This window comes from Candoia aspera, chromosome 14 (genome assembly GCF_035149785.1).
Source record: "Candoia aspera isolate rCanAsp1 chromosome 14, rCanAsp1.hap2, whole genome shotgun sequence".
Classification (NCBI taxonomy): domain Eukaryota; kingdom Metazoa; phylum Chordata; class Lepidosauria; order Squamata; family Boidae; genus Candoia; species Candoia aspera.
The window spans coordinates 2,385,361-2,449,105 of record NC_086166.1 but is presented as its reverse complement, the minus strand read 5'-3'; the positions used below and the strand labels follow the sequence as shown (position 1 = coordinate 2,449,105).

Genomic DNA, 63,745 nt, shown 5'->3' with positions numbered 1-63,745 from the left:
CACTGCCCGCTGTTCACCGGGTTCTAGAGAAGGGGATCACTTTCTTCCGCTAGTCTGGAGAGAGTTTTCACTGGCGTCGCTGTCCACTTTTGCCCTCCATCCAAACTGGCTTCATGGCCGTGGGCAAAGCCAAATCAGAGCAAGGGAAGAGCCGGAAAGCAAAAACACAGAAAAATAAAAATAGCTAGATAACAAACAGAAGGGGCTCTGCTCTCTTTCAAAGCAGGCATTCTGCTGCTCAGCATTTTCAAAAGGCATCGTCCCTCAATACCATTAAATTTTGGACCTCGATGGACCAAAGAGAGATTTCACTTAAAAAAAAAGAACGGGGTTAGGCCCGTTTTAGCGCTCATGAAGGAGCCAGGGAGCATCCAATCTCCCCCTCGTCTCTCTAGCACCTTCAAAATGGGACGCTGAGCTACCTCTGACGGCATTTTCTCTTTCAATAAATTCCTTCGGCAACCCTCCAGTTGCCTTTGGCAAAAGCTGCAAGCTGCCAGCAGGCTTGGCCTCATAATATTAATTTACCTCCCTCATCAGGGCAGAACAGGTTAATTGGTTAATATTTGAGGGTGATCTGAAGCCAAGCAGCCACTAAGTACCTATTCTTGTTTATCACTAACCCACCACCATCCCCTCAGAGGCTGTAATTGCCATTTCCTTTACAAGGAAAGGAATGATCTGCAAGGCAAACACATTTCAGGGACCGGAGCAATCTTGAAGTTGGGACATGGAAGCCATTCTTGCCATGTGGTGGCTTTATTTTATTTTTATTGATTATTAGATTTACACACCACCCAACTCACTATGGAAGTGTGACTCTGGGCAGCTTACAAATAAAAGGTCATTAAAAACCGTACAAGAAATATAAAGTTAAAAGATAAAAACTAGGTTTGATTTTATGTGGGCTTTACTCTCTGCCTCTAGGGCTGAGCTGGGAATATCTCTCCCAGGCTCCAGAGACACCCCAGAATGCCCCCTTTCCTTTTCCCAGAAGTCAAGGAGAAATCTTGGGTCCCACCCTGGATCTATAAATGACCAGTCCTTCAAACTGTTCTTGCATAAAGGGGAAGGGGGGGAAAGGAAGAGACCAGGTCAGCGTTGCGTCAGAGAAATAAATCCAGCAACAGAAGAGCATTTTATGCAATACAATGTGAAATGCGATGGCCACATTGCCAATGTGGCAACAGAACGCAAGTATTCCTGGGCTGATGTCATTGTTTCATCAGTATTAATGCATGCGGAGGATGTGTGCATATATTTCTAGGGCTTAGAAACTATTCAAAGACAGCCTAGAGCAGTGTTTGTCAACCTTGGCAACTTTAAGACAGGTGGACTTCAACTCCCAGAATTCCCCAGCCAGCTGGCTGGGGAATTCTGGGAGTTGAAGTCCACCTGTCTTAAAGTTGCCAAGGTTGACAAACACTGGCTTAGAGTTGTCAAAGCCAGTTTATTTTATTTATCTTATTATTGTACACTGCCCAACTCCCAGTTATAAAATGACATTTCGTTAAACATCTGCAGGATCAAAAACCCAACAGCTTCCACAAAGAGCAACATTACTGGATAAATAAATGGAAGGTGTGCCGGAGAAACCTGCTGATATCACAAGATCCATGGAAAAGAGGCCCAGGCCAGTTTCCAAGGCAAAGACGACCGTAACTGGAACACAATTCCTGAGAAGAAATGCCTTCTTTCACCTGCACTGATTTATAGTCAAGAGTCCTGCAGCCAAAAGAGCAAAGTTTTGGATTTTGGGTGCGGTGTGTGTGAAGGGTTATGACCAACCTTTTGTCAGTCTTCCCAGGTAGATTAGAAAGGAAATTAGGATGAGCTAAGTCTACTTTATTGTAAAGCTACGTTGACAGAATCTTGCAAGTCTGAAAGTGCAAATCTCCCCGCCATCTCCTTTACAGCCCGAGAAACTACGGAGGGTCCCTCCTGAGCCTCTTTCTCTGCCCATTATGCAGCTGTGGGCTCTGCCCTCTCTTATCTGACCATTCCCTTGGCAGCATCTCTTTGCCCTGTCTCCCAAGGTCATTCCCACGTACAGTACCATTACGCCTTTATAGATTAGCAAGGGATCCTGACAATGGATCTTTAAAAGCACACCCTGGTATTTTTTTTGCTTGTGAAACGCCGGTGGACACGGGATGGTCCTGGTCACTGTCAAAGAATGGCACTGTCAGGTGCCAGCCAAGTGTTCCTCTCCCAGCAGGATCTCCCCAGCTAGAATCCCCAGGATCTGCTCATTCCAACGGTCGCAAAAACAGCGATGATGTTAAGGAGACCCTGCTTGTCCGTTGCAGCCATGTTAGCAGACGGTTGCCGAGGCGAAGAAGAGACAGGAAGGCAGCAAAGAACAGTGGGGGGCAACGCTGGACGGGAGGAAGGCTCACGCATGGACAGATGTCCTCAACACAGGGCCAACGCTAGGCTGCAGCAGGCCCTCCGAGGCAGCAGGAACTTGCAAAGTCTTATTTGCCAAGGCCAGTCCTCTGCTAAAGACTCTCTTGAGCTTCCCTTTCAGGTCCTCTGCTCAGCTCTCTGGTGCACCGTTGAATCCCCAGTTTTATCTCAATGCCGGCAGATGTCGAACTGGCTTCCTTCCTTCTGCCGAGGCTGGCCGCAACCGGTGGAGCCAAAGTGCTCCGCTGCCATATATCTTCCATCAGCTGCCGACATCCTATTTATTATCCCGGTTGTAGAGCAACATATGGTAAATCCTTATTACAAGAGATTCCTATAAACGGCATGGAGGATTAATAATGCATTTATAACACAACTTTGCTTTAGTATGAAGTGATCTATAAACACATAATAAATGTTTTATCATGTTTTTGCAGCCTGTTATAAATGATGAATGGGGAAGCTATAGATGTCGCATCAAATATTAATGCTGCATTGTTTGCGCCAGGACTGTTTGGGAACCCATTAATAATCCAATGAATGGGGGTGCTTAAAAAAGGAAGGAAGGAAGGAAGGAAGGAAGGAAGGAAGGAAGGAAGGAAGGAAGGAAGGAAGGAAGGGGCCCAGCCTTCATTGCTAAAGCCATTCATAATCCTTACCATAAAGTAAATACTGTACACTGTCTGGTGACCAGTGATTAGACAGGAGAGAATGCTGTGAATTATTTGTAAGGGTGGTTATATATTAATGTATATTATCCATAGCATGCCCATAGAACTATCATGAATATATTATATGATATGTATTATTCATCCTTTCCACCCAATTTATAGGCAGCAGCTCTTCAGAAGGGAGAGGGGACAAAGCCCTTGTGTCATTTCTTCTGCCACAGCCCGGGCAAAAAACGTGTCTGCTCCTCAACAACCTTCTGGGCTTTTGCTGACGTTTTCTCTGAATGCAAAGATCCTTTTGGCTCTTCTGCTGGGGCGATGGCTTGGCTCCTTGGCAGGGAACAGGGAAACAGACCTGAGATGGAAACCAAGCGAGGAGCCCATTTATTATTGCCCATAATTTATATGGTGGGCATCTCTCTCTCTCTCTCTCTCTCTGCATCGTAGGACAGGAAAGGGAGAGACCCTGCCCCTGGGGTGCACTGTGATATCACACATGCCATGACATCGTAGAAATGATGCCAGTGATGTCATTGGCATCAGTTGCTTGCGTCCATAATTCCCATTTGGTGTGACAATGTCAAGTTGCGCGAGGTCAGCTCAGCTTGGGCCAGACATCTGTTCTTAGGAATGTATAGTTTGAGATTGGTTTAAGACAGGATGAATTGATTTGGAAAGGAACAGTGATGGGGCCTGGGAAAGAAATCAAGGTGGTGCAATTCCAGCATGACTTCCTTCAAATGCTGGTGCTGCCAAGTCAAGTTGGTGTTCCGTAGTTCATGCCCCTTTCTCCTAAATGAAAAGTGATTGATTGCAAAGCTCATCAGCTTTATGTGTGATATACGTGTGAAGCATCACGCTCTGAAACCTCTTCCTGGAGGATAATGTTGGTTGCTGTGTCCCGCGAGGAAGCCCTCATCACTTGAAGCTCTTGGCCAGCAAGCAACAAGCCAGCTGGTGTGGATTTGACCACAGAGATCAGCGAACAGGCCTCCCTTGTACATTGCTCCCACTGAGAACTTGGCGGTGAAAAGTTTTAGCGGAAATGCCCCTTGGTTCAAACTGAAAACGACAGCGGGCCAGCAGCTGTCATCTCTGGAGCCTTGGAAATGGAGCTCGTACGGACCACTATCACAGCATCCGGAACAGGGTTTCTCAACCTCAAGGACTTTAAGAGGTGTGGACTTCAACTCCCAGAATTCCCCACCCAGTGTCAGGGCCGCAACTAGGGTCTGTGTCACCCGGGGCAAACATGGATTCCGCGCCCATTTTGGCACCCCCCCAGCACTCATGCCCCGGTTGCCCCCCCCCCCATTGCGGCCCTGCCCAGCGTGCTGGTAACTTTTATTGTAACTTTCTTTCGATAGTCCTGCTTATATGTTCATCTTTTATAGCCCCGCCCAAATAATACTGCAGTAAAGCTTGCTAAAACACGCAAATGTGAGTCGATGAATAGGCACCACTTCGGCAGGCAGGTAACGGCGTTCCGTGTAGTCATGCCAGCCACATGACCACGGAGGAAGCGTCTTCGGACAAACGCCGGCTCTTTGGCTTTGAAACGGGGATGAGCACCGCCCCCTAGAGTTGGACACGACTGGACTTCATGTCAAGGGAAACCTTTACCTTTACCTTACTTTACTGAGGCAGGATCGCTAGATTCTTTTAATTCGTTGCTTCTCAAATTATGAAAGGAATTTCAGTTATTATACACTTCGGACACATTATGTGAAGACCCAGCTTTCTGGAGAAGGCTGTGATGCTGGGAAAGGTGGAAGGAAAGAGAAGAAAAGGGCGACCAGCAGCCAGGGGGAGGGACTCAGTTGCAGTGGTGATGGGGGCACCCTTGGAAGGCCTGAAGGACCAGGTTGGAGAAAATCTACTTCTGTGGTCACAAAGGGTTGAGAATGACTTGCTGTCACATGAATCACAATCAAATCAGTGCACTTTTACAACCAATTGCTTATAAAATGCCTTTCTAAGCTTTTCTTACATTTTCCAGACATACGCTATAGAGTGGCCGGAACAAGTCTCCAAGAACAGGGAAAGGCTGCAGGTATAAATCTAAAAATGGGCCAGGCAAGTCATATTAAAAGTCTCTAGCTGAAAATGGAGCAGCAATCGCAGTTAACTTGTTAGATTCACAACTACTATACGTGAGGTCTTGTTTATCGAATTTAGTTTCGTTCATAAAACTAAATCTGCATTAAAAGGCAACCGATGGAAATGGAGAAGGATTTCCCATTCTGATCACCAACTCACACTTGGTCCCCATAAAAATAGGGGCCAAGCGCTTCCTGTAGATATCCTGAACGATTTATTCTTCGTGTGTGAGAGAACAGGACTTGGGATACCGAGCGAGGATGTGGCAAAAGTGTGCTCGCTGTGCAAAATCACTGTGACCGGTGGGTAGGATATGCAAGAGAAGGCAACGGAGAACACAGGGAACTCTGTTTTGGCTTTCTTGACACAGGGTCCCTAAAATAAAGGAGGTAGAAAGTTCTGTGCCTCCTCCTGAGCGCACGTTGGTCTCAGTCCGCGGAGGATTCGGGGCATCTCCGCCCGAGGCAAGGCCAGCTCGTCAGCCCCCGCGGAGGGCGCCGGCCGTCAGCGCGGGGCTTCCTGCAGAACCCCAGCGGGGACCCTCCTTCCTGGGGCGGATTTTTACATGCGGCTTTGTAACGGGGCGGGGGGGGCAGCAAGAACTGGCGCAGCTGGTGGCGCAGTCGCCGGCTGCGCGGGCTGGCAACGCTCGCCCGCTGCTCCCCGTTCAGGCGCAGCTGGCCCTCGGCGGCTCCCGCAGTCCGGCTCGGCGCCGGTTTGGCACGGAGACCTTCCGAAGCCCGGACCTCGACCCTTCCTGCGCCGCGCCGCGCCGCGCCCCGCTCGCCGGCCAGCTGGCCTCCCGTCGCCTCCCCGCGCCGCCCGCCGGCTCTCCTTCCAGCCTCAGCCTCCCCGCCGAGGGGGGGCTCGGCTCGCCCCAGCCGGCGGGGCCGGGGCGCGCGAACCGCCGCCGCGCCCTTCCCACCCCCGCCGCGTCGGAAGGCGGAGCCGGCGCCGCTCGGCCGGCCCGGGCGCTCCCCGCCGCGGCCATTGGCGCCTCGCCCCTCCCGGCTGGCTCGGCCGCCCGGAGCCGCCGCCGCGAAGTCGGGCTCGCCGGAGAGCCGCCGGTCCGCTCGGAAAGCGCCGGGCGGGGGCGCCTGGAGGGCTCCGCGCGCGTCTGGCCGCCCGCCGCCGGATCGGGCTGCCCGGGGGTCCCGCGCCCGCCGCGGCCGCCCCTCCGCCCGGGGGCGATGCGGGCTGCCCGGCTGGATCGCGCCGCGCCGGGCCGCGGGGGCTCGGCCGGGGGAGCCGCCGGCTTGCGCTGCTGCGCCTCCGCCGGGAAGGCGAGGCAGGGGCGGTGACCGGGAGGAGGCGTGCAGATCCCGGAGGAAAGTGAACTTCGCGCTGCCTCGAGAGGGGACTTCCGTTCTTGGTTCCGTTTTGGAAAGGGGGAGACCCAGCCGTGGCTCGCACACCCAGGCGCGCTTTCCGAGCGCAGCCTTTTTCTCCCCGGGACAGCCGAGCGGGGCTGGGTGCCCGTCGCCCGCTCCCCGCCCCCGGTTTTCCAGCGCCCCCCCCATCTCCGCCTGGATTTCCACCCCCCCCCTCACCCCAGGATGTCGGCTATCCAAGCCTTGCAGCTGTGGTGCAAGCAGCAGTGCGAGGGGTACAAGGACGTGTCCGTCACCAACATGACCACCTCGTTCCGGGACGGCCTGGCCTTCTGCGCCATTCTGCACCGCCACCGGCCGGACCTCATGTGAGTGATGCTGGGGGTCCCCTCCCTGTGAGGGGTGGGGAGGGAGGGCTGCTCGCTTTCCCCAGCGGAGAGATCGGGAGCTAAGTGGAGCTTCCAGCTTCCAAGGCAGTCTAGCCTACATCACGAAAGCCGCTCTGTTGGGAGCAGTCTGCGGCGTCCCCTGCGGGCCGAAATTCCTCTTGTGCAAATCAAGAATCACTGGGGGAGCTCCAGTCTGGGATAAGCCTTTGCGGAAGGGAGTGGGGGAAGATGCAACACAATCCCACCGAAGAAACATGGCGGGGGAGGGTGTGTGTGTGATTTTGAAAGGAGTTTGTATTTGACTGAAAAGGATTGATTGAAAACATTTGCCCGGACATATCCTGCAAAAGGTTAGCATTTCCAAAGCCCTTTTGGTCTGGCATTTGTAGCTGTTTCTGTCCTAGGCACCCCAAAGCACCCCTCTTACGCCTTGCTTTGTTTTTTAGATTATTTTCTGGTGCATTTTTTTTGTATACAATGCTTTTTTTTTAACCTCCTGGATCATCTTGCAGATTTAGGCTTTGGTTTATTTTGTTCTCTGAAACACCTAAGGATGAAAGGAGATTCTCATATATTATAGGCTGTACTGAATGTCAGGTCCCATGGACAGTTTATTATATAAATTCTGTTATACACTCAAATGGGTTGCTGTTTTCTTCTAAACACTTCCTTACTCCTTTGATGTGTGATCTTTGAACATTCCTAAGTGCAATGTGCTTTCTCTGGGAAAAATAATTAATTAATAAACCATACCGTGATTGGCCTATGGGACCTGGCCTTTGGTGGACCCTGCTTTTATAAAAAGAAATTCAGAGGGACAGAGTTTTCCCAATTAAAATCTAGTCAGAAATTCTGGAACAGTATTTTTTTTCTCATAAGAAAAAAAAATTAGAGTAAGGGCTAGAGGGTATTTTTCACGTCTCTGCAAATTCTAAATTTGTCCCCCTTGCAATAAAAGCCAGACAGAAAACTCATTTATTTCCTAATTTTCCACACCAAATTTCACTGGTCTGATGTCATACTCCGTGCAGCCACAGAGTCAAGAGTTGATGAGCAACAGACAAACTCACTGTGGCTGAACATGTATTTGTCATTTCCTTCCATGTGACCGACCCCAATAAAGGAACAGGCTGGCCATGGAATGTTAAAACAGCTGGGGATGAATCTCACAGTGGCAAAGCAAACAATAGCCCTTTTCTCCATTTCTTTGGTGCTATTCTGCCTTCGGAGGACTTTTTCGTCTGCGCTGAACTTCTTTAGGAGACCCATAAAGTTTTTTTTTCTTTTCCTGTGCACTCATTCTTTTTATGCAAAAAAGGAATAAGAAAAAGGAAACAGGAAAAAAAACAGACATAAAATACAAAAACACACATTAAGTACAGGAAGAGAACGTCATGTTTATCTGAATGATTAAATCATAAACTTTGACCCCATAATATAATATTTAATCAAGGTTGGTATGGTTGAACGCTTCTTATCTAGAACAACCTCTTGCAGGTAGAAATCCAGCTGCCCAGGGCAGATCAGAGTTGGGTGGTGCCTAAATCAAATAAATTAAATTAAGGCCCCAACAGAGTTCTGGCTGAACGTTTTCCGCTGATGTGCTAATTTTCTACATGTGGGTGTAGATTGGATTATTGGGCAGAAAGGCATTTTCTCATGGAAGTCCTTCTGGAAGCCTAGAAAGCTGTGATGACCTGCCAGCAATTTTCAAAAAGCAATTCCACAACCCACATATTTGGGTTGAGGTGAGCAGGCGGGATGTGATTCGGAGAAAGTCCATGGCCCTGTTGATCAGCTTCTCCAACTTGGTGCCCTCTAAATACAGGCAGTCCTCGTTTAGTGACTGCCTCGTTTAGAGACCATTTGCAGTCATGATGGTGATGAAAAAGTATCTTTGCAGCCAGTCCTCACATTTATGATATTCGCAGGTCTGCAAAGCAAAAGAAAGCTGAAGGGAGATCATAAAATCATGATGTTTCATGTAGCGACTGCTTCACTTAATGACCAAGTCACTGGTCCCAGTTGTGGTTGCTAAATGAGGACAACCTGTAGCCCAGGGTTCAACGCTGGTAAATTCTAGCCAGCAAATGGTGCTGCTTTTCCTCAGCCCGATTAATAAAAGCAAAGTGGCTTATGGAGATGTGAAGGCAGAGAGGGGAAAAGAGAGAAAATTAAAAGATAGCTATTCCTCTAGAAAAGAGCATTTTTCTCAGCTCTTTGGGGTTATTTTGTGGTTGTTCCTGGCCCTTCGTGCCTAGACTTCGGGGGTGTCTGCAAAGGAGGTCCAAAAGTTCAACATGGCTGCTGCAACTCTATGATCCAAGCCCCGCCCCCTTTTTATGGGCATCGCGGATACCATCTTGATGTTTTTGACCCCTTGGCCCTGCCCTGCTAGGCTGCCTAGTAATTATGCTTCCAACCCTCACCGTCTCCACGGACCTCCGCCTCAGCTCCATTAAAAGGAACCGGAGAGCTCATCCCAGCCCCTGTCCTTGTTTGCGCTGAAATGAAAGCATCCATTCCGGAGCAGGTGCTCATGGTGACGCTGCCATTGGAACGGCGGGTCTAAAGCAAACAGCGGCCTGCCGAGACGGAAACGCTTTGCTTCTCCCCAGCTGATGTTTAGACGTTTTCCGCTAACGGGCCTGACAAATGTTAGCTGTTTACACGGCCGGCGATGACAACGTTGGTGAGCAGAGCAGGCAAGGCAGAGTGGCAGGCAGCAACGGAGCTGATCACTCGGGGGCTTTCTCCCCTCATTAAAACCTCATCGCAGCCATGTCTGCTGGAGGGAGCTGCCTGCTGCCTTGCCTTCCTGAGCACTGTCAGTCGTACCGGAGCAAAATTTTCGGCAAGCGGTTCAGATCTCGGGATGGATGGATCTGCCTCGTGCGGAGTTGGACTTGGGCGTTAGAGCATCTCCTAGGCTGAAGCTCTCGATGATGGATGGCCTGCTTGTGCAGATCATGGTGTGATTCCAGCACAGAGCATTCCCTGTTGGGTGCTGGGGTGTCGCCCTTTCATAAGGAGCTCATGCGTGTTGGGAAGTTACAGGCATGGGCATAGAAGCTCAAGAATGGTAGTTCTGTTTTCTTGGATTTTTTTTACTTGGAGCAACCTGAGGTTGATATATATAAGAAGTAGCTCAAGAACATCGGGAGTGTTTTCTTGGTATTCCTTTCCTGGAGCAACTTGAGGTTGATAGAAGAGGTAGCTCAAGGACGTTGGGACTGTTTTCTTGGTAATCGTTTCCTGGAGCAACTTGAGGTTAATTGAAGAGGTAGCTCAAGAACATCGGGACTGTTTTCTCGGTATTCCTTTCCTGGAGCAACTTGAGGTTGATAGAAGAGGTAGCTCAAGGACGTTGGGACTGTTTTCTTGGTAATCGTTTCCTGGAGCAACTTGAGGTTGATAGAAGAGGTAGCTCAAGGACGTTGGGACTGTTTTCTTGGTAATCGTTTCCTGGAGCAACTTGAGGTTGATAGAAGAGGTAGCTCAAGAACATCGGGACTGTTTTCTCGGTATTCCTTTCCTGGAGCAACCTGAGGTTGCTCTCGAAGACTGAAAGGGAACAGTGTCAGTGGTCCCACTCTTTTCTGGTGAATTTCTGGCAGACTTGAGATTTAAATCAGGACTTCATATCCCATTTGGCTCATTGTCAGGTTGCAGTGATGTGGCAACTCCTTTCAGCAGAGCAGCTGGCCTTGCTCCTTCTGTATAAGAGACACATATGTTTGTTTCTTGGCTTGTTTCTTGATTTATTGTTTATGTTGCCAGAACCAAACCTGGCAAGTCCATCTCTCCCCAGCTCCTTCTCATGCTCCTTCCAAGTATATCTTCCTGGTTGTTGCCCAAGAGAAGTGACTGTTCAAACCTCCTTCAGGCGTCTCCTTGAATTCTGTTGACCTGCTTTCTTTGAACTCACAGCCTGCGTTCCAATTTTTATTTGCACGAATGCTGTTGTAACAAAAAAGAGTTGCATGTCCAGTTCTTCTGAAGCCTGATCGTTTGTCTTTCTTCTATTGACACTAGGAGATTTTCATGCCACAGAAGGCAGATCTGCTCGGCTCCAGGTGGTTTTAAAAGCTGCATTCACGCTGGGGGGAATTCCGGCCAGTGCAGTTCCTCCATGCGTGATGGGATTGGTGGTACTTGACAAACCACCCCTTTTAGGCAGCTGTGAGCATGGATAAAGCAGCCCTCGCTTACAGGTCCTTCCCTTCCAGCCCCCTGATTCCTCTGGGGTAGACGGACGGGCATTTCCCAGGACGCAGATCTGGATTTTAGAAATGCAGCAGGCATGTGGAATGGTTGATTAGGGGTTGACACTGGATCCCTTTTCCTAAAGTTTGTAGTGAGGTAAGGTCAGGTAGATGCCTGCGTTAGCTGAACTGGGCCATGAGTTATGGGAGAGATTTCCAGGTGGTTTCAAAGACTGGAGCGCTGTGCCTAAACTTCAAAGAAATTCAGTCTTAGTAAGAGAGAACTGCATTCACTGGATGCTCCAAATAGGGCCTTGTCCTCCTGGCTGCTTTTGGCTTCAGGGTTTCCACCCGAGCTCGCTTGCTATTTTGACTTCATCAGCAATCAAGCTTCAGCTGCAGGCGGACATTGGCAGCATAACTAGGGAAAATTTCCCCATCCTGCAGAAAAAAGGCATGTTCTTCACGTGATGATGGTTGTGCATGTCCCAGGGTTTTCTTCACCCCCACGGCCTTCCAAGACGTCCTGGTCAGCTACCTGGGGTGCATGGAGCAGGATCCCCATTGCAAGCTGGTTATGATGGACGGGGTATAAAAACCTCATCAGTCAATAAATAAATATCCCCAGACCTCTGGAGAACCTGCAGGTTGGAGAACACAGTCTCAGCTCCCGGCGGTTACGAAAAGGCCAGCTCAGCCATAAAAATGGGAAGAATTGAAACGCAGGTCAAGAGGAAGGACCGAAGCCCCAAACTTACAAGGCGAGAGCAAAGGAACTGGATATGGTTAGGCTTGCAGGGAGGAGCGATAAAAACACTTCCCAAGGACTGAACATGGTTTCGCCCCAAAGGTGGCCAAGACCTGTCTTCTATCATCATAAAGGGTAATGTAAGTTCCAGGGAAGGCAGATTCGAGGGGAACATTAGGAAAAACATCCTAAGATTCAGAGCACAGGGCATGCTTCGGTGGGGAAAGGCTGGCTTGCGTGGTTAAGGGGGAATCTGGCCTGGCAGGCAACGTGGTGGGGCCTTGGCCCTTCAGGTGGGGCAAGGAAGCCTGGCCTGATGTGGCTTGTTTGGCGAAAACCTTTGCCTCTTCTTTCCCTGTTTCAGAAATTTCACTTCCCTGAGCAAGGAGAACGTCTTCGAGAACAACGAGTTGGTAAGGTGTCCCGTCCCCCCCCCCGCTCCTTTCTGCTTCCTGTTCAGTTCCCCTGAGGGTGTTTTCCTTCCCATCTCTTTCTCCTGCGCACCTTGGCCTCAGGTAGATTTGATCAGAACACACAGGCCATAAAGCAAACACTCGGCACCATTTACTTTCCTTTAAAAAAAAATAGTTTGCTTCACGCATATGATATTCAACTCCCCCAGTATTTTTGGTGGTGTTTGCAGTATTCTTTAGCGGTGTCTGTGGAGCAGGTGAAATACCTGTTTGGGGCGCTTGGTGCACCCTGAATGTGGATGGGGGCCGGGTCAGGGGTATGGAGGGACCCCGAAGTGAAGCTGGAAGAGATCAAACACGAAAAAAGAAAGCGGGGGGGGGGGAATTAGGTGGGCTAATTTTTAAACTGAGCTCATCGCGTTCAGTGCAAAGCTGAGTCTAGAGAAACCAGTTCTGCGAGATTTCCAGCACCGTCAATTTGAATGGGAAGCTGGCAGGGGGCGAGGACCTGTTGGCCAACGTCTGCCGCCTGGAGCGCCAACAGCAGCCGCAATCCGAGACCAGTTTTGCGACAGTTTGGCGATTGTTTATGATTTATTTCGATTGGATGAAATGGAGGTGGCATGGCTGCTGGTGATCACCTTAGGTTATAATCTTATTCTTTGCTTGTATGCCACGCATTTGGGGGTTCAGCTGCGTGGATTTGCTTGATCCAAGTGGCCTGTGAGCAGCTGTGGCAAATGAATGAATGAATGAATGAAATTTGGGATCGGAGGGCAGGTTGTGGAGGCTGAAAAACATGGTGGAATGAATGCAGATATGGATTTACGGAAGTCTAACTCTTGGACCCAAGTTTTACAAGGGGGGAAGTCTTGATGCATCTCCCTCTCTTTCTCTAATCTATCTTCTATCTATCTATCTTCTATCTATCTATCTATCTATCTATCTATCTATCTATCTATCTACCTACCTACCTACCTACCTACCTACCTAATTATCATCTCTATTATCTATTACCTATCTATCATCTATCTCTGTCTTTATCTATCCTCTCTGTCTCTGTCTCTCGCTATCATCTGTCATCTATCTCTATTTCTAGCTTCCACTCTCCCTCCAGTGACAGCAGGCCAGCATTAGTAATTCTCCTCCCTTTATCTTCCCTCCAACCCAGTAAAGCAGATTAGGTTTCGAATGATCCCGGGGGAACCACTAAGAATCAGGGATCCGATTTGGATCCCCGCCTTTCTGGCCCTGCCCTCTGGCCGGTATGCTGTGCTCCCTTGCCACAATTTTGCTCCCTCCCCAAATGCATTCCTCCCGCCGAGAAACCAGATCCCCGTCCACCCTCCCTTCCTCTCCTCGTGTTTTTGGAAACTTGAGATCCCTGGACGCTGAGTGTCGTGTCTGGGGAAGCCAATTGCTGTGAGGAAGAGCAGTGCCCAGAGGCTTCTGAGAGGAAGCAGGCTTGGACCACCCAACCGCTCTGTGCCGGATCCAAAAATCCAAGCGTGGGACGAGGGCCGGGGGAATGGAATGTCCTCGCTCTGGCGAAGAAGCTGGGCTCCCACGCTGACTTTCCATGGCCTGGCTGGTCTTCATTTCCTGGGAGCCTGGCTTGGAAATGAAATTCTTTGCCTACCCACACCGAAGAGCCTTTTCATGAGGACTAGCAGAACTGGCAGCCTGTCATCTCTGTCACTGTAATCAGCTTGAACGTGTGTGCCTCTCTTTCGCTGCTCGCAGAGTGGGTTAATCCCGCTTGGAGGGGCAGAGCTGAACCCTGCAGCGAAAACGCTCCTTCAGATCAGGATCTCCAAGGCCGCGTTGGTGCGCTTTTTGTGGCAAAAGTGTGTGATCTCGATAGGAAACAGCTTCCTAACCACTTTCTTTGTCCCTCGCCCCTGCCAAGGGGACGCGAATGGGTTTTGTGGAAGGGGATGTTCCCGGCTCACGTTTTTCCCACAGGAGACCAGGGCTCAGGACCCGAACTCGCGAGCGGGTTTGTCTGTCCTGCAAAATAGTTGGGCCGCGCTCCTTGGCTCGGTTGAAGAGCAGAATCCCACCTCGACTTCTCTGTTCCCACGTCTTAGGCTTTCCAGGTTGCTGAGAAAGAGCTGGGCATCCCGGCGTTGTTGGACGCCGAAGATATGGTTGCACTGAAGGTGCCGGACAGGCTGAGCATCCTCACTTACGTCTCCCAATATTACAATTACTTCCATGGCAAGTCACCGAGTGAGTATCTCTCGCTTGCTCGCTCCTTCCGAATTTTTGACTGACGTGATGTGCTGCCCACACCGTGATGGCTACTCTGAAGCCTCTGAAGAGTTTTAGATGATGGGAAGGATTTTTTTTTAAAAAGCCCAAGGTGGGGCCAGCTTGGAAGGGGGAAGGCAGGCAGGCAGGCAGGCAGGCAGGCAGGCAGGCTGTTTTGAATTATTTTGGAAGGAATAAAAAATGAAAATGCATTGTTTGAGAATCTGGGGACAGGCAGTTTCAAGTGCCAGTGGGAGTGGGGCAAGACTGTCACGCAAAACCCAGGGTATATGTAGAAACCAGGGCTACATGCATAGCCACCTTGGATCCCACTGCCACAGGAATAAATGGACCCTTTCCTTTTGCTTAAAGCCATTTGCATTCAGGCAGACCATCGGTGCACAACCGATCGATCACGGCTGAGAAAAGTGACAGGAACTGATTAGAACAGAAAAGGAGAGCTGTTTATTTACCACTTGAAATCTCCACAGAACCACTTCTGGTTTCCCAATGCCACCAGTCCTGGGCTTATCTTCACAACCCAGGAGGGCTGCTCTACAAGCCCTTTGCTCTTTCCTGCATTTGCTTTGCGAGATTTCATGGGAGGGAGGACACGGTTCTGTAAATGACAGAGGTGCCAAAGCTGATTTTTATTTTCTTGCATTTATTTCCTGCCTTTTCTCTGTGAGCTTACGGTAGCACAGATAAGGGCCTTTCCTAATTTCACTCCCATGGAAACATCCATGAAAAATAGATTGGGCCCTCTAGCTCTGGGGTCAGATAGGGACTTGAACTGAGGTTCAATTAATCAATTATATTCATTGTAATGGAGGAAAAATTATTTCCTGTTTATTGATAAAAGACATATGTGGGTTTGGTGATAGGTCGCAATCTGTGTTCATCACAAAGGTTTAGACTCAGCCAAAACAATGCAATGAGATAGATTAGGGCAATGAGCTTCATGGTTAAAATCTGTGTTGGATTCGATTTCTAGAGTGGTGTTTCTCAACCTTGGCAACTTGAAGGTGTGTGGACTCCTTCAACTCCCAGAATTCCCCATAATGGGAAGAGAAAGAGGCTCAGAAGGGACCCTCCCTAGTTTCTTGGGCTGTAAATGAGACAGGGGGAGAGATTTGCACTTTCAGACGTGCAAGATTCTGTTAATGCAGCCTTACAATAAAGTAGAATTAGCTCATCTGGTCATGTTTCCTGTCTGGTCTGCCTGGGAAGGCGGACATATCAGGATTAAGCTATCCAATCGTGTCCCGGATATGTATTTCTTATGCATGGTCCAAGACTCAGCATCTGACATCTCAGCTCCGTTGCTTTTCCACAGTTGGCGGGATGGCTGGAATCAAGCGCCCGGCTTCCCAACCCAGCGAGCAGCCGACTGGGAAAAAGATGATTTCTGAGCCGACGGCCCCAAGTTTCACAAAACCAGCAAGGCAACCTTCTCCCCTTGAATCCAAAACGGAACCAGCTGCGCCGGGGCATAGTCCGATGGTGAACGCCTCTCCAGTCCAAGTAAGAAACACCATCCTTTTCTCCTGGAGGCTGAATCTGCGTGTGTGTGTGGTGTGTGTGTGTGTGTTTATTGACAGCTGGATGTTCCAGAATGGAACCTCCATGGCCCAAGATAGTGCATCCCAGAATAATGGATGCTAAGGGATGAGGACCATGATCCTCTGGATCAGTGCTTCTTAACCGTCTTGAGCTTGTGGCACAATACTGAGTAAAGCAGTGGCTCTGGGGCACACCAGAAAATTATTAATCATATATACCTATTTTTAAACATGTAAGACATGGTTCAAGGGGAAGTTAGACGATTTTAAAAAAAATATCTGCTCTGTATTGAATACATGGATTCTACAGAATATACATAATACAGATAGTTCTCCACTTACGACCATAATTGGAACTGGAATTTCTGTCATAAGTCATTGCAGTCATAAGTCGACTCACCACATGACCAGACCCGATTTTACAACCATTTTTATGATGGTTATTAAGTGAATCCAGCTTCCCCAATGGATGTCTTTTGCCAGAAACCAGCGAAAAAGGTCACAAATTGGGATCACATGACAGCAGGATGCTGCAACTGGTTGTAAATGCAAGCTACATTTTTTGCAGTCATGTGACTGCAGGGGTGGTATGATGGTCGTAAATGCGAGTACAGGTCGTAAAGCACTTTTCCCAAGGCTGTCGTAACTTTAAACCGTCGTTAAATGAACGATTGTAAGTCGAGGACTACCTGTATAATTTTTTTTTGAAAAAAATAAGACAAAAAGCTTGGGGCACTCTAGACACAATCCCAGGGCACATCTGTCTGCCACCGTACACCAGTTGAGAACCACTGTTCTAGATGTAATCAATTAGTGATGGAGGCAGAACAGAGAACAAGATTAATGGATATTGGTCTTCCAAGAAGTTAATCAGGGTCATCCTTGGATGGGAGACCACCAGGAGCTCCCAAAACTGTAGGCTAGATTGAGAAATTGGGAAAACCTCTCAGGGGCAGGCAGTGGGTTTTCTATCACATGGCCCATAATGGACGTGTACATGAAGTCACCCAAAGTCAACCCTGACTCGAAGGAGACGTTTATTTATTTACCCAATCCAGAAAAGGAAGTGGGTGAACATTTCCAAAGTCTTGCTTGCATCTCTGTCGTCCTCCGTGCTTCGCGTCTACGGGGCAGGGCTCAGGAGTTGCTTGGTGGGGCAAAATGCCTTGAACTGAAGAGGAAGGCCGAAGGAAAAGAAGGAAGGGGGGGGGGAGGAAAAGCAACAGAGGAAAGGCCAGCACTGTTCAAGAAGTCCAAGAAGATCAGCTTCAGAAAATCCTGCAAAGAAAAAAAGTTGGGGCGGGGCAGGGGGCAAAGCTTTGCGATTTATGCTCAGTGGGGAGGAAGTGGGGAGCCCCCCACCCCACCCCACAGGCTAGCCTTCAGAGGAAATCAAACCACGACCCCCCCAGTCTGGCCAGCTGATCAGAAGTTTTTTGTGCCCTGCTGGGGGGCTCCTTGGAAATCTCTGCTTGGCTGCTTAGCAAAACTCTGGCGGAGGAGGTGGGCGGTGACAAATTTGATTGATAAACAAATAAATCCGGAGAGGGGACTAGGAAGGTCTTCTGCCTGGGGGGGCGCTCCTTTTCCATCCCCCTGTGCGTGTCTTCCCTCCCCAGAGACGGGTCTTAGCCGAGAAGAGCAACACACCTCACAGCAACTGTGCCGTCTGCGGAGCCCACGTCCACTTGGTGCAGCGCCTCCTGGTGGACGGGAAGCTTTATCACAGAAACTGCTTTCGGTATGGCTCTCCGGAGGACTCGGTCAGGGGCTGGCCTCGCCCCGTAGGCCCTGCGTCTGGCTCGGGGAAGGGGAAGGATGCTGTACGAATGGGGTGGTCTCCAGGCCTGCTCTGGCCTTAGGTGAACCTGGGTGTGGAGAGAGCAGCAGATGGCCTGCCACCAGGTGAGAACGTTGGAGGAGGTCTGAGTTCAGGTCCTGGTTCCCTAACTGGTGTCAGGGGAGGAGAAGATGGGCAAGGTTGGGAGGATCATGTCGGCCACCCCAAGCTTCTTGGAGGGTGAACGATGGGAGGAGAACGGAAGCAGATGGTGTGGGTCTTGGGTTGTCCACCCAAGGGGCAGAGAAGCCCGTCTATCCTCTGGCCACCTCCCTTCCCTGACCAGGATGCTCTCCAGACCGTTGGCTCCCTTAAGCCTGAAGCCGGCTTGTGCCAAGGATCAGGGAGTGGTGGTTTGGAGGACACCCGGCTGGGGGGACTTGGTGCAAGCTCCGTTTTCTCAAGTCGCTAGTCCTTAGGCCCGCAGATAACACTTCTGAGGCTCAAGAATTCTTGGCAGGCTGGAGGACGGGATCTCAAAGCTTTGCAGGACTGTTGGGGCGTGGATGGCGGTGGAATCCCCTAAGACACACGGAAAAGTAGCGAGGAACGGACTGTGCCCCAGAGATGGGGGGGAGAGTAGAAGAATAGAGGACAGGGAAGGGAAGGGAACTGGGAGGACCCTATGCTGCAACATCTTGGCCGTCATTCCCGCTGGCCTGACTCGAAACCGCTCTTTCCTGCCCGTGAGAGGGACATCCGTGCTACGAGATTCGTTTGCATCGTTTCCGAGCACCGAATGCTCCAATAAGGGGAGAAGAGCTGCGCTCATGTTTGGTCCGAAATCTTGTTTCTAGGTGCAAAGAGTGCTCCAGGACTTTACAGAGAGGGAACTACACAGCCGGGCTCGGCCCAGGCGCGTTCCTTTGTAGCCAGCACGCGGGACCAGCGCCTGCCCAGGGCCCTCCTGCCCAGGAGATCCATGGGGAGAAGGACCCTCCCAAGACCGCTCCAGGGAACTCTGGGATGGGACTCGAACCGATGCCAGCCGCGTCTCCGGGGGTCAAGCCGAGTTGGGCCTTCCGAAACAACAATGCCACCCGGCCAGCGGCTTGGGAGCCGTCGGATTCCAAGAATAATAAAACCAGCAGCCCGAGTCTGCATCGGTGGGATCCTCCTGACCAAACAGCAGATCAACCCTCAACTTCCCCTTCGACAGGGTCGAGGTTGAAAATCCAGCAGGCGCGGGAGAAGTTTTTCCAGGCAGATCCGCCCCCTGCCAGCTTCCCCGCAGGCAAAGCTGAGCCTGTTAGAAACCACAGCTCTCCTTTCAAACCTTCCCAAGTCCCCGAGAAGACGGCCCTGTCCAGAATGCAGGTCCCTAGCCACAGCGAGAAGGACCAAGCGCGGAGCATCCTCAGCCGAGTGTTACCGGGACCTCAGCCTTCGACCAGCCAGCCGGGAGCAGTTGGCTCCGCTTCGCCCAGATCCGTGGCATCCAAGGGGTGAGCCTTTAGCATCACTTTGGCAGTTCTTTCAATCACCGATTTAAGTTTGAAAGTGGGGGAGTTTGGGGATGCGCCCTGGAATTGACAAACCCAAATTCGTCTCTTTAGAGTTTTATGGATAGGTTTACTGGGGGGTCCAATGATTATAATACTTGGGGAAGCGGTTAGGACAGCCCAGAAGGTGCCCCGAAGCCACAGGGGTGGGTTTCCCAGGTCTGTGGAGGAACCTGCCCCATGGGTACAGGAGAGAAGATGCCACAATGATCCAGTGGGTGCCCGTTACAACACACACACACACACACACACACACACACACAAGAGCAGGCAGCATGGAGCAATGTAAATTAAAACCTTGTGCCAAGGCCTGGCATCAGAGGATAAAACAAGTTGCATCTACTCAAATAGAACTCCCAGGGCATTAAAACATCATGAGGACTAGATAGCCTGCCTTTTTAAAAAAAAATCAGTAAAGGAGAAGAAGCCCTGCTCTTGCAGGGGGGGGGTCACGTTCTGCCTCCCCCAGGGCCTCCCTGGTCCGTGGGGGCTTAGCGCAGCCCAGAAGCGAATAACCATCTTTTCTCTGCAGCAACCCGTTGCCTCCTGGCAGCTCCGGCTCCCGGAGCCCACAGCCCCAGAATTTCCTGGTCAGCAGGCCCTTGAACAAGCCAGCCTTCGCAGAAGCTGCAGGAGTGACAGAAACACACCATCCGGTTGCGAATCTCCCCAAGGATCCGAGCTACAAAGTGGGAGTCAGGGCTGACCCCCAGAACAAAGCCAAGGATCGGTCCCTTGGCCCATCTGTCAACTCTGGGCGCAAATCAGACACAAAAGTTGCTAAAGGTAGGAAATTGCCATCAATGTGTCCATGATGGATTGGGTTCAAATCATGATTTAAATCCCTGGTCAAGGAGATGCAATGGAATGATTTAAACGCTAGTTACAGGTAGTCCTCAACTTACGACCACAATTAGGGCTGGGATTTATGTCGCTAAGTGATGCGGTCATTAAGTGAGTCGCGCCCAACTTTACAATCTTTTTTGCTGCAGTCATTCAATGAATCTGGCTTCCCCCATTGATTTTGCTTGTCAAAAGCCATCTGGGAAGGTCACAAATGGCAATCACGTGATCCTGGGATGCTGCAACCCTCGTAAATCCATGCCGGTTTCCACATGCACAAATTTTGATCACATGACTGCGGGGACACTGTGATGGTTGTAAGTGTGAGGACCGGTTGTAAGTCACTTTTTTCAGCCTGTTGTAACTTCGAACAGTCACTAAACAAATGGTTCTAAGTCAAGGACTACCTGTAGTGTTTAAACACTGGTTGGAAAGATTCTGCAAGCATCATTTCTCATAAAATGGCCTCGTGTCATCCCTGTGTATGATATAAGCTGAAACTTTTCTGGGTATTTAGTAAAAGATGGAGATTTCATTTCTAGAAGGGGCCTAGTGTATAAAGCAAATGCTTCATCTTTTTTTATTCAGATACATTCCTGCCCTCTGCATGGAAAAATGTTCCCCAAAAGTTTTTTTTTTCTTTTACTTAAAAAAAACAAACCAACAACTTTATTTTTGTCTGCCCTGGGTTCACACCCTTCTTGGGTCAGCTGATTTAGGGGGTTAGCTTAACCCGTTGTACCAGCAGCCTGCTTCACAATCCCCTTAGTGCATCAGGTTTGGAAAAAGCAGGTGGACTGAAGCGCCTTCTTTCCAGTTTTCCGTAGTTCAGATGGGAAGTTCATTTCTCCTTCGTTTCTTCGTGCCACATCATTGCTGTCGTTCCACCACCTGTCTTTATTGCAGGGGACTGAAATAGGGAACTGGGTTCAAGATGGCAGCTCATTTTTTTTAAAAGAAAAAAAAATTGCCAAAATCCTTCCCCTTCACCCCCCCTTGGAATTGCATTCTGAAACATCTGGATGAGATTGATAGAAGCAGCAAACGGACACAATTCTACCCCTTTTTTAACAATAAAGCTCAAGGACCTCGGTTCTGTAAGCTGCATGCTTTTTGCAGAATAGGCACATTTGCACACCCACCCCGTAATTCGCTCACTCCAAGCTGTGGATGGGACTCAGGAGGGGGAGTGGTGCAGAACCTTGAAAGCTGCTTTAGGGCTCACCCTCCTTTGCGTGTTTCTCCTTCAGCGAGAAGTGCCAATGTGGTAGAGGAGAAACTGGGGAGCCCAGAGGATTGGCGATCAAGGCTGAAGCCGGTCAAGTGAGTACCAAGAAGAGGGTTTCTTTTCAGGAAAACAAAATGCTTCACTGCGGTAACCTGTTACACAGGCTGAGTCTGTGCATTTCAAAACAGAGCCCTGTATCTAAATTTAGGACAGACATGGGTGTCCACGGGGCCTGGGTGTGCTTGCAAGATGGCAGGTGCGGGGTTGAGACTGAAGCAACATCCACGCACGTACAGAAGGAGCAGGGGTTCAGCTGTGATGCTGCAGCCACCATGTTGCAGATTTTGGTCCCACCACCATGCACACCACTATCTAGAGGTGAAGTTCCACACATGTTGGGCTATACCTCCCGTAGTTCTTTGGGGTTGCTGGCTTTGGCAGATGGGGGTTGGAATGCCAGACTTCTGAAGGGAACCAGGTTGCCTCCCATTTTTGTTTTTGCATGCGCTGGATACAGGTAGTCCTTGACTTATGACCGTTTGTTTAGCAACTGTTCGAAGTTAGGACAGTGCTGCAAAAGTGTGTGCGTAAGTGTGTGTGTAAGTGTGAGGAGTCGCAACTGGTCCTCACACTTACAACCGTTGCAGCGTCCCTGCGGTCACGTGATTGCCATTTGCCACCTTACCAGCCAGCTTCCGACAAGCAAAGTCAATGGGGGAAGCCAGATTCGCTTATCGACTGTGGTGATTCACTTAATGATGTGGCAGAAAGGTCATAAAATCAGGCGTGACTCATTTAACAACCACCTCGCTTAGCAATGGAAGTCCCAGTCCCAATTGTGGTCGTAAGTTGAGGACTACCTGTATTGCAACGGGTGGCACATGCTGCATATCATGCACATGGGGTGTGTGAGGCAATTCATTCCCTGATGCTCAGGGAATGTTTTCCATGGGTCTTCACCTTGTCTGCATTTCAATAGTCTGCTGACTGGATGGCTGTATAAATCAATTAAATAAAAAATTAAATTTTGCCCCCAGCTCCAACCTTGGATTTCCTCTGTGATATTAGATCTAAGGAGTGGAGTCTCTGCTTTGCAAATTAAAGGTGTCATATTTACTCTTTATCACTGCTGGGTTAGGACTGGAGTAAGTTGGAGGTCAAAATGCATTTCTTTCATTTCAACCCCTTCCAATCTCATTTCGATTCCGGCGGCCTTTGGCACAGCCACCCTGGGCGGGCGCCAGACCTGAATTCCCCCTCCTGCGAAAACCGGCTTTCATCCTTTTGCCAAAGGGAAAAGATGCTCTCGGTTTTTAAGACTCCAGAACACGCACACAGGGAATGAATGGGTAGATTTCATCCTCTGGGGCTGTGGGGCATGGGGGGAAGAGCTCTCTCTCTGCAGAATCAAATATCTTTAGTTATTTATTTCTTTATCAAATTATGTGTGGTTGGATTTGCAAAGGCCAGCCCGGGCTGCAAAATTCTGCCTGCCTTGGCACAGAATGTCGGTCGGTGCCTGCCCCTGCCTCCAGCTTCTCTCCTTTTCTGCAGACTCCCCCACCAGGTTGAAACCAAGACTTCTCCAAAATCTGAGGATGTTCACAAGGTGGTGATCAACAAAGAGGTGAAGCCGGGACAGAAAGACAAAAAGCCCTCTCTTTCTGTTGTCTCCCCAGCGGTTCCCAAAGCTGGTACGAATAGCCCTGCTTTGGCAGGAACTGGGCCAAAGGAACAGTCGCAGGCTTTCAAAACCCTTCGATCAAGAATCTAGTCCTTGTGAAGGGGAGAGAACTCCCAGTAGCTCGGACTACAGTGAGGGACATGGTTCCTCTGTCTTTGCCTGCCTGATGGGACCTGATGGTGGCCACCTTGTCTGGTCCCAGCCATGTCCTTCTTGAGAATGATCTTGGGTCTGAACTCGAGGTCAACGCTCAGAAGTTGGGTTTTCCCTGTTCTGCACAAATCGGCCCTAAGAGCTTTTTTCTTCTTTCCTTGGAAGTGCCTCTGGCTTTTCAACCACAGAAGAAGAAACTGTTGGTGCCCCAGCTTGATGTCTCCAGCAGCTGGCAGACAGTGAAGCAGCCGTGGGAATCTCACCCATCAACGGCCCAAGCGGGGAGGAGGAACCTGTCAAAAAAAGTGGTTGCCACCGGTCAGTCTCTCTTATCATTTCTGGGGTGGGGGGGAGCTACAGCCTCTGACATTGCTGGACTACAGTTCTCATCAGCCCCAGCCAGCATGGCCATCACTGAGGGATGCTGGGAATTGTAGTTCAGCAACATCTGGAAGGCCCGGGAAAACGATTGTCCAGCAGGACTCTGGAGGTCAAGAGCGGAGCTGAATTTCAACCCCTGGATCGGTTGGGAACCAAGATGCCCTTGGGCCAGCAAATGAATTTCTCCCCCTTTTTTTTCCAGACCAGCCATCTGCTCCGGGAACCTTCAGGAAGCCTCCAAGCGATCAAGCGCTCTCTCCCACCCAGGTGGGCTACAGACTAAAACCGAGGTGCCAGCCCACCTTGCAGATTGGGGTGAGGCCGAACTTTTATTTCCTGCTGTGAGCTCAGGGTGGTGAAATGAGTGTCTTTGGTTCTTCGGTGCCTTTCAGCGCCACCCGGATTATGTTCCCGAGGAAGAGATCCAGAAGGAAGTCCAGAGGATTGAGAGGGACCTGGACAGGCTGGAGCAGAAGGGGATCTCTCTGGAGAAACAGCTGCGGGGTTGCGAGGGAGGTGAGGCGGGCCCCACGGCCTTGTCAAAATCCTTGTGCTTTCTCATCTTCTCTTAAAAAGAGGTTTGGAAAGGCACAAGCTTCTAGCCCTCATGGGGGCCAGGAAGGCAGGAGTATGTGGCTTCCACCTTTCCCTTCTTTTTCTTCTTCTTTTCCAAATTATGCAAAAGTGTCTGCTGCAAAGGCGGGTGCTGGGGTTTTTTTTCCCTACGTGGCCCACCTTTCAGGGTCCGTCTGAGGTTCTTTGAGATGGGTAATGTTTAGTGTGGTCCCTTCTGGCTTTTTGGATCTTTTGTACAGACGATTCCGAAGATGTCCTGATGGTGGAATGGTTCAAACTGATCCACGAGAAGCAGCTCTTGCTGAGATGGGAGTCCGAGTTGATGCACAAGTGAGTGGAGCTGGAAGGGGCAAGAAATGTGGGCAGTTCATGGCATCTAGGCAGCCAGCTGCCGACTATAGGATTTGGGCTCCCTTTTTAAGTCCAGCAGATCATGACCAGAAGTCATTTCTCATTGCAGATAGTCCTCGTTTAGTGACTGTTTGCTGTTATTATGGTGGTGAAAAAGTCACTTGGTGACCAGTCCTTGCATTTACAACCTTTGCAGGTCTGCAAAGCAAAGGAAAGCTGAAGGGAGATCAAAAAATCATGATGTTTCGCTTAGTGACCACTTTGCTTAACGACCAAGTTGCTGGGCCCAATTGTGGCCGCTGAACGAGGATGACCTGTATTTCTTTTTCTTCACAGACTCCATTCTTTTATGGAAAGTTTTTGAAACAATGAGATTTGATGCTAATTTTAGCCTCAAGTGATGCCATTTGAAACCATTCTCCCTTCCGAAATCTTGGTACCCCTCTGCTTTCAATGCCCTTGTTTGACTGTTGGGGGAGATGGGAATTGTAATTCAACAAATCCTGAGGATGCTGGTTGGTGGAACACTCTGCTCAGGGTCATGGGAACTAAGCCTCAATTTCCCGAAATGCTCAGAGCTGGATGAAAATGTAGGATCCTTAGGTCAGGGAAGAAAATGAGAAAGACTTTTTTTAAAAAGACTGGAAGCCTCCTGTGGCCTTTTTGCTGAAAAAAGAAAAGTCCAACATGATGATTTATGGATCTGGGGATTAAAAAGGGTTAAAGAGGGAAGGGAAGGAGCAAGATGGCAATGACTTGATAGAAAGAAGAGCAGAAGTCAAAATTCTATGTTTTCTTTCTTTTTTTCACTTCTTTTTTCTTATTTCCTATCTTTTTTTTCTTTCTTGTATTTTTCTTTTTTATACCTTCATTGTATTGTAAAATTAAAAATATTTTTTTAAAAAAGAAGACAACAGCCACATAGGATCCTTCCAGCAGTCGGTTCAGGAGTGGCCCAAAGCTTTGGACAAGTCCCAGGTGCGAATCCGGATTCCTTGAAGCAACTTTTCTCTCTTGCAGGATGAACCAGCAAAAACTGGAAGTGAAGCAGTGGGATATTGAGAGTGAACTTCGGAATCTCATGAGCAAAGCTGGTGGGTGCCCCATCCTTTCCCCCCTTGGGATGCTTGTTGGAGTTGGTGGTCTTTTTTATCCTTCCGAAGAACTTCTATTTCTCTCCACTTTCTCCAATGTATTTTGCTGCACAGCAAAACCGTAAGGAAGCTCGGTGGAGGGCGAGGACGGAGGAACAGACCCAACTTGCAGGGTCCCTGCCTGCTTCTAAGCCCATTACCTTGAAGGAAAAATGGAGGCCCCGTGGGGAAAATAGGCTTGCCTCTGCCAACTTTGATGCCAACTCTCTTTCAGGGTTTCTCCCCTTGTGCTGTTGAAGGGACTTGCACATCCCAATGACGCAAGCAGGTGCTTACAAAAACTTAAAAAGAAAACCCAAAACCATTATTGGCAGACCATCTTAGCCAAAACTCGAACTTTATTGGATCAATCAATAAATAAATTTGTTGGGGGCAACTGGCCACTGAACGACATCACGTCGACTTATCGGATAGCCACTGTCTAAAATTCAGCGTTTCTCAAACTTGGCAACTTTAAGATGGGTGGGCTTCGACTCCCAGAATTCCAAGAGCTCTACTTTCTTGAGTTAGGCTCTAGGAACAGAATCTGTGATGGGAAGAAGGAATAAGCCCGAGGGACAGGAGGAAGAGCCGCCGCCAGATCAGATAAGAGAAATCTGAGTTTGGGGCAGAGCGGTAATCTGAGAAAGCGTCTCCCTGGTCCTTATGATGATGAGGGAAGTGGGGAAGCCCACCCAGACTTGCAAGGTTCGGTTACCATGACCTCATAATAAAAGTAATATTCGCACGCATGACTTTGGTTTCCTACCTGGCCTACCTTGAAGGGCTGGCTGAATCTTGCAAGTCTGCTTCCCTCCCTCTTAGACCCCCGCTTGAGCCAGGGAAGAGCCATCTTCAGCCTCTTCCTAATGCCACCTCCTTCCCCAGAACTTCAGAAATGCTCCTGCCCTCGTTGCTTCTCTCACAGCTCCTGAACCTCCCTCCCAAGTTCATCCCCAGGCTTCTCTGTACCACGCTTCTGAGAGCCTTTCGCTGCTTCGTTCAGCAGTTCGTTCTTGTAAAAATAATTCTGGTTCCCCCCCTGCCTTCCAGATTACTTGAAGACCCCCAGAGAGAAGGCTCGGGAAAAAGAACTACTGGACTCGTACTTGGACACGGTCAACGATCGGAACAAAATTGTGGAAGACCTGGATGAGGACAGACTCAGGTACAAAGGGCTGAGGAAGGCAGCAGGACTGGGGGGGCTCCCTTGCCCAGCACCGGTTGTCCAGCAAGGTTGTTGTTGGGTGTTCCCGATTCCGGCGTAACTTCTGAACGGTACAGCCTCTGTCTCCCCGTGTTCCATCTTCTTCCTTGTCAGCGCTTCGAGGTTGTCCGGATGAGGAAACCGTCTCCACAGGAGGGTCAGAACTTCACGTTACTGAGATAGGATGTAATAACTGACTCTTGAAAGTCTACTTGTGCATCTTCTCCTCTGCCTCTTATATCCCAGGGAGCCAGAGAGGAATCTGCCCAAGTCCCTTTTTCATCCTACTGCCCTTCCCAAGACTGAAGAACCACTTCCCCCCTCTTTTTTTTTACACAACAGTTTCTGAATACCAATCGAAGAGAATATTTGCAGCTCAGGGTTGAACTGTGGAGTCCCGGGTGCTCTCTGAGCCTGGTTGTTTGCTTGCAGACGTTCCATTGCCAGACTGGGCAACCTCATCAGTGTGAAAACTCCTTCATCTCACAACACAGGGACAGACTCAACCAGAGTTTCAACTGGGGAACCAGCATCCTAGACCAGGCCAAATGCAAAAACACCAGGGAATTCCCGGCACTCAGACCAAGCAGCCACCAACAGACACATAGCGGTAAACAACACTTACAGACCATTCAGAAGAGACAACAGAAAAGCCAAAAGACCAGGACACTCCCCTGCCAGCAATCAACACCCAGATGTGCAAAAATCAACACTAGGATTAACACCAGAGGAGCCATCAAACAGCACAATACACACTAATCAAGGAACGATTAACTCAGCCAACCAACCAAGCAGCGAACAACAGCCCAATCAAGGAACTCCCGAGGAGAGAACAACACCCCCACCAACACAAGCAACACCCCCACCCACCCAAGCAGGGCAAGCCACAGTATATAAACAGGGAGCAAGGCCCACTCCCTCCTCGCACTGAAGACGTTGCCCAGTCTGGCAATGAAACGTCTGCAAGGAAACAGCAAGGCTCAGAGAGCACCCAGGACTCCACGGTTTCTGAATATTTGCTTCAAGGCCGTCTCCCGGGCTCTCTACGTTTCTTAAAAATGGTGTCTCCTGCAGAAAAGTTTGGAGATTGCCTTGGAGAAGGAATTCAAGAGCCATTTGGTAAACCCCAGCTGAGCCCTCGGAGGAGGGAGGGAGAAAGAAACCAAGGATTGGCCCACTTTGATTCCCTTGGGTATAAGACAGGGGAGACAGAAACCTTTGTCAGACTTTTGGGAGTCTGCTATTATACCCTACAACGATACAGTAGAGTCCCAGTATTTTTTGGAGTGTCTGATTCCTGACCTGGCTTGCCCTCCTGTTCCTAATTGCCAGAAATTGTTGGATTGCAGCTCCCATCCTCCCTGGCCAGATTTGTCTGGTTGAAGCTGATGGGAGTCACAGCCCAGAGACTCCCACAACCACAAGTTCTAATCCTCCATCTCAGTGTCCCTCAACCTTGGGAACTTTAAGATGTGTGGACTTCAACTCCCAGAATTCTCCAGCCAGCATGGGTGGCTGGAGAATTCTGGGAGTTGAAGTCCACACATCTTAAAGTTCCCAAGGTTGAGGGACACTTCTCTGTCTGCTTTCTATGTCCCGTCCCCAAATTCAAAAGTGGAGAATGCCCATCTTCTGGAGACAGAATCCATGACCTGCTCTGGACAACAAATTCCGGACCAGGAACACTCCTGCAGAGCTTCTGGTTTCAAAGCTGCCTCTTTCCCATCCCTTCCCTTCAACGCACGGGCTCAAGGAAGCTGAAAATGAAGTTGCCCTCCCCTCCAGTTTGCGATTTTCCCATTTCTTCAGAAGTAGTTACTTAGAAAAAGGACCTGCCTTGCCCTGTGCGTTTTGAAGGCCTGGCCAACGGCCCCCATGAGGAACTTTAGTTGTTCCTTCTGCCAAGCAAGGTTCATAGGGTCCGGCTTCTTGGCAAGTATCTTGGAGTAATTAGGGATGATTATCTGCGGATTCTGGCTGCTGTTGCGTTGCTAATCCAAGTTGTGAGGAGGGGTTCGCTGGGCTGACGCAGCAAATACAAGGAAACTGTTTGCTCGTCCAGGGGAGTTTCTCATCTCTTCTTCCAACTCTTACTATTTTTATTATATCTATTATTATTTCTATGTTTTATTATTATTATTATTATTATTATTATTATTATTATTATTATTATTATTTATTTTTGCTGACTTAAAATGATTCAAAAAGGTTCACTTTTTGAATGGGCGAAGGAGGAAGTAAGATTGAGGACCTTTGTAAGATTTCATGACGCTTCTAGTTTAGGAGGACGATTTAACAGAGCAGGGACTCATGCAGGATCGCAACAAACAGCCTCCTTTAGAGACGAGGCATTCCAGATCTCTGAATGGTCCAGGGAATGTAGCCCAGAATTACGCGCTTGAGAAGCCCTTGATTGAACATAGCACAGGTTCACCAGTCTTCTTTCGGGGATGCCACCAAATTCATAAATTACTGTTTTTCGAAGCAGAGTTTCCTAGAAGTTATGTCTTGAAACCTTGAACTGAGGGTGGTTGGGAAAGATGGTGGGGAGCGTGCTTGCTTCTGTCGTTGCTCAGATACGATTTAACTTGAATGGACATTTCGGATATGGAGCTCAGTCTTCTTTCCGGGTAGACCTTGGTGAACTCCATTGCCTGGCCAGTGATGCTGGGATCTCGAGTTCAACACCTGGAGGTCTGGGACTATTCCAGCTGCTGGAGTATCTGCTGTGCTTTCTCCTCTAGGGAACTAGAAGAAGATGAGATGATGGCTGCCATGATCAAGAGCTTTGGTAAGTGTCAGCTCTCCAAGGTAGACCAGACTCAGAAGTCAGAGTCAGGACTGCTTTTATGGTAAAGCTATAGGAACAGAATCTTGCAAGTCTGAATGGGCTTCCCCCTCCCTCACTTCATCTTTCTGTGAAGTAGGGAGGGTCTTGCCTGAGACATTTTCTCAAGGTACTTTCTTGGCCCAGGCTGATGACTCTCTCATCTGACCATTCCCTTGGTAGCAACTCTTCCTGTTGTCCTTCAAGGCCATTCCCTATGCCCCCTACAGTAACTCCTCATTGAGGCCTTGCTGGACCACAGTAGAGTCATCACAGACCACTCGATACCTCTGAGAAGACCATCAGGAGAACATGGAAGCCTTAATCCCACCTCCAGTTGTTTTGGTCCCCACCTCTGAGCCAAGGATTTACACTTTCAAGCATGGCTAAATAATCCATGTTCCAGAAGAATGATGCCACCACCAAAGAGACACATCCCCTGCTCGCTTTCATGTGAACCTCTGAAGACGTGACACTCTCGCAGGTCCACCGCCTTCCTCCTCTCTAAATAAGACTAGTAGCCCTTTGGTAATGAACGATAAATGGTTTAAAAATGTACTTCCTCCCCGTAGGTATGTCTCAGATTACCCAGGAGAATGAGAAAAAGAAAACCAAGTTCGGCTTATTCAGAATATTGAAAACCAAGAGCTGAATCAGGGATGGGGTGCAACCAGGATGCTTCATCACCCAAAGCTACAGGTCTAATAACTTGGTGTTTCATTTCAAGTTCGTTATTTGTGGTTCAAATAACTTGGTGTTTCGTTTCAAAGGAGTGTAAGTCCTTTGGCTACTCCACGTAGGAAGAAAGAAGAAGCTGAAGCAGAAGGAAGGAGGCCTCCAGAAATCTTGCCTTGCTTGGATAGGGAGGGGCAAAGCCTTGGGGAAAATAGTGGTCTCTGAATGTAGCCTGGAAATTTGGAAATTTTGGAAATTCACCTTCTGAGTGACTTTTGAGCATGATAAAGGGAAGCATTCAGCAGCTTAGACCAGTGTTTCTCAACCTTGGCCACTTTAAGAGGGGTGGACTGCAACTCCCAGAATTCCCCAGCCAGCATGGCCAAGGTTGAGAAACACTGGCTTAGAAGCAAACACACTGCACTGATACCTTCTCCTCCAGCTGCAGGAGGATCTGGGGTGTAGAGTTGCCCCCCATTTTTTCCTGCCAGGGCTGCATCCTGCCATCCTTTCAAGAAGAGCAAAAATTCCATTTCCTTCCTACTTAGGATCGAGCAGTGATAAATGGATACCTTGCATTTCCCCCCAGGATTGTTCATTTTTTGTCCATCCTTCTGTGGAATCAGTTTCCGGACACTAGGTGGAACTGTAGCTCTCAGCAGGCCTGTCTGCCAGTGAATTAAGGAAAAAGCTCAGGAACGCTCTTGAATAAGAGGGTGAATTACTGAATAAAAGCAACAATGACATGCGCTTCTATTTTCATGCCTTTGAGAATCGCAGCATCCAGATTTACTCTGTAACTCTCCTGTGTGATAATCACAAGTGAGTTTTTTTTTTTTTCACTTTTGTACTTCGTAATAAACCTGGAATGATTTGCAATTTGTGCATTTTGGGGAAAAGGGGTGGTGGGTGAAAGCGCCTTTTATAAAATCTTCTTTATCATTTTCTAGCAAAAAACACCCATTGGGGAAGCTGGATTCACTTAATGACCGCTGTGAAAGTGGTCGTAAAATCGGGTCCAGTCAGACTTATGACTGCAATGACTTATGATGGATATTCTGGTCCCAACTGTGGTCGTAAGTCGAGGACTACCTATATTGGTGGACTCAGCTGGGATAAAACACTGTTTAGAACCCAGATGGATTTGGTTCTTCAATAACTAGAGTGAAATTCTGCTTCTGGATAGGAGAAATACATCTCATTTTAGGACCCTTGACCCCTGTGAGAGTCACGGAAGTCTAATGAGATGGAGCTGGACCAGTAGAGATGTGGACTTCACCAGGAGACCATGGGGACATCAGACTAGAAGCTGGTATTTCTCCAGAAGTTGGTCTGTGACCTGAAACAGTCAGGGGTGAAAAGCCAAGCAAATGCTAAAAAAGTAGGCTTTTGGGGCAGAAGAGCCAGAGAAGGATGATGGAGTGAGGACCAAGCATGGAGATTAGGGCTTTTATACAACCTGGCCTTCAATGATTGGCCTGTCTGAGTCAGCTGACCGGGCTTGGGTGGGCCGGGATGGTGGGAAATGTGATTCTGGGTCCTTGCTGTTGGAAGGGACCAAGACCACAGGTGAAGCACCAAGTGCTGGAGTTTGGGAGACCTTGAGGGACTAGTGCTTCAGGTAAGTTGATCAACTGAGGAACACGTCCAACGAAGTCTGGGAAGCTCTCAGACGTTGACCCGGCCCCTCTTTCAGCTTGCACATCTTTGCAAGGTTACTGCAGTGATGAAAGCCCCTTACTCTGAAGATCTTGGAGTTGGGGGGGAGGCCGATGGGCTCTTCCAGTATCTGGAATCTGCTAAGACGGTTTTTAGCCAAAAAAAAAAAAATTGGAAAAAGGGACGCTTGGCAGACGAGAAGCAGCAGATGCTTTATCCCCCTTTCGTTCTTGCCCTTCTTTTGTTTGTGTTCATTTTATGCATGCGAGTGTGTCATTTCAATTTAAACAATGCTCTTTTTCCTCAACAACATAAAACATTTAGCAATGAATTGATTACAATTCCATTTGATAATAGGCAGTTAAAATGAGCAGCCAGCAGAAAAAGGAAGAATGACAGGGTTCTGGAGAGGAGGAGAAATCGCTTTCCAGTCACCCATCACAAGGACACAACAGTCTTGGGGTCTCTTGTGAAAGGCTGCCCCGTGGTGGCATTGCAGCATTGCCATGTGCCGGCAGCAGAGTTTTTGGCTCAAGTGGGAATGTTCCAGACCCAAAACACTTAGGACTTTAGACCTCAGATGAAGCTCTCAGGTTAAACTGGATGGATGAAATTTATCAATCTAGCACCATCATTTTTTAAACATTTCCTGAGTTCTTTCCATTCTGTTGACAAAAGAATTTGGGAAGATTTGCAATTGCATATTCTTGTAGGTGCATGAATATGCTGTACCTGCCATGTCCTAATTTGATAGGTCAAGTTATTCCCAGCATGGAGCGGATCAAGCGAGACGGGTCTGCCATGGTGCTTAGAGGGGAGCAATCTGCCTCAGAAGACAGTCTGCAACCCTTAGCCAGTTGCTCCCCACCTATGGTTGCCAACAATCGGAGACTTCCTCTCCTTGGGTTGATGGATTGGGCCATTTTGCAAGTCCCCACATACAGTATCTTGAGCTACTAAATGTAGGCTACATAATCCAGATGACCACCTGATGGCATCAGAGAGGATGTCATCTGGATGTTTACAGTACCCCCACATCCAAACCAATAATTTGCCCCCCTCCTGGGATCTAATCTGGGTGAAGCTTATTCATTCATGGTTATCCCCATCTCCTCACTGAAGTTGACTTGATGGTCTTGCGAAATAATCCTCCGTCTTGAATAGGAATCCTAAATTGATGTGACACCAGATGTTGGATTAGGTAACCCAGTACGTTCCAGATGTGATCAAAAGCAGCCAGAAGGACCTTTGTAGCTTATCTGTGGACAGGTTTGGGGACAACTGGGATGTGTCTTCCCCACTCAGATATTCCTGCCAGAGGAACTGATGGCACGACCACAGCTTGAGCAGGAACACTTGCAAAGCCCAGCTCTGTCCTAGGTAGTTGACCAAGGCTACTGGCTCAGACCTCTATGTCAGCCTTCTGCAGAAGAACACAGAGACTTGTCTGTGGTTGGCAGGCAGTTGGCAGGCAGGATTAAGCCTCTAGGCTGACCAGGCTCGGTATAAATATTAGAAATCTGGCTTTCTGCCCAAGCCAGCAGACTGAGACCTCCACCTCTATGGATCCAGCTGCCAGCTCACACTGCTAATTCTGGCAACTGTGGTCTGGAAAACAGACAGTGGAGGTATGGATTTGGTCTGACCAGCCTACCTTGGTCCTCCTGCTTCTTTTTATAGAGCTGTTTGGGAAGATGGTATCAAGCAACGTGTAGATGCTCAGCTTTTGTTCCAAAGCACAAGTGATTCTTGACAGTGCCCAAAAGGAAACGGCATTTCGTCATGTGTTCTGGCACATGTTCTTCTAGACCCTTTCTGCCCTTTAAATCAAGCCATCTGTATGTTCAGAGTAAACTGTGTATTTTTTGAAAAAACATTGTGTGAAGTTTGGCTCCAAGGGAGGAGCGGCACATCATTTTCCAGGCTGAGGGCCACGTTTATTTGCTTATTCAGGGATATATATATATATATGGAAGCACAAGGACAGGCACTAAGCACCAGATCCGTAGAAGCAGGGGTCTACCACACTAGACAGGACCTGAGGTGCAGACTGTGCAGAGGCGCCTCAGAGAGAGTCCAACACATAGTGGCAGGGTGTAAGATGCAGGCAGGAACAGCATACACTGAATGGCACAACCAAGTACCTGGCACTGTGTACAGGAACATCTGCACAATGTATGGGCTAGACCCTCCCAAGTCCAGATGGGAGATTCCATAGAAGGTCGTGGAGAATGGCAGGGCTAAGATCCTGTGGGACTTCCAGATCCAGACAGGCAGGTATTGACCAATTAACCAGACATCGTGGTAGTAGACAAGGACCAGAAGTCAGTGGTGGTAATAGAGGTAGTGGTGCCAAGGGACAGCAACATCAGGAAGAAGGCGTATGAGAAGCTGGAGAAATACCAGGGCCTGAAGGAGGAACTGGAGAGGATGTGGAAAGTGAAGGTCAATGTGGTCCCAGTGGTGGTAGGGGCACTCGGGGCTGTGACGCCTAAGTTGGGAGAGGGCCTCCAACAGGTCAGGTCCCAGGAGCAACATCAGATCAACCTGTCCAGAAGAGTGCAGTGCCAGGAATGGCTGAGGTCCTGCGCAGAACCCTCAAACGCCCAGGCCTCTGGTAGAGGACCCCAGGTTGAGGAAGACACAGACCACCCATAGGGGTGAGAAGGGAATTTTATATATCTACAAACCAGCTTACTTAGCTAAGTCAGTCAGTTGGGTGAAAGAAAAAAAACCAGAGTGGTTTTCATCTCAGGGGTGACTTGGAAGAACTTCTCAACTCACCAGGGATGACAAAGCTTTCTGGAGGCCCCGGGAAAGATCTCCTGGTTTGGGGTGGGACAAGGAGAGGGGACTCTCAGGATGCCCACTGTGGAAGTGTGATGGATATCAGGAGTAAAACAAATAAATGAAAGAAGGCTAAAGCCTGTATCAAGGGAGTAGCTTAATTAACCAGTCTTGATCAAACAGTTTGAATTAATAGCCCAAGTTTGCGAGTGAAATGAAGGCGTTTAAAGAAAGTGCATTCAGCTGCATTATCCGTTTCCCTGAGCAAGGACTTTGAAGTCAAATTAAGCCAGGACAGGGAACGCTCCTCCTTTTTGGCTGCCCAGACACCACGTGTGTCTTTTTCTCCTCGGAAAAAGGCACGCAAAGTCATCTGTGGTGCAAGTCACCAGGAAGAGCAAAGCTGGGCCAGAGAAGACTGTCCAAGTTAGACTTCCCCAGCTGTGTTGACTCCTTTGTCATCAGAGAGAGCTAATCCTGGTACCTGGTTGCAACTCTCATTAAGCTGCATTCACATGACATTTGGTACCATACTTCTGTTTCTATACTGAGAAAGGTAGTTTTCTCAATCAATTTCTGTGGATTCTCCTGATCACCAAACCTGAAGCCAAAGACATGGGGGTTTGGAGAACCTTTTGAGCCACAAATTAGCCAATCACATGTTATCTTCATATTGTGTGAAGGCAGCTAGGCTGTGGCTTGGAGAAGCTGAAGTTGAGTTCCAAAGCAAGCAGGTTTCATTTAGAAGGCTCCATTCCAGCCCAAGGCTTCTCCAGTGAGGAGTAAGTGAATCTACACATTTCATGTCAGCCTGCTGGTCTATCTGGCATGGTGCTCTAGATTAAGAACCTAAGTGGCAGATTTCAGACAATCCCATTTGAACCTTGGACCTTCGTCATCCTGTAGGTCCACCCAGCTGTGCTTCCTTCCAAAAGCTTCTTGCTTAAAGCTATGCAAGGTATCTCCTAGAGAGGTCCATGTGATGTTGAGATGGCTTCATCAGAAGGCACTTGTGCTTAATCAGCTGGTTACCAGCCCGTTTCTGCACTCCCAGCCTGATGAAGCCCTCAGGAGTCTATATTTTGAATATCTGCTTCCCATGGATTTCTCCACAGTGGGAGGCCAACTGAGAAGGCCGTGTTGCACATTATCTGGAGACCTGGTTGGCCTCCACAATACAGTAGTGGAGTTGTAGAGTACATCTGAGCTGTGGACTAGACATTGGCTCCTTTCTTCTCAGCAGACCATGCACAAAATGAATCGCTTTTCTTTCAATTTTCATTTTTAGATGCTTCCTTTGCAAGTGGGTAGCTCCATTGCGGTGAAAGCTCAGATGCAACTTTGGCCAATACTACATTGTCTACAATTTGAACCTATCCTTTTGTTCTTAACATTACCCGTTAGTGATTCCACGTTCTCGCTCACAAAGGCCCATCTCTGCATATTTGTGCTACTTTTGGCATGGTGGTTTCCTCCTCAGCTTCTTCTCCTACTTGCATACGTGGGTGTATAATGTGGGTGTGTCTGCCGCAGACATACAGTATACCACACACGTGCTTCACCTTGCCAAAAATGCCAGACTCCCCCCATGTTCTTGGCATGGGGTTCAGACTTGCAGCAACATGTAGGCAGTGCTACAATCTTCTCCAACAGCTGAGAGGTCCACCTTCCCTTGAACCATGTCCAGCAGGAAAGGAAAGTCTAAAAAGAGCTCTGGATGAATTGCAAGGTCCCTAAATATCCCAGAACGGCTCCTTTCAGTCAGTAGGAAGAAGAGTTTTTTCCACCAAGACTCAACCACCATCACTTTTACTGCCAATCCTCTTTCTCTGCTTGAGTCTACCTGACTGGGGAGGCCAGACAGACAAAAACCACTGTGTTTCACTCCACCTCTCTGTGTCCCATACTTTACTTTTCAATTTCCTTCATCCGAATGCAACTATCGTCTCCATTCCAGCAGATGACCCAAACCTTGGCGATGATTTCAAGAGCAGACACGGAGACGAATCCCATTCTCCTGCTACAGTTCACCGTTCAGGTTTTTCGAGGGCCGTTTGGAGACCCAAAGGGCAAAGGGCAGCTCCCCCCACCCCCCTCCCCACCCTGCTGTTGTATTTCCCTGCTGCCATTCTGGAGGTGATAATATAATTCACGTCAGAAGAGTCAGTGGGCTGAAAATGAATTGGTGGAATCATTCCAGAGGGTATAAATGAATTAGCATGTAAATGAGCACACTTGCTTTACATAGTTTCATATTGCCTGCAGCTGTAAATAATTCCAGGGATGGAATCAAATGCTGCAAACAACTTCATTTTGATACCTCTTTTCCTTCCCACGCACCCTCTTTTCCCACTCAGAAGCACTTGCTTCGTTGCAGCGTTGACCAACGTGCACGGCCTTTCCTGGGGGGAGACGTTCAGCAGAAACATGCCTCTCCCATTCCTTCTGCATGTTCTTCTTCCCTCTGATCATACACCACTTGCTAAGCTACCTGCTCATTCTTCCCCCTTTGCCTTCCTGTCTGCACATGTACATCCACGCGCACAGACCCACTGGAGAAGCTACAAGGCAAGCACAGAAGGAGGGGGACCTCTTTGACTCACGAAAGGAGTTCAGCCAGAGATGAAGGAGGGCCGTCTCCATGTGAAAGGGTGGGTGAGCATGAGATCACCACCAATACACCTGGTTTCTGCAACCTACTTGTTCATTTCTAAAGAGGAGTTGACGTCCAAGAGTCCTTAGAAGTTACACCAGAAGGTCTATGACCCTCCAGGGGTCATCAGACTACAATTGTGCCATGCCTGACTTTTGGTCCTTGGCTGCCTTTGGCTGATGGAAGTTGAGGTCCATCGACAAGATCTGAGGAGCCCCGGATGCCTGACCCCTGAGCTACATCCTTCTAAATCTCAAATGGGCAAGAAAAATTATTGGAGAGGTTGTTGCTGGCAGAGAAGCTCGTGAAAGGCCAGGAAAACACTCTGGTATCTTGGGTTCAGCACCGTCTTGATTCAGGACATCCAAGTAAATTGTGAAGAGCTTCGAGTCACAGGTGTGAAACTGAACCAAGCAGCTTGAGGGACAGCGTGGGTGGATCTGAGAGTCTCCAAGGGTGGGGGACCTGTGGTAATTACCCCAAAACCTCCCCTAGAGGAGTTTTGACATCTGCAGGAAAGGTAAGTCTGGAGTCACCCCCTGCTAACTTTTCTTACACCTTCCTTTCTTCTTCCTTCATCAGTAACCCTCTTGAATTTGGACGCTGATGGATTGTCATCCTACCTCTTTCATCAGGTCAATGTTTCAGGTTCTGTGCAAACGAGGTCTCCCAGATGAACTAGGGAGAGCTGATGAAGACAGATGGAGTTGCAGCGAGTCCATTAGGCTGTTAATAAAGGATATTACACCCCTCCCTTAATCGGGAGCTACGGTGACACCTTATAAAAGTCTATTAAGAGCTAATCCAATTCTGGGCCCACATGCAGGACATCTCCTTCCTCCCACCCCATCCCAAATTGAAAGGGTATCGTATTCTCTCCTTCTACAATTAAAAAGCGAAAGCCTTTTAGTTTGCTCTCATCAGCCTGAGTAAAACTTAATCAGCCGCTTTAATGATGTTATATGTGTGAGCGTATGCACGTATATACATCTATATCTCCATCTTTCCAATGTGGTCCCTTTCTACTCTCATTTATTTACAAGGCAGAACTTCCCGGCAGGCGAAGTGATTCAATTTGCAGACAGATACATCAAGCACTTAAGGATTTTGCACGGGATTGATTGATTATTTATCGTGTTATCTTGCCTGAAGACGCCTGATATGGCAGTTGCTCCTGCTATCTCGCTCACAACCGAATGTTCCCCCTCTTAGTATCTTTCTTCCTGCCAAGTGCTGTGAGTCTCTTTGTGCATGCGTGTGACAGGAGGAAGCAGACGGACGTGCGGATTGAAGCCGGTTGCCCGCTGCAAAGGAGGATCAGCTGCAAAGTTCAGCTCTCGGTGGGATGGTTGGAACAACCCCGTTGGCTGGATGCTTTTTGGAAAGGGAGGGAGGGGTCTTGTAAGCCCAGAAATCTCTGGGTAGGGAAGGGGAATGCAAGGAAGTCCTGCTCCAGGGTGTTAGCCCTGCGAGGTAGTCCAGACCAGAAGCACAACCAGGCGCACTATAACTATCTTTATTGCAAGGTTGCATTAACAGCAGCTTGCAAGCCTGAAAATATTTCTCCCCTCTTTTACTTTTACTCTCTAGAAAACTAGGGAGGGTCCCTTCTGAAATGCTTCCCACGCCCTCCCTCCTTCTGCAGGCTGAGAAATCTTTTGCATGGCGGATGTCCAGTCTGCAGAAATTCCTCCTGTCTCCCAAGGTCATTCCCACAGACCATTCTGCAGAGGAAAGGGGAGTGGGGGTAGAAATGCAGCGATAATGAGGCTTTCAAGTTTTATTCTTCTCTGGGGGGACCCAACACAGAGGACAGTGATTCTTAAACCGTCTGATTGCCCCCTTTCCTGGTTGCAAATAATGTCATAACCAAAACCAAAACAAAAAAACACTTGTTCTACACAAGTATTTCAGCAGCGCCACTTCCGAACTGTTTCTCAACTCACAAACAAGCAGTTACAAATTGCTCCATTTGATGACTGATTGAATATGTGCCATCAGATCAGTGTCAGCTCTTAGCAACCACCCAGATAGACCTTCTCCAGGGTTGCTTGTCCCCAGCCTTCAGGTCTTCCAATAGTTGACCCATCGCCATTACAACTGAGACCATCCACTGGCTGCCGGTCATCCTCTTCTTCTCCTTCCTTCCACCTTTCCCAGCATTATGGACTTCTCCAGAGAGCTGGGTCTTCATGTTGATTGATTGACTATATGCCATCAAGTCACTGTTGACTCTTAGCAACCACGTAGATAGACCTTCTCCAGGATGATCCATCCCCAACCTGGTCCTCCAGATCTTCCAACAGTGGACTCATTGCCACTGTAACTGAGTCCCTCCCCCTGGCCGCTGGTCGTCCTCTCATTCTCCTTCCTTCCACCTTTCCCAGCATTCTGGACTTCTCCAGAGAGCTGCGTCTTCACACAATGTGTCTGAAGTAGGATCATTTGAGCCTGGTCATCGGTGCCTTGTGGGAAAACTCTGGTTGATTTGTTCAATGGTCCATCGGTTGTTTTCTTGGCTGTCCATGGTCTTCTCAAGAATCTTCTCCAACACCAAAGTTCAAAGGTGTCAATACTCTTCCTATCTTGCTTCTTCAAAGTCCAACTTTCACTTCAGTCCCAGCCTACATAACAGGTAAGGCTGCACAGTGCAATCCAAGCATAAACCATTCCTGTCTATGAAATTTCCATTCACTAAGAAGGTGAGAAAACGAAATTATTTCATAATGTGGATGACTGTTAGAACAGTAAACTCAAGAAACACAGTATTAAACTGACTTCAAGTGAAAGCGACGCATTCCTAAAATCTTAACTTCCTGCTCAAATGTTTAAAATGTTCCAAGTTTGGGAAGTTCCGAAGTGGAGGGCCAAAGGCAGGAAAAATATGGTTAATACACTTGGTGTCCCTTATCAACACTGGGAAGGCTCAGTGCCACCTTTGGTATCAATATTCAATACCGCCATAAATATTTATATTGGTTTTCCAGGGCTGCAATTGCAGCCAAAGTCCATTCTGCGCATTGACTTGCAACGAAAAGCCGAGTTGGTGGTTGGGAGGCCAAGGAAAGGTGTGGGCTGCCTTTCTTTATTTTAGAAAGAATAAAAAGAGCAGAATTAAAACCCGACACATGCCAGTCTAGCTAAATGAAAGACGCCGGAGTCACACTGTGATGAACAGGAGAGATTTACAGGGCAATATGACGTGGCACATGTCAAGAAGAGGGCATTTAAATATGGGCACCGTGATGCCACGTGTGGCCTATCTGATATCCAGTCAGCTTAGCAGGGAGGAGGATCATGCCCAGCCATGCCCATCTATCCAGAGCTGTGAGCTGGGGCATCTGCAGCAGGGGGTCAAAAATGGTCAAAATGGAGGCCATAATGGTATGATCGAAGACCTGCCCCTTTTCACCTTTAAAAAAGGAACCCACCCCATGGATGCCTCTGACTGTCAGAGTGGCCACAGTTGTTAAATAACAGTATTTATGAAGTAAGGCCAGTCTGAGAGTGCCAGATGCCATGGTATTGTTAATAGGGGAGATAATAAAACCAGCATCTGCAATGGGGAACGGTAGAGTTTCAAAGGGGTGCTTTGCCCTGGCAAAAGCTCAGTTGGAGCATCCCATTGGTGCATTTTGATGAAGTAAATCGTCAGTTGCTGAAAGGCAGGGAATCAGTTGGAGGTTCCCCCAGAGGCCATCTAGTCTCACCCCTGCTGGGAAACAGGTTCCTATCAGTCTGCTCTTATTAGAGCAACCATACTGGGCAGGTCTCATCAGAGGAGCCAGACGAAGAGTGTCTCTATTACTACTACTACTACTATTATTCTTGTTGTTAATATTATTATTATTATTCAGATTTTACAGATCAGCAGGAGAGGCCTTTTACAGACGGCCTGTGCCAGGAACTCAGAGGGGCTTCTCCTGCATGGCTCTCCAGCCCTGGAATACCACCCCCCAGCAAGCCGTGTTTGGCCCCCCACTCCCCCAGTGTTTATCCAAGGGCCCCCAATGCTTCTCGTTCACCAAGCTTTTTTGCTGTGCATTGACATCCATGCTATTTTGATTTTAACTGCATTGATTTCCCTGCCGTGCGCCCTAAGTCGCATTCTGTTTCATCCTTGTGAGTGGCCCTGAGCAGAAAGGTGGGGGGTCTAAATTTAATAATAAATGCATCGAGCAATCAAGGCCTGGATTGATAAAAGCACCCCCTCCCCATTTTAGCCACCGTCCCCCTCCCCAGCCCTGCACAGCTCAGCCTCCTGACTTCCTTGGACGGTTAGGGAGTGACGCTTCTGTTCTTCATCTTCTGGCCAGAAGTCTGGGCTGAAAATGAAATTCAGAATTTCCAAATTCTGTTTGGGGAGACCCGCAGCAAGGACTCATTGGTCTCCCCATGGCTGGCCCTGCCCAGAGGCACGTTTTGGGGTGAGATCTGTCTTTGGCTGCGCCAGCCGAAATCGGTCCCTTGCAAGGGATTGGTCTTTCCTCCCTGCAACGCCTTCTTGCAGGGAGAGGCGCTTGGTACCCAGCATATGCCGGGCCATGCAACAAACAGCAAACCAGCTAGTGGGGAGGGGAGGTGGGTGGCACATAGGATGGGCTGGGGGGGGAGGAGAGCTTTAATCAGCTAAGCTGCGGCATCCAACTGGGGGAAACGGCTTGGGAAGGTACGCCAGTTGGTATGTTGATTTTGTCAAAAGGCAATATTGTGACGGCTCTGCTCACACTTAGTTATGGAGATGCTTGGAGGGTTAGCAGCACTGGGCGCACCCTTCGAGAAGAGAGCTTGGTGCCCAAGAGGAGAGGATCTGGCACAGAATCGGGGGTGGGGGAGAGATACTTCTTCTGTTGAGGACCCAGGGAAACAGGAGCAGAGGAGGAGGGTGAGCTGTGTCCTCCCTTCGAAGATCGGGATCCCTTTCTCATGCCCCTTTGCGGAGGATGATTGGAGAGGGGAGGAAAGTATGAGAGGTCAAGGGAGCCACTGTCCCAGCTGCGCAATTTGGCAGGTTGTCTTCGCTTTTGTTGTAAGAGCCAAGTTTCTAGACCTCATGTTTGGAGAGGCGGGGTTGAAAGGGTCTGGAGAGTTCAGAAGGCTGAGGCCAGGAGATCCTACCTTGTTGGGGCCTCCCTCTGTGCGAGGAAAAGAAACTGACTAAATTATGCGGAAGACACCGATGGGAGCAGTTGGGGTCGCAGAAAGGTACTTCTCTGTGTAGTTTTGTCCTTTTTTTTTTTCTGGGGATCAAACTTGGCTGCCCAGCCACAAACTTCCATTTGCTTTGTTCGACGTGGTGAAGACGATGTTCACAGAATTTATCCTGTTTGGAAGGGGAGGGCTATGCTAGCCCATGGTGGCAAAACATCTGTCTGATTTTAGTCAGAAAAGGTGCTCCTGATGCGGCGCCTGATGCTTTCTTCTCCTATATCACTGTTTGTCAACCTTGGCAAGTTTAAGATGGGTGGACTTCAACTCCCAGAATTCCCCAGCCAGCCATGCTGGCTGGGGAATTCTGGGAATTGAATCCACCCATCTTAAACTTGCCAAGGTTGACAAACATCTCCATCAATAGCTTCCTCTGTTGGTTTCTTGGAGAGCCGGTAGACTTACATTGGCCTGGGCCTTGTTCTCATCATCAGTGCATCCTGTAATGTTCCCTTTATCTGTGTTCCATGTGAAATGGGCTCGGGTCCAATTGTAACCCCCCAAGACATGGTGCCCATGGGCATTTGCAAGGCACAGAAATGGGCAAGCTCCAAGTGATTGGGAAGGGTCTGTCATAAAGACGTTGAAGGCCCATGATGCACGCAAGCAACTGCTTTAAGCCAACCAAGCGCATTTATTGCGGTTTGAATGCCCGGACCCCGTAAGGGCTGTGCCCCTCTGCCTGAACCCAGTCCTTGCCGCAGGGTTTCCCCTTTCGATTTCTCCCAGCTGTATGTACAGTATTGTTTTCAGGACGTCTTCAGTTTCCTCAAAAGAAAGTAAATTATTCAGGGCAGTCCTGCCTGGGTTTTGCTCCGAAGTTTAACCCCAGTGGCATCTCCGGAGGAGGATGCTGGGTTTCTACCGCGGGGGAGACCTCAACAGGGCGTTGCTTTCGGCCGCTTCTGCCCGAGGGGCACACCTTCCCTTCCTCGCGGGCCGGAGGGAGGGCGCGTGGGGCCGTGGGCCCTCGGAGCTGGCAGCAGTCCCGCCCCGTGCTTGGAAACGCAGCCCCCGCGTGCCACCTCGAGAGGGGGAAATCCTAGGGCTGGCCGTGTGAATATTCATGCGCCATCTGCGCACCGCAACGCCGGGCGGCCGGCTCAGCTGCTCCCGCGCGCCCGTCCGCCGCCGCCGCCGCCGCCGCCGCCGCCGCCCTTCAGGCTGGCCCGGCTCCAGCCCGGGAGCCGGTCGCCCGTCCCGGGGCGCCAGGCAGGCAGCCGCGCTTCGCCCCGGGCCCCCGACTGGGGAGGGGGCCCGGTCACGTGACGGGCCCGTCAGCTGACAAAGAGGATGACTCAGCCGGCAGCTGCCGGGGCCGCCTCGAATAATGACAAAAACAATTAGCAGTCCGAGCGGTAGCCTCGCCTTAATTATCTCCTCCGAGTTTAATTAACTAGCTAAATTATCAGCAGTAATGTAGGCATTAATTATGTCAAATTACAGTGTAAAAATCACTAAGTGTGGAAAATGTCAATTCAGCTACGATCACCTGCCGGCTGAGCCGAGCGGGTGCGATGCGGCTGGCGCAGGGCGGCGCAGGAGGAGCCGGGGCGCCCCCCCGCCCGCGCCCGGCCTCGCCCGCCTTCCGAGGGGGCGGGCGCCCGCGGGGCTTCGGCCCGCCCGGAAAAGTGGGAAGTGGTTGGGGGCAAGGAGCAGTGGGGGACCGAGCCGGCTGTAGAGCTGGGGAGATGACAGACAGACAGATGGAGATAGATAGATAGGTAGATAGGTAGATAGGTAGATAGGATGGATGGATGGATGGATGGATGGATGGAAAATAGATAGATAGATTATAGATGGATGGATGGATTGATACATGGACGGACGGATGGATAGACAGACAGACAGACAGACAGATGATGGATGGATAGATAGATATAGATTTATTGTAAACCGCCCAGAGTCCCTCTTTTGGAGGAGATAGGAGGTGATGAAATTGGATAAATAAATAAATAAATATAGATGGTAGATAGATGATAGATATATACATGACGGAGAGAGAGAGAGATAATAGAGATAGATAGCTATGGATACAGATGATAGAGATAGTTGATAGACAGATATAAATTTCTGTACAAATATAATTTCGCAGCCCTGGGGGTTGTTCTGGTCTCAGGCAGGGGGGATAAAGAGCGAGAGAACAGTGGAATATTTTTGGCTAGAGCAGAGGGAAGAATGCAACGCAGCTCCCCAACCAGATGGCTTGGCTGCCGAATTATTAAATTATGAATATTAATACAAATCAGACACGGAAGAGGTAATAATTTTGCTGCCCTACAGAAATAATTAACATAATTTTGATAAATTGCGGGATAAGAGAATCTAAAAATTGAGGTAGATTTATCTTAATTAACATCTTGGACTTGTTCCGAAAGGTAAATCGTTCTGCGGGGGATTAAGGACGGACAAGGAGCAGGAATCTCCCTTGCCTTTCGCGAATCAGGGTGAGGGGCTTCCCCTGTTGCTCCTTTCCATGTTCCATTGATAACCCTTAAGAACATGATCAACCCAATCTGCAGATGCTTCTGGCCTAACTGAGGCCCCAGGACACATGGGGTATCCATGCCCTTGTCACGATCCCTTGACACATGATGGTCCACCATGTGCCAATGATGGAGTCTCTGACAGGTTGCTCTTCCAGAACGTAAGCCAGCTCCCTCTAGATACCGTCTCTGGATATTGATCTGCCGTGGGATAGTGACTAACCGCAGTCATTGCAGAGTTCTGCACAACTGGGGATCTTGCTTTAGGCCGTGTTGTGCGCTCGAGCATTTGTGCAAGACCGTGCTGGGCACACCTGGACAAGGTGGGGGTTGGGCGTGTATTTAATAGAAACTCCGTTTCATCCGTATACTCTCTGTTGGCCCCGTGAACCTGCCAGACTGTCTGGAATAATTCTAAGAAATTAAACGTTAGGTCACTTGCAACACCAGCTTCTCCAGTGCAGCGTCTCTAAAATCTGCCAGCCAAATGCTCCTGGAAGCAATGGCTGAGGCCAAGAGACATTTTCTGCTATTTATCCCCAGCAAGCATCTGGTGTGCAAAGGCAGGTGTGCACGGAGAGGAGGGGAAATGTGCATTTTAGTAGGAGGAACAGCACAGAAAAGTCTACCTGTTTATATTCAAGACAAAGTCCACCCCAGCAATGATTTGGTGGTTTGCTGGGCATTAGCGATAGTTCGTTTTCTGACCATTCGGTAAATGATCCTGAGGAATCAGCCTCAGCATTAGCCCAGCTTCACCTGTACGTTGTACAAATCCTAGAATTTTAGATAATGCTCAGTGCAAAACAGGAGTGTGCTTTCTGGCCAGAGAACCAGATTGCGTACGGAGGTTCGCATTCCAGAACGTAGACCCCAAATCCTAAATTTCATTCCATTTCACATACCTTTCAGTTTCCTTGAAATCAAATATTGTTCGTATGAATCTTCTCCATTCTTGTGTTTGATCATATCCCTCTTCTGCAACAGGAAAAAAAACAACCACAATTTCGTCACAGCTTTGGGAGGTCTCTGGTGGCCCCACTCCAAGCTTTTGGGGGTTGCCGGGAGAATTTCTCGGAGCAAGAAGAAGGCATTCAACTGTGATACCCCTGGCAGCAAGCCTTGGGCCTTAAAAAAAGCTCCTGAAAAGAGGCGTCGGTATGGGTTTAAAATAATTCGTGCAACTTCTTGGATTTATTTTATTTAGATTTGTTTATCTTTCAAATTTAGTCACCACCCATCTCACTCAATGAGCAACTCTGGGCGGTTTACAGTAAAATTATTTAAATAATTAATGCGACTTTTCATGGAGAAAATCTATCTATGTATGTGGTTGCTAGGAGTCGAAAATGACTTGATGGCACATTATCAATCAGCCAGTCAGTCAATTAGTTGCAGATCTTAGAAAGGCCTTGCAAAGCATTCGGTGTCTTTAAATGTTTTAGATTTAAAACTAGAGTCAGACGATCAGGTGCGGGGTTAAAGCTAAAAGCAGAGTGCAATAAATACACGTGCTCTGCCCCTCCAGCTGTCCTCAAAAAGAGGGCTAATCAGTCCCTTCAGAAGGGCGTGCCATAACCCGTGTGCCAATGCTTTGCTTGGGAATCAATTTAACCAGACTTATTTTCATGAGTGAAAACTGAAGCAGTGTCTTTCTTTTGAAAAATGCAACCTATAATTTCTTCTCCCAGCCTACCCACCTACAGGAATGTTGGGTTTCAGTTCCCATCATTCCCAGCACGCACGACCCAAGGCTGCTCTATCTTGACTACAGTTAGCCTGTGAAGCTCCACAGCTTCATCCATCTTTGGTGCGAGGACCATTTGGCTCCAGGGGAAAGGACGGGAGCAGCTGAGCAGGAGAACTTGGCAATTGCGGAGACGTGATTGTGTGTCCCTTGGGCTGCGTTCCTCATTTGGAAGCAGGCCCAAAGGCTGGGCTGCCCCACGCTGGAGCCTTGCTTCTCAGTCGGCAGACACCCTTGGTGGTGCGGCGAAGATCAGGTGGCGAAATGGAACGCCAGGAAGCGGCATGTCTGGGCGGTGTAGAACATAATGTCAAAACGAGGGGAACCCCACTGAGGAATAATTAAATCGCTCCATTCCACCAGCCCCTCCCAGCTGGGCTTTGTCAGAGCTTGTCTGAGTTCATGAGCCTCTAAAGTGACCTGTGACAGCAAGCTGCACAAGGCGGTTTGTCGCGCATACGGTTAGGGGCCAGGTGACAACAGCCGGGATCATGGAGGGGGGCAGTGGCCGAGTGCCTACTCACCCCACCGAGATTAGTGTCCTCATTATACAGAAAGAATGTTTGGATCTGGATTCTGCACACATGAACAGATACAGTGGAAGTCAAGTGGCACCCTTGACGGTTTGAAAACCATGATTCATGGTTCTAGTGTGTTGTGTGATCTCAGCCATGGTTTAGACATCAAACCGTGGTTAAACAACTGTAGGGGAATACAGCTTTCAACTGGATTTTCTAGATTGACCCCCCTTCTCAAAGTACTTGGAAGGATGTGCAAACATTGGAGGTGGACCCTTGTCCCCTTTGGTAGTAGTAATTTTAATCTTGGTTTTGTTCATAAAGTGCATGACCTGGTTCAAAGAAAACCAGAAAGGATGGCTGACATTCAACCAAAACCAAGGAAAATACATTAGGGTTATGTGTGCTTCAAGAACCTGACCTGTGTGAATTGGCAGTGTGCTTTTTGCCAAATCTAGGTCTGTACCCACCCACTCTCTCTTCCATGCCCATAATAATGTCCAGTGGTCAACTAGCATGTACCACAATTGCTCCTGAGCTTAACAAATATCCTGCAGGATTTCATTATTCTCCAGCAGATCATCAAGAGATGAACAAGTATCTTAGTTGTTGGAATGCATGAAAGAGCAGGCTGTAACATGCATGAAGGTATCCAAACTTGTTAATGCATAAACCCCCCTTATTAAATTCACTGGGATTAGTTAATCTAGCATGGAGTAAATCCTTTTAGGGAATGATATTAAAGGCAAAACTGAAGTACTTTGGCCACATCATGAGAAGACAGGACACCCTGGAGAAGATGCCGATGCTGGGGAGAGTGGAAGGCAAAAGGAAGAGGGGCCGACCAAGGGCAAGGTGGATGGATGATATTCCAGAGGTGACGGACTCGTCCCTGGGGGTGCTGGGGGTGTTGACGACCAACAGGAAGCTCTGGCATGGGCTGGTCCATGAAGTCACAAAGAGTTGGAAGTGACTGAACGAATAAACAACAACAAAGTCCTTTTAGACCCAACAGAGCTTGTTTATGAGCAGGCAGGTTCTCATGGCTGAAGACCTCAGCATCAAGAAAAGTTCTGAAGGTCCTATGGTGTCCCTGGAAGAGGACTGAAGGTTCATGTAGAATTGGAGATGCCAAGGCCTGCTAAGGAGTCTCAGAGCTCAGCTGCAGCAGGTGGAACATCCAAGAACTGTACAGCCCATACAACTGGTCCACCAACCAAAGCCATGAAGATACAAGGATCTCCTTGAATACCTAAAGAAGCCCTTGACTTCCTTATGGTTCTCTATCTAGGAAAGAAGGTGAAGTCCAAGTTCATCTGCCCAGGTATCTCCACAGTCCTTTGGAGCTCTCCATGGTGCTGTAACTACATGGCTTTCCAGAACCAAGAGGGTGACTTAAGATTTATGTTCTTAGAATTCATGCCCCTGTTGTCCTTCCTGGCAGAGCTAAGCAGTAACCATTAAATCACTCAGGCACTGAATTTCTAGAGGCAACCCCCCTGCAACCCCAAAATTTAACAAGGTACTTCACATCAAAGAAAGAAATATTAGGGCAGAATGGGAAGTCATTTTCCAAGGGCTGGAGGCCAAAAGTTTGTTTAAATGTCCCTGGTGAATACGCTTGTTTATGCTTGTTTGAGATTTCCTATCATGCAGAAGGCAGCCCCTCTCATGAAAGGGCTGTCCAGAGACCAGCTCTGTATCATATGACATTCTCTGCTTCAGGGATTGCAAAGCTGGGATCTTCCCAAGATTAGTGAATGACGCTTTCCAGGAGCCATGGTCAGCATGGACAACAATGAAGAATGCTGGGAAATGTAGTTTTCTGCCTTGATCTGTCTGAAGGACTGCTATCCGAAATCAGTTTAAGCACTGCAAATCAGGGGAAGGGAGGATTGAGACTTTGAAGTGACCCAGCCATTGTGAGCATCTGGGTAGCAGACCCACAACTCACTGAGTCCAAGCCTTCTCTGCTAGGATGCTAGGGAGTATTTCTATTAAATGTCTGCATTCCCTGTTGGCATCTTTGAATGTAAACCAACACAGCCTGAGCATGAATAAATTTGAAAAAAAAGAAGAACCAGAAGCCTGTTTTCTGCAAACTTTAGAGAAACGGCAAGCCAGATCTCCAGCCAGCATTGTTCTGAATGTATTCCGCATTCCCTGCAACAGATGGGTGCGATACCACAACCATTCAGGGGTCCCCTTGGATCTGTAGGCAAGCCTATAAAGCTTTTCATAAGAGGAGAAAGTTTGAAACGGGCGGTCCTGGGCCTGGGTTGATACTTCCTTGAGGTTCTTCTTCCTCTCGCTTCCTTTTCTTCTGTTGGGATTCAAGGCAATCCTGTTCCCCCAGTAATGATATAATTACTTCGCAACATGCTGCAGAAATAGTTAGGGAGATGGCTAAAGCTGGTACAACAATACTGACAAGGAAAACATTAATTTCTGGAGTTCTTTTAATTAATTCATCAGGACTCACGCTGTGTGGGATGATTACGATAAAGTGTTTAATTACAAATTTATATGTAATGATGCACTTTAATTACTTTGGACTTGTACATTATTATTGGGCCTTTTTCCCAAGATTCCTGGCACCAGATCTGTGCCGCAAACAAGAAGCAAACCGCTGATGCCTGGTGCCTCTCAATTATTTACGGGGCATTGGGAGAAATCCAGTAGTGATGGATGAAGGGAGCAGCTCGCTTTTGAAGCTGGAAGGGTGGCCTGGGCAGCGCCAAGCCAGAATCCAGGGTCCTGGGCAGAGAGAAGGTTGTTTTCTTGGGAAGAACCAAAGTACTCTGGAACATTAAGAGCATCCAAAGAGCACTCACCTGGGGGCAGCCGCCTCACGAACAGAAGGCATTTATGGACACGGGTGTGCCTGCCCTACCCTTACAGAAGAGCCTTGCCCAACCTGGATTCCCCGTCCCATGTGTACTGACTATAAATCCCATCACCTCTGACCTCAGCCTGGCCAAGGCTCCTAGGAGGATCATGCTACCAAAGAATTGGTTTCTTTCTTGTTTCTGATTTTAGGGAAGCCATGAGTGTGCAGATAGTAAAAGCTTCTTGGTCTCCTTGGTGAAGCTAGGATTCATGTTGGGTCTGAAAAAGCGTTGAACTTGCCAGGACCAAGGCAAGGTCCTCTTAGACCAAGCAATATGGATTTGGTTCATGCACACCAGACCGGATCTGGGCTTATCTGTGTTGTGTGTCCTGCCACTATGGGCTGTAAACCATGGTTTATGGCTCAGCAGGGTGGATGAACTCAGGCAGTTGTGTCTTATTGAACAAACCATGATTAGGCATGCCCCAGACCCTTGCACCCACCACCTCTGTGGCTTGGGCTTGAGGGATTGGACTGTGGGTGCTCTGATTCATTACACCGCACAGCTTCTTGAAAGGCATCAACACTTCCATGAACTGCCTGAGAAATGAGAAGGAAATGTCCCTTTTGGTTATTCTGACAAGGTGTCTGGCATTTAAAACTCTGGGGACCTTAAACAGAAAGACTTACCAGTGCTGCTTCCTGATTTCTGGCAGTAGAAAATTAGAGCAACTGAAGAAATGAAAGAACCATTTGCTGAAATGGTAGATCTTCAGCTGAGGTGGCCTTGCACCCTTCCTGACGGTTGAGCTGGACCCTTCTGACTTTCCCCTTTGGCCCCAATGTTCTCCTTTGATTTTGTAGCGTGTCCCGGCGATTGGAAGCACCATCATGCAGACATCCAGGAAAACCAGGTGGGGGCCGCCTGAATGCAATAACAGGGATGGGCATCTGTCTTCCTGCCCGATCGATCCGGGTAATAGCTAAACCAAGCCAGCCTTGCCAATGCCAGATGGTGTCTGTGAGTGCTGCCAGCTCCCAGCTGAACGATGCCCTAGGAGGCCCTCCGAGAAGTTGCGTCTGCCGCCAGCCTTGCCAATTGCAATGGCATATGCTCAGTTTCGCCCCTCCACCTGTTGGTGGGGAGGATTCACACATGACTCTGGCAGCCACAGAGAAGGGGCCAGGCAGCCCAACTGCCCCATCTGGAAATGGGAGGAAAACTGCAGAGAAGGATCTTAGGAAGAGGCCAGGAATGCAAGGGAGGAACGGGGCTGGAGAAGATGGCAGGGCCACCGAAAACTGAGATTGGAAATTCCTAGTGATTTCACTGTGGCTTTTTGAGTGATGGAGAAGGGCATCCACAAGGGCAGAGGAAACAGGAAGTTCCCCCAGCTCTAATTCACTGGCACACTTATGCGATCCTGTTTCCATGCTATGATTCATCCCTGAGATATTGGTGTCTTCCATTTGCTTCAATCCGGAATAATGGTTACCACTTAGTTAGTTCTCGAGAATTCTAACAGACAGGAATGAAACTCTTGGGAAATTATGCCATGAATGTTAACTAGATGCCAGGCTATTCACTCCCTCCCTCAAGCAGCAAAATCCACAAACGCCATAAATATCAGCTAGATATCATGGCTGAGTCATCAGATAATAGAGCTGGGAAGGCAGCCGGGAGAGGAAGGAATGCAATCGGTTTTGTTCGCCGCCCTGTGGGAAGTGGCACATTTTAAACCCGTCACTTATTAAAAGCCACCATTGGCTGGCTGCACACAAGGAACTAAGCCCCAAACCAGGGTAGCCCAGATCTGCAAAGCGGAATGGTTGAGTTCACGCAACATGTTGCCAAAAAGAAATAAATCACACGCAGTTTAGCATGCTAGGAGAATCAGCTGTTGCGAAGATTAGAAAGTAGGTCCCCCCCTGGGTATTTGCTAAGCATAAATTCATCACTCCAATTGCCTTTCAAGTGGCATTTTATTAATGAACTTCAAAACGTAGAAACTTTGGCCCTGTGTAGTGACTTCTGCAGGATTGCCCCAGCAGTCCTTCCACTCTTGAGCTGAGAATTAGCATTCCTTTGAAAGGAATGAATGGCCATTCCTCCAGAAGAGGAATGGGCGTGTTCTGCAAAGGAGGGTCCTAACCAGCATCTTACCACTTTCTTATTTTCATCCTGACACACAATTGCAATGCAACTCCAGAGGCCGTCTCTTGCATTCTTTTTTCTTCAACAAGAAATTATGCCCCAGTTTTCAAACAGATGTTCCAAACAGCCAAATCAATAAGTGAATAAGAATTGGAATTAAGTGAAAAACCGCACATTCCACAACAGCAGATCACCTGGGGAAAAAAAACAAAATAAAATAAATAAAAAATCAAACAGATTGACAGTAATCATCAACTCGCTGCACTTTAAGTTTACTTTAAGTCAAATGGAAGCATTGGGGGGTTTAATTTATGGAAAAGAAATAGCCTGGGAAACAGATACATCTTAAGACTGATTTGTTCCCATCACACTGTAATCTGCCAGCAACAGACAGGGGATTCATTTTTCTGACAAATGGTTGTGTGTCCCACTTAGCAACGATGCATGCTCATTTCCCTCCTTGTCTCCTTCCAATTGCATTTTAGCAAAAGGGGAAATTCTGGGATCTCATGCAGGAAACAGCAAAAGCAACCCATATTCACCATAAGAGGCTGTTTTCCTGAAGGTGAAAAATTCCAGGGCCCTAAAAGTTGATTTCCAGAAAATTCACAGAACCATCCCACATTTTCCTTTATTGATTGATAGAGAGAAGCCAAACAGGGGAGAAATACTTTCAGTCTGGCAAGATTGTGTTAGTGTAAACTTACAATAAATATAGGGTTAGCTGTGTTTCTTGATGTTGTGCTTGTTGCCTGGACTACCTCGAAGGACTAAGATGTAGCTGCCTTTGCCCATCCCAACCATCACCAGCCTTGCCTGCTGCCCCACTTTCTCTTCCTGCCTCCTCTTAGCTGCAGATCTGTCATCAAACGCTGGACCATTTAGAGTGGTGTTTCTCAACCTCAGCAACTTTAAGAGGTGTGGACTTCAACTCCCAGAGTTCCCCAGCCAGCATGGGAAGGGGAACATGCTGGCTGGGGAACTCTGGGAATTGAAGTCCACACCTCTTAAAGTCGCTGAGGTTGGGAGACTCCCTGTTCTCTGCTGAGTCCTGTTGGTGAAGCATCAACCCAACACGTAGATTTCGAGGCAGCATGAAACGTGATAGCCCAAATCTGGACCCGTTGTTGCGACAACTAGCCAATCACCAATCTCTCTGGTTATGGGGAAGAGAGGAGGGAAGGAAGAAGGACTAAGTTGGCTGGGCTGGGAGACGTTTCCATCTTCTCCATTCCTGGATCAGTTTTCCATTAAGAGCAACTAAGAAAAGTCCAGCTGGGTGGCAGCACTTGGTTGATGAAAAAAAGTTAAATAGAGGTAGGATTGGTTAGGCCTTGGATGGAAAGCCCCATGAAGTTTCCCTCAACCAGGACTTGGCTTAACTAAGAAAAAAGCAGAGCTTGATCCACACCCCTTCCTTCCCACCCACCCACCCCTTTCCAGATCTTTTTTCTTAAAAGGTCCAGGAGTTTTTAATGGCTGCTCCATAATCTGATCTAGGGGAGGATTCTTTACCTCCATATGCACAGTCTCTTTCCAATCACCCCAGCGGCTCCATCCAGATTGGTATCAAGTCCCTGCAAAATATAATCCACGTACCATTGGGATGAAGTTGGCCTTCTTTTCAGTGTGCCCTTGAGATGTGTTCAGCTACTCTTCCCATCTTCTCCCCAGCCAGCTGGGGCTGCAGGAGTCCCCAGGAAAATCCTGCACCCTTTACAGCACAGCCCACTGCCCAGAGCTTGAGAATTCTGCCTTGGGGAGTCTCTTATCCCATATGTTGATGGCCCACCGCTTGGGACCCCGATGGAATCTGGTGGTTGGGTCCATGCAAAGGTCAAACAAGGAACAAAATCATCCAGTCAGCCCTAACCTTAAATTCAAGGTCAGTTTGGCCAACTTGGGACAGATAGTTCCTCGATAATAACCTCCAATTATCCAGCTGGGTACATCTGCAGTTCTAAGGTTGCTATTGATGGGCAAAGCAGAAGCAAGATGCGGCCACCAACTATCTCCTCCGTGGCTGTGGCTTTCAACCATCTTGATAGCTTCCAGCCACCGAGAAACTACCTTTAACTAGTACCTTCCCTCCCCTCTTCCATTACTCCTTTCCTCTTTTTTTTTTTCCTGCATGGCATTCAATTAATTTTAATTCACCACGTGCAGCTACTCTAGGGGGTAATTGCTTCATCCTTGGAAATTGTGCAAACTTCAGAAGCAGACACCGCTCTCCTCTTAACATGCTTTAAAGAGAGAATGCCTTGTTTGAACTCCACTGCCCTGCCTCATTTAATTTTTCCCTTTGTTGTTAATAATAATATTTAGCATCTAAAGGAGCACTTTACATCTTCAAAGTGCATTGTGTAGGTATTAAATAATGAAATGGGCTGACCCTTTTTTGAGCCGCAAGGAGAGTCGTTAGGCGGGCTCCTTTGGAGGGGAGAAATTAAGCGCCGGAGCAAGGGACGGTGAATTCCACAGCAGACGCACACCATGCTCTCGTCAGGTTCAGGAGCAACCTTATGGCTTGCAGGATTCTTGCAGAACCCAGCAAAAAATGATTATTTCAGGCTGAGTGGGCTAGTTGCATGAAGAAAAATTAGGGGGGAATATGACCTTTTTAAGCGGTGGGTCCCCTACTTTTAGTAGCAGCAATAAAGTAAGATTTTTGAAGGAATCAGTTGGATTAACTCCCAATGTGTACGTTTCATCAGAGTACAGGAGTCCTCACTTAACAACCACACTTGGGACCGGAATTTTGGTTGCTAAGCGAAGTGGTCATTAAGCAAATCTGACCCGATTTTACGACCTTTTTTGTGGTGGCCGTTAAGTGAATCACCCCAGTCATTAAGCAAACCATGTGGTCATTAAGCGAGGACTACCTGTAAATTTCCTCCTCAGTTAAGCTGGACTCATAACTTCATGGAGATGCCCTCTTGGTTTTCTTGGCAGCAACATAGAAGCAGACTTTATTATTTTTTTTCAATGGAAATTTTTTGGTGGTCTCCCATCCTGGTCCTAACCTGGCCTGGCCCTGTTTAATTTGAATCTCGCAGTTCTGCCCCCCAAACTATCTAGTTTATACACAAACAACTAAGGAACACCACAACAGAAGAATCTTTTTCACCCAAGCTTTGGCCAGGAGACTGTTGTTCCAAGATCCAAACAGCTGACAGACTCCCTTTTTGAAACTAACTTTCTTTGCGCTGTTGTTCTCATGGCGCTGAATTTTGTGCCGATGATTTGATCCTGTTGCTCTTTGCAAAGGTGAAGGCTACAACTCTGAACCCTTAGGAGAAGAGCAGCAGAAAAGCAAAATACAAATCGAACAAATAAATTAAACAACTTCGTTTGTGTTTGGTCGCGTAGACCTTTTATATGTTTTAAGATGGTACTTTGGTCTTTCTGTAGCTTTTAATTTTGCAGAAAACCGCCCAGTTGAGATGGGTGGCTTTATAAATCAAACGAACGAACAAACGAATGAATAAAAATAATCCTGATAAAGAGACGCCACCGGGTTCCTTTTAGGTTTGACGGACAAACAGATTGAAAGAAAACAGGGAACTTCGTTTCTGTCTGTGATAACAGCAGCAAGATTTGTTTACACACAGAGGGGGAAGGTCTTACGAATACCTGGGTGGAAGAATGGAGGGTGAAGCTAACGGAATTGGCCGGGATGGCGAAGTGGACTACTCGGATTAAAGGAAAGACTTGGTCCAGCTCTGTTCCTAAGCTGGAAACCACTTTTGGACTTTTTGCTTGAAACTGAAAGAAACGAAACTTTAATTTTGGGATTTGGTGATTAGAACTCTTTACGATTATAGAAATATTGTGTGCAATTGTTAAGTTTAGGGGAAGAGCTTAATGTCTTTTATATTTGTATCTGTACCAAAGAAAGTTGGAAGCTATTCTTTTTTCTATTCTTTTCTTTCTTTTTCCTTTCCGTTTCTGCACTTTTAATTTTGCTCTTTCTGACCTTAATTCTTGCAAGGCGTGTCTTCCCCTACATTTGCCTCCCCCCAGCAGCCACAGATATTCCAAGGTATACTATCTCTAGAGGGGGAGGCTCCACAGAATGGGGCAACTACGCTGGAAGGCCCTAAAGATCTCAACCTTACTCTGTATTGAAGCTCCTAGCACAGCTTGTACGGCCCTTTCTGACCTCTCTTCTGGCTCGTAATTGTTCTCTTCCCTTCATTTTTGCCACCAAGTTTCAGCAGTCCCCTCATTCATTTAAACTCCTCTGGGGCAAACCCCTTTTCTGGGTGAGCTAGATTACTATAGGCCAGCCTTTCTCAACCTTTTGACCTGGGACGAGCCCTTGAAATATTTTTCAGGCCACGGGGAAAGAACCCCTGCCCATTCAGGCTCAAATGTGGGCACGAAATTACAAAATTATTCTATTCATTTCATGGGTAAGCCTGTATACACACACACACTAACAGCATTCTTAAACTGAAAATGAATGAAATTTACCTCTTTAATGGGAAGTTGCCCAATTTGAAATAATTTTTTAAATAAATTGTGATCTCCCCGGGAACCCCGAGTGACCTGTCAGGGAACCCGAGGGTGCCATGGAACCCTGGCAGAGAAATCCTGGTATGCACAGAGAGATTTTGACCCAGAGAGTTTTAAAGGAAAACTGGCCAGCAGTTTGAAAAGTGCTTGGCTATTTCCCCCCCGCCCCGCCCTTATGTAACATGCAAGGCAAACTTTGTATATTTATTCCCGAGGTGCTGAAAATGTCCTACAATGATCCATCCCAGTATGAATTTTGAAAGGTTGCATTGGTCCTCACAAAATGCAACATGTACACAAAGAAAGCTTTCTTGGGTATAAAACCAACACTGGATAGTAGTTAATGTGCTGAACTGGGAGACTTCGATTCCACTGCCCCACACAGCTATGAAGATCATTAAATAATGTTGGGCTTTTTTATCTTAAGCTTGCAAGGTATCAGTGCTACCAAACTGCCATTAGATGGCAGTGATGAGTTGGCATTTTCTGTATCTCTTTGCAGCCACCTGGTGGCCAACTGAATTTCTGCAACCTAGATCTCTTCTATTGGTACTTCGATCCCATGATCCTTCCCCTAGGTAGCACTGATCTTCTGGAGCAATTCCCATGCTGGCTAGGGAATTCTGGGAGTTGAACTCCATACATCTTAAAGTTGCCAAGGCTGAGAAACACTGTTCTAGAGCAAATTCAGTACAAAATACAAAAATGAAATTTGGATTATGGGTATTAAAATGGAAGAGCCTCTCCTTAGCACTTGGGACTCCAAGCTGTTGCAACACGAAACAGCAATTTAGCCATCTGCCTCTCACCCAGTACTGACCAAATGTGGAAAATAGAGGGTTAAAAGCCGAAACAGTTTAAAAAGACCCTACTTGTCTATCAATGATTGTCTAAAGCAAGTCACCTGAAAAGGCTGGTTGCCTATAAAAGCAGAATCCAGGCGCATTCTGATGCCTTTTTGCAAAATGGGAAGGGGGTTGAAGAATGTGGAGGGTCTGGCTCATTTGAAATAAGAGCCTGTTCTTAAGCAGCACTCTTGACAGAGATTGCAGCTGGAATATTGTCCTTTTTGGTGGACTTTGGTTTTGTCTGTTACACAAAACAACAAGAAGGTGTATTTGGTTTTAGCTTAGTCTGTTGCAAAAACCCAGCTGCTGTGTCTTGTAAAACCATGGGTTGGAGGAACTTTGAAGAAGCTAAAATGGAAATACTAACAAACTGCACTGGCCATGAAAAAGGTGGGGTGGTGGTGGTCTGAAAGAATGAATTATCTTCTCAGAGGGAAGAAAAGATTATTTTTGAAGGTTAAAGAAGTTTTTCAAGCTGTATCTGTCCATATGGAGGTCAAAAATTTTATTTATTTATCAAACTTTATCACGGCCCATCTCCCTCCCAAGGAGGGGCTCTGGGCGGTTTACAATAAAAAACAAAATTAAAATCAGAAACATTTATAAATACAATAAAAATAAAAATGTAGTGGCTACTGAGACTGAAAATTGCCCTGATACTGGCTTAACGTTGAGCTATCATGTCTGGTAGCCTCTGAAATTCCTTGCCTTCCATAAATGACTTTGACACCACCACCACCCCTTTTTTTTTTTGAAGCTGTTCAAGTTCCTGGCCGTTGCTGTGTCCAGTGGCAGTGAGTTCCACTACCTAACAATGGGCTGTGTGTAAAACCTGCTCTGATTCTTTCCCCATTGGTTGAAAGCTGGGGAATTTTGGGAGTTAAAGTCCACAAATGCTGGCAGGGGAATTTTGGGAGCTGAAGTCCGCATATCTTAGAATGGCTAAGGTTGAGAAACACTGTTCTAGGCCCTTCAGACAGATCCTTGGAAGTACTGATGAAACAAGCCATCAGTGCTAGGATAAAATTTGGAAGATCTTCCGGACCCAGAGAAAAAAAAAGAAAACAGCATGTAGGAATTTTAAAAATGCAGGGCATGAAATTCTTCTTTGCTTGTAAGTGCTTTATATAGGGAGGTGTTGCTTATGCAGCAATACCTCTTTTGATCATGTTAAACTCGTGATTTATGGATGCATCCTTGTAATTTCCTTTCCCCTGCCTTCTGGGATGTATTTTCAGCTGCTCAGTTGCATCTACAGCTAGGGAATATCTGGATGGTCTCCCATCCAACACATTCCCAGCCTGACCCTGCTTAGCTTCCAAGGTCAGCAACCTGGTATATTTCATTTTTCCCTTTCTGCGAGGAAGCAAGATGTCCAATAGATGGCGCCCTGCTGTTTCTTAAAGGAGACCGAAACTGCTAAGAGCTGGTTCATGGGCACCTCCTTGGGCAGGCTTTCAAAACAGTATGCTGCACGAGACTCCAGGCATTTTCAACCACAGCACTTTGGGGGAGGCTTATGAATGGGCAGAAGATCCTGCCGTGGTAGGTCAGACAGGCTCGAAGCCACCTCTGTTGCTGTGGATTATGGTTATGGGGAACAGTAAGACTGGCCACCTTAAGGCAGGAGCTTTCTGGCATGGCAACCACAGAATATGGTCATTTTCTCACCAGGAAAATGGTTTGGCAACTGATAGTCAAGTTCATGAAGTTTCCGCCAGTTTTCAGATTGGTGTCTGGCTGTGCCCCCGAGATCCCAGCCTTTCCAAATTTGGTCTCCTCCAGTGGCAAAGATGGGGGTTGCATTAAAGAGCAATGGAAGTACACTTTTAATACTTCCATAGGATTTTTGTCTCAGTCTCCTAAACGTTGTAAGGTATCGCTGACCCTGTCTGTCTGTTGTCCTCAGTTTGGATCAAGTTGCTCTTTAGACCATAATATTCCTTTTGAAGATAATTTCAATTTTTTTTAAAAAAAATTCATGTGTTGCAGAACCCTTATTAGGTCTATTTGTAATTAAGTTCCCTTGAAACCTTGCTAACCTGAGATAGGGCTGCAACTTGGATATGTCATGGTTGGCTATTCCATGACTCAGATTCATCTGGGGAGTTGAGAGTTTAACTCTTGTTCAAGAAAGGGTGTTGGGGCCCACGGAAAGCTTGCAGGATGTCAGAGCAGGGAAACTAGATCAGCTCCCTTGTCTGTCCAGTACAACCAAATAGCAAAATAACACACTGAGTCCCTCTCTGATGCAACTAGTGCCACCTAGTGGCAAATCCATATAAATGACATTATCCGCCAAGAACGCCAAGTGGAATGTTCAGAAAAGATTTAACCTGTTTTGATGCAGAATGCCTTTGAGTTCTGTGAAACTTAAACTTCGCACTTCAGGTGATGAATGTAGAATGATAGAGATTTTCCACTAGCGGGGAAACTGCCCACAATTCCCCCCCACCACCACCACTTGCTTTAAATGAAAGGTAAATTGTACTGAAGGTTCAGCCAAATGCCTGCAATCACATCTTCCAGTTGATCAAGAAGCTAGCAGCAATCAGTCACTCCATCATTGATTCAGTTTGGCAGAAATCACTTGCCTGTCCTTTTGGGAAGACAATCCAATAAAGTCCTGGTCTCGCAAATCTTGGACTCTGAGGAATTGCAGCTACATAAATCTTAAGCCCCAACTCCTTTTTACAGCAATATTAAACTAAATGCAAATGGCGGAGGAAGGATGCAGGGTTTCTGCCTGTCCTGTCTGGATGCAAGTTTCAGGGGTCCGTGTCTGGAGAAAGTCAGTTTCAGATGGATTGATTTATTTAAAAAACATTTGAGCATCCCACATTTGAGTACGGGAATGTATAATCAAAGCTAATATCAACGAGAAGTAGTATCTACCTGTAATGGTATGTGAGAAAGACCTTGGGAGGCGGGGTGAAGAGATGCTGCCTAGGGAATGGTCAGATAAGAGACAGCTGAGCCCACAGCTGCATAACGGGAGGAGAAAGAGGCTCAGAAGGGACCCTCCCTAGTTTCTCAGGCTGCAAAGGAGATGGGGGGAGAGGTGTACTTTCAGACTTGCAAGATTCTTGTAATGGTATGTGGGAAAGACCTTGGGAGATGGAGTAAAGAGACGCTGCCAGGAGAACAGTCAGATAAGAGAGGGCAGAGCCCGCAGCTGCATCATGGGCAGAGAAAGAGGCTCAGAAGGGACCCTCCCTAGTTTCTCTGGCTTTAAAGGAGACGGTGGGAGATTTGTACTTTCAGACCTGCAAGATTGATGTCCTCTTTCAGAGGTAGGCCAGACAGGCGACGCGACCAGATGAGCTAATTCTACCTTTTTGTAAAGCTACATTAACAGACTCTTGCAAGTCTGAAAGTACAATTCTCCTGCTGTCTCCTTTACAGCCTGGGAAACCTCTTTCTCTGCCCATGATGCAACTTCAGGCTATGCCCTCTCTTATCTGACCATTCCCTAGGCAGCACCTCTTCACTCCATCTCCCAAGGTCTTTCCCACATACCATTACACTACCTGAGTAGCTGTGTCAGATTCTCCCAGGCCTGCAGGGTGTGGTCCAAAAAGTCAAGATGGAAGTCACAATGGTGTGACCAAAGCTCTGCCCACTTTTTATGTCCATCGCACATTAAAACAACAGGTCAAAGTTCAAGTGCTCCATCGTGCCCGTCATCTTGACTCTCTTGACCATGTTCTGTGCTCATCCCTGGATTCTCCCCTAGTTTGAATTGGCTGTTAATCTTTGGCCCAAGGCTGACTTCCTTTAGAGAATGATCGCAGCTCTGCACCATCAGAGGCAGTTCTGTCCGCCCACCCGACAAGTGATGAGATGCTACCATTCCTTACGGTTTTTCTCCTCTTTGCAGGCGCAGTGTTACTGGCCTTTTGGCTGGCTGGCGCAGCAGCATCTGAAAAGCACAGTGACAAAATGAAGTGAACCAACCCAATTAAGGCCTACCAAGGGGTGACGATCCAGCCTCAATTCATCCCAGCAAAAGTGGGCCTGGTGGAACACCTGTGTTGCGTGGCCTTTGCCACTCTTAACTTCTCTTCCACAGGTCAAAAAGCTTGCTTCGTCAGCTCTGTGAAATGGTTCGAATGTATATCATATGCTCTCTAAACACTGCTTAATTAAATCCCAGAGAACGTTGACCCGCAAACGAAGAGGAAGGGAGAGAGATTAATTCAGTGGATTCCAGCATCTTCCACGGTTTGCAGAGTGTAGAGAACACTGGAAGGGGAATGGGTCGGTGGGGGTGGTACTGTTTTTGGCGGAAGGGGGTGATCAGCTTGAGTATAAAGCTGCAGGCTAAAGAGGCGATTCAGAGGACATGAAAAAAGGATGCAGGAGGGAAAGTGGGCCGAGGAAGGGAGGGAGAATGGAAGAAGGTCGAGCAAGTGTTTGGTTCTGACAGCCTGAAGAACGTAAGGCCAAAACAACCAACCCCAGACTGAAATTAAAGAAGGTTTACGATCAGCACCACCGTGAGAATTTTGAGCTTCCTGAAATGGTTGCTCCAATGCTATTTGAGGGTCGCAAACCTGCAAACCAGTTTGCTTGGGTCATATATCTCCTGCACATCACCTGTCCAATTAGCAGAGTTATTTGCTAAGAGGCAGTCGTGAATTCCTCTTGGCTGCCTGCTCTTTCGGTTTCCGTTTCTCCCCTAAATAGTCAATGGGATAATTAGAAGTCCAAAATAATATTGTCCTATTTGTCCAACTTTGGAACACGCTGCATGTTCTACGATCTTACTCCACCTGGATCCAAAATGCAGAGGTGGCACAGAGACACAATCTAATTATGAAGGTCTGATTCTGAACTTTTCGCAGGAGGAAGAACGGTTGGCGCAGCCTCTCACATCCTCTACTTGACTCTTTCTGCTTCTTGAGTTGATACTGGAGTAAACTTACAGTTTGCCTACAGCTTCTCTCCAGATTGGGCATGGCTGGATGACTATAGGTAGTCCTCAACTTACGACCACAATTGGGACTGGAACTTCTGTTGCTAAGCGATATGGTCATTAAGTGAGTTGCACCCAATTTTACAACCTTTTTTGCCACGATAGTTAAGTGAATCCAGCTTCCCCCATTGACTTTGCTTGTCGGAAGCCCCCTGGGAAGGTCGCAAATGGCGATCATGTGACCCCGGGACGCTGCAAGTGTCATAAATACATGCCGGTTGCCAAGGACCCAAATTTCAATAACGTGACCGTGGAGATGCTGTGACGGTTATAAGTGCAAGGACTGGTTGTAAGTCACTTGTTTCTGTGCCGTTGTAACTGTGAACTGTTGTTAAATGAATGGTTGTAAGTCGAGGACTACCTGTATGGATGGAGCCATTTTGAACTTGGTAAAAAAGCTTGAAACAAAGAGCTTCAGAGAGTGTTTGTCTTACCCTGCTTGGTCATCTCAGTTGAACTGACCAGTTCATAGAACTGACCAGTTCTACCTAAACATCCCCATCCAATGCTGGTTCTGCCTATAATATTAGCTCCATTTTGGTTCAAAGACAACTTTTGACTAGAATGATTTCTGGATGGATAGTGTCATTATTTAGTTTGGCCACTAGGTTGTGCTGATCTTAGTAAGGGGGAAGCAAAAATTTCATGTTATTCTTGCATTCACCTCTATGATTTCTAGAAGCCTTGGCTTAAACCTTTCCCCACCCTCTTTCAAAGAGCAGCAGGCTCCCTTTCGTCAGCAAGTCCAGTTAAAGCAAGTTTGAAGCCACGAAATATATTTTAAGGAGTGACACCTCCCTCTTCTTCTGCCTTGGATGTCAGTGCTGTAATAATAGGCAGAATAGTAAATAAATAACGTGTGTTGATTGTTCAGCAT

At 48.0% G+C, this 63,745-nt stretch overlaps 1 protein-coding gene across 1 annotated transcript; it reads left to right on the top strand.

Annotated features, from left to right (window-relative positions):
- The first annotated feature begins 6,726 nt into the window (after window positions 1-6,726).
- On the top strand, window positions 6,727-30,862 carry MICALL2 (MICAL like 2). The gene is made up of 17 exons (XM_063315066.1): window positions 6,727-6,879; window positions 12,218-12,266; window positions 14,357-14,498; window positions 15,856-16,037; window positions 17,701-17,822; window positions 18,719-19,366; window positions 19,956-20,209; window positions 21,517-21,589; window positions 23,049-23,188; window positions 23,497-23,649; window positions 23,915-23,979; window positions 24,105-24,228; window positions 24,528-24,618; window positions 25,660-25,733; window positions 26,826-26,940; window positions 29,724-29,770; window positions 30,379-30,862. The coding sequence occupies exons 1-17, from the start codon at window positions 6,737-6,739 to the stop codon at window positions 30,456-30,458; spliced, it is 2,502 nt and encodes an 833-aa protein (XP_063171136.1). The 5' UTR covers window positions 6,727-6,736; the 3' UTR covers window positions 30,459-30,862.
- The last annotated feature ends 32,883 nt before the right edge of the window (window positions 30,863-63,745 follow it).

Bases quoted from the DNA above. Each gene is read 5' to 3' on its own strand.
- MICALL2 (XM_063315066.1), top strand. From the start codon at position 6,737: ATGTCGGCTATCCAAGCCTTGCAGCTGTGGTGCAAGCAGCAGTGCGAG. The intron at 19,367-19,955 runs GTGAGCCTTTAG...TTTTCTCTGCAG, and splicing joins AGATCCGTGGCATCCAAGGG to CAACCCGTTGCCTCCTGGCA. The intron at 23,189-23,496 runs GTACGAATAGCC...TTTCCTTGGAAG, and splicing joins CCCAGCGGTTCCCAAAGCTG to TGCCTCTGGCTTTTCAACCA.